General features: G+C 33.6%; 4 protein-coding genes across 4 annotated transcripts; 3 read left to right on the forward strand and 1 right to left on the reverse strand.

Annotated features, from left to right (window-relative positions):
• The first annotated feature begins 26,283 nt into the window (after nucleotides 1-26,283).
• LOC107647339 (uncharacterized) lies at nucleotides 26,284-26,835 on the forward strand. The gene is made up of 2 exons (XM_088490962.1): nucleotides 26,284-26,505; nucleotides 26,608-26,835. The coding sequence occupies exons 1-2, from the start codon at nucleotides 26,284-26,286 to the stop codon at nucleotides 26,833-26,835; spliced, it is 450 nt and encodes a 149-aa protein (XP_088347088.1).
• Nucleotides 26,836-26,894: 59 nt separating this feature from the next.
• On the forward strand, nucleotides 26,895-27,257 carry LOC148562708 (uncharacterized). Its single transcript, XM_088490963.1, has one exon. The coding sequence runs from the start codon at nucleotides 26,895-26,897 to the stop codon at nucleotides 27,255-27,257; it is 363 nt and encodes a 120-aa protein (XP_088347089.1).
• Nucleotides 27,258-46,781: 19,524 nt separating this feature from the next.
• On the reverse strand, nucleotides 46,782-48,867 carry LOC107647337 (protein VERNALIZATION 3-like). The gene is made up of 4 exons (XM_088490139.1): nucleotides 48,664-48,867; nucleotides 47,888-47,949; nucleotides 47,644-47,684; nucleotides 46,782-47,058 (listed from the first exon to the last, which is right to left on the reverse strand). The coding sequence occupies exons 1-4, from the start codon at nucleotides 48,865-48,867 to the stop codon at nucleotides 46,829-46,831; spliced, it is 537 nt and encodes a 178-aa protein (XP_088346265.1). The 3' UTR covers nucleotides 46,782-46,828.
• Nucleotides 48,868-65,246: 16,379 nt separating this feature from the next.
• Nucleotides 65,247-65,771, forward strand: LOC148562709 (uncharacterized). Its single transcript, XM_088490964.1, has one exon. It carries the CDS (start codon nucleotides 65,247-65,249, stop codon nucleotides 65,769-65,771), a length of 525 nt encoding a protein of 174 aa, XP_088347090.1.
• Nucleotides 65,772-72,089: the final 6,318 nt, after the last annotated feature.

Genomic DNA, 72,089 nt, shown 5'->3' on the forward strand with positions numbered 1-72,089 from the left:
ATTGTTATTTTATGTTTTCTTTAGGTTGATGATCATGTGAAGTCACAAAAATAACTGAAAAATAAAAAACAGAATGAAAAATAGCATCAAAAATAGCATACCCTGTAGGATGAGCTTCCTGGCGTTAAACGCCAGTAAGGATAGCAGAATGGGTGTTTAATGCTAGAAAGGGCTGTCTGGCATCTGGCTGGCATTAAACATTAGAAATGGGCATCTGGCTGGCATTTAACACCAGAAATGAGCAGCAGAGTGGCGTTTAACGCCAGAAAATGTAGTAGAGCTGGCGTTAAACACCAGAATTGGCACAGAATGGGCGTTTAAATGCCAGAATGGTGCAGGGAGTAGAATTTCTTGACACCTCAGGATCTGTGGACCCCACAGGATCCCCACCTACCCCACCTCTTCTTCTCTCCTCTTCACACCTTTCCATAACACTCTTTCCCAAATAATCTTGACCAATCCCATCAATACCTCTTTCCCAAACACCCCTCACCTATCAAATCCTACCCTCTTTCCCACAACCTTTTCACCACTCACATCCATCCATCATTAAACCCCACTTACCTCACCATTCAAATTCAAACTATTTCCCTCCGAAACCCACCCCTTTATGACCGAATACCCTCTCTCCCCTACCCTATAAATACCCCTTCTCACTACCTTCAATTTCACACAACATACACACTACTACTCCCCTTGGCCAAACCACTCACCTCCCTCCATCTCCTCCATTTCTTCTTCTTCTCCTCCCTTCTTTCTTCTTTTGCTCGAAGACGAACAAATATTTTAAGTTTGGTGTGGAAAAAGCATTGCTTTTTTTTGTTTTCCATAACCACTAATGGCACCAAAGGCCGGAGAAACCTCTAGAAAGAGGAAAGGGAAATTCTCACCAACCCCATCCAACAAGTCGGGATCTTAATGGTTCAAGAGTTCTATGCTAATGCATGGATCACTAAGAACCATGACCAAAGTGTGAACCCAAACCCAAAGAATTGGCTCACAATGGTTCGGGGGAATTACTTGGATTTTAGTCCAGAAAATGTGAGGTTAGCATTTAACTTGCCAATGATGCAAGGAGATCCTCACCCTTTCACTAGAAGGGTCAACTTTGATCAAAGGTTGAACCAAGTCCTTAGGGACTGATAAACCCATATTTTATGATGTATTTTGTGCTCAATTTAAGTAATTTATTCAATCCTTCACCCACTTATTCATGTAAATTGCATGGTTTTACTTTCCCTTCCTTATTATGTGATATATGTGAAAAACATGTTTCCTATGTTTTAAAAATATTAATTTTAATTATCCTTTATTACCATTCGATGCCGTGATTTGTATGTTAAGTATTTTCAGATCTCCTAAGGCAGGAATGGCTTAGAGGACAGAAAGGAAACATACAAAAATGGAAGGAAAGCACAAAAATGGAGTTTTGAAGAAAAGGGTAGCGACGCGAACGCATGGAAGACGCGGCCGCGTGCCTAGCGCGAAAAAGTATCGACGCGAACGCGTGACTGACGCGGACGCGTGCCTTGAGCAGAACGCAAATGATGCGTACACGTGACCGAAGCGAATGCATGACAAGGAAAACTCTCAGATGACGCGAACGCGTGACAGACGCCACGCACCAGAATCTGCAGAAAACGCCCCCAGCGATTTCTGGACCCTTTTTTGGCCCAATTCTGAATCCAGAAACACAGAATATAAGCCAGAGAATGGAGGAATCAAAAAGGAGGAGGGATCATACATTCATAATTCATAATTTTAGGATTAGATGTAGTTTTTTTAGAGAGAGAGGTTTTCTCCTCTCTCTTAGGATTTAGGATTTTAGGATTTCTATTAGTTTAGTTCATTTCATCTTCAGTCACAGGTTCAATATTCCTTTTACTTTATATTTCTCTTCTACTTTCAGATACTTTAATGCTTTTATTTGTTAATTACTTATGTTGCCAAATTGGCTTACGAACCATTCATGTTAGGATTTTCTTTATTTAATATAAACTGAGGTATTTCAGATTTATGATTCTTATTTAGCTTTTTATATTCTTGGCTTTAATTGATTAATTGGAGACTCTTGAGTTATCAAACTCATCGCGATTGATAATGGTTATTTTTACTGATTGAATTGAATTCCAATAACTCTAGTCCTTTCTTAGGAATTGGCTAGGACCTGAAGATCAAACCAATTAGTCCACTTGACTTTCCTTTGCTTTAGTAAAGGTTAACTAAGTGGGATAAAAACTCAATTCTCATCACCATCAATAAGGATAACTAGGATAGGACTTCCAAATTCTCATACCTTGCCAAGAGCTCTTTTTTATATATATAATTATTAATTTGTTTTTCTCGTCATTTAAACTACTTGTTCCTTATTTTAAAAAACCCAAAATTTTACCTTTTCCATAATTAATAATAAGTCATACTTCCCTGCAATTCCTTGAGAAGATGACCCGAGGTTTCAATACTTCGGTTATTAATTTTATTGGGTTTGCTTTAGTGACAAACAAAACTTTTGTAAGAGAGGAATTCTTGTCGGTCTAGAAGCTATACTTACAACGGGAATTTATTTGTGAAAACTCTAGATTGCGCGAGAGTTTTGTTCTTTTTTAGGGACATTTGTGTGGAAGGTGCTCAATGGAAGAGAGACTCAAAAGGCAAGCCGGTTCAACTAAGAAGGCTTGACCTCAAGCCTGTGGCTAGGGGATGGTTGGAGTTCATCCAACGCTTAATCATTCCTACTAGCAACCAGTCTGAAGTTACTGTGGACCGGGCTATCATGATCCATAGTATCATGATTGGAGAGGAAGTAGAAGTTCATGAGATTATATCCCTAGAACTCTACAAGGTGGTGGACAAGTCCTCTACTTTGGCAAGGTTAGCCTTTCCTCGTCTCATTTGTCACCTCTGCAATTCAGCTGGAATTGTCATAGAGGAAGACACCCTCATTGAAAAGGAAAACCCATCACTAAGAAAAGGATGGAGCAAATAAGAGAGCCCACTCATAGACCTCAACAAGAGCATGAGAAAATTCCTCATCATGAAATCCCTGAGATACCTCAAGGGATGCACTTTTCTCCACAAAACTATTGGGAGCAAATCAACACCTCTTTAGGAGATTTGAGTTCCAACATGGAGCAACTAAGGATGGAGCACCAAGAGAACTCCATCATCCTCCATAAAATTAGAGAGGACCAAAAGGCCATGGGAGAGGAGCAACAAAGGCAAGAAAGAGACATTGAGGAGCTCAAGCACTCCATAAGATCTTCAAGAGGAAGAACTAGCCGCCATCACTAAGGTGGACCTGTTCTTTAATTTTCTTGTTCTTTATTTTCTGTTTTTCATTCCCTATGCTTTATGTTTTATTTATGTTTGTGTCTTATTACATGATCATTAGTGTCTAAGTGTCTATGCCTTAAAGCTATGAATGTCCTGCGAATCCATCACCTTTCTTAAATAAAAAAAATGTTTTTAATTACAAAAGAACAAGAAGTGCATGGTTTCGAATTTTATCTTGAAGTTAGCTTAGTTATTTTGATGTGGTGGCAATACTTTTTGTTTTCTGAATGAATGCTTGAACAGCGCATATTTTTGATATTGTTGTTTATGAATGTTAAAATTGTTGGCTCTTGAAAGAATAATGAAAAAGGAGAAATGTTATTGATAATCTGAAAAATCATAAAATTGATTTTTGAAACAAGAAAAAGCAGTGAAAAAGAAGAAGCTTGCGAAAAAAAAAAAAGAGAAAAAGAAAAAAATGGCGGAAAAAAAAGCAAGCAGAAAAAGCCAATAGCCCTTTAAACCAAAAGGCAAGGATAAAAAGGATCCAAGACTTTGAGCATTAATGGATAGGATGGCCCAAAGGAATAAAATCCTGGCCTAAGCGGCTAAACCAAGCTGTCCCTAACCATGTGCTTGTGGTGTGAAGGTGTCAAGTGAAAAGCTTGAGACTGAGCGGTTAAAGTCGTGGTCCAAAGCAACAAGAGTGTGTTTAAGAGCTCTGGGCACCTCTAACTGGGGACTTTAGCAAAGCTGAGTCACAATCTGAAAAGGTTCACCCAGTTACGTGTCTATGGCATTTATGTATCCGGTGGTAATACTGGAAAATAAAATGCTTAGGGTCACGGCCAAGACTCATATAGCTGTATTCAAGAATCAACATACTGAAATAGGAGAATCAATAACACTAACTGAATTCTGAGTTCCTATAGATGCCAATCATTCTGAACTTCAAAGGATAAAGTAAGATGCCAAAACTGTTCAGAAGCAGCAAGCTACAAGTCCCGCTCATCTGATTGAGACTAATCTTCATTGATATTTTTGAAATTCATTGTATATTCTCTTTTTTTATCCTATTTTGTTTTTAGTTGCTTGGGAACAAGCAACAATTTAAGTTTGGTGTTGTGATGAGCGGATAATTTATACCCTTTTTGGCATTGTTTTTACATAGTTTTTAGTATATTTTAGCTACTTTTATTATATTTTTATTAGTTTTTATTCAAAAATCACATTTCTGGACTTTACTATGAGTTTGTGTATTTTTCTTGCTGAAATTGAGGGACCTGAGCAAAAATCCGATTCAGAGGCTGAAAAAGAACTGCAGATGCTGTTGGATTCTGACCTCCCTGCACTCGAAGTGAATTTTCTGGAGCTACAAAAGCCCAATTGGCGCGCTCTTAATTGCGTTGGAAAGTAGACATCCTGGGCTTTCCAGCAATATATAATAGTCCATAATTTGCCCGAGATTTGATGGCCCAAACTGGCGTTCAAATTCTGCCTAAAAATTCTGGCGTAAAACGCCCAAACTGGCACCAGAATTGGAGTTAAACGCCCAAACTGACACCAAAGTTGGCGTTTAACTCCAGGAACAGCCCAAGCACACACTAAGTGGTCCCCAGAAGTAGATTTCTGCACTATCTGCACTTAGTTACTCAATTTCTGTAAACCCTAGTTACTAGTTTAGTATAAAAACTACTTTTAGTGATTTATTTAAGAGATTTTAGAATCTATCTTTGGATCATTTTAGGTCTTTGACCATCTTTGAGACTATTGTACACATTTGGAGGCTGGCCTCACGGCCATGCCTAGACCTTTTTCACTTATGTATTTTCTACGGTGGAATTTCTACACCCCATAGATTAAGGTGTGGAACTCTGCTGTTCATGAATTAATGCAATTACTACAACTTTCTATTCAATCACACTTGATTCCATTCTAAGATACTCACACGTACTTCACTCTGGAGAATGATATGATCCGTGACACTCATCATTATTCTCAATTCTATGAACGCGTGCCTTACAACCACTTCCGTTCTATCTGAGCTCAACGTAGTCATTGGGCGACAGCTTGAGTGCGTATCTCTTGGGTATCTAATACACGGACCGAGTCCGTGAGATTAGTATCTTCGTGGTATAGGCTAGAACAATTGGCAGCATTCCTGAGATCCGGAAAGTCTAAACCTTGTCTGTGGTATTCCGAGTAGGATCTGGGAAGGGATGACTGTGATGAGCTTCAAACTTGCGAATGTTGGGCACAGTGACAGTGTGCAAAAGGACAATGGTCCTATTCCGACGTTATCGGGAACCGACAGATGATTAGCCGTGCGGTGACAGCGCGTATGGATTTGTTTTCATCCGAGAGGATCATACAGCTTGCCATGGAAGGAGGTAACGCATGGTTGGAAAAAGACAATAGAAAAGCAGAGGTTCAGAAGCAACAAAGCATCTCCAAACGCTTATCTGAAATTCTCACAAATGAATTACATAAGTAACTTTATTTTATTTTCTGTTTTATTTATATTTTAATTATCAAACCTCATAACCATTTGATTCCTCCTGACTTAGATTTACAAGGATGACCATAGCTTGCTTCAAGCCGACAATCTTCGTGAGATCGACCCTTACTCACGTAAGGAATTACTTGGACGACCCAGTGCACTTGCTGGTTAGTTGTGCGGAGTTGTGAAAAAGAGTTGAGATCACAATCGTGCGTACCAAGTTTTTGGCGTCGTTGTCAGAGATCACAATTTCGTGTACCAGTCATTGAGATTCGCGTGATTACCCATTTTGGTCCTCGAAATTTAAAATTTCCCATAATGGTCACCTAGATTTAGGTCCGGACAACAACTTAGTCCCTCAACCCTTTCTGACGATGAGTTAGCAAACAGAGTGTTGAGGTGGCAAAATCTTGCCACGCTGAACACTCCAACAATTAGGTGACATGGCAACATTTGATTTTGGACCCCATTTGGTCTCTAGAACCCTAACCCATTTCTTCTTCTTCTTCTTCGCACTGTCCTTATCCTCTCGCTTCCCCTTTTCTACTTTTTTATCTTCCACCTAACCCAATCCTTTTTGCTTGACTTCCTCTCTGCCTTTGCCTTCACTTTCACCTTCTCTGTCGCACTTCATTCCTTTTTCTAACACGATCTCTCTTTTTTAACCTCGGTCTATTGCATCCCTCATTCACCAATCACTATAGGTTCGCTGGCATCGCCGCTCCTTCACTCAACTACCTCGCTTTCTCTTTGCCTCCTAACTCGTCCTTTGCTTCTCTAACCCTCTGTAGCTCTGAGCAAGTGAATCCTCCTCACCCTCACCTCTCATCCTTGAACCTTGCTGCCTCCACTTCACCATCTCTCATCTTCTCTTAAAGTCTCAGTCAATCTACCCCTAAGCCTTCATTTCTGTCAATAATGACTTGTATTATTCCAACGATAGCAAATGGAGCAAGTAGAGTAGATTTTTTATGGCCACAAATAATAAAATAATGAATGGTTGTGGTTCTTTGGATTGCACTATAAATAATTTAAATAGAGCTTGCATAAGCTCTCATTTTCATTAACACAATAATTTGGGGGTGAGATGGTTCCTACACTGTTTAGCTTGGGGGTGATTATAGTAGCTTCAATGTGTTTTTCAATTCCTAAATTCAATCCAATTCTGTTATTTGGATGGAGAGGATGAAATAGAAACAAGAATTATATCAAAATTATTACTTTGAATAGGCTGGATTAAAAGGTTGTACATTGTAGATCAAATATATAAAATTTTATATCAATCTAAAATCATTAGACATACTCTTTTATAGATCAAAATTGATAGTAATATATAAGAGTTTCAAATATCCATGAATATGAGTTGTCAATCTTATTGATGTTCAATTTTCACAAAATTTAGTGCAAATAAATGGTATAATTTTTCTTAAAATAACACTGGTGTGATTTGATCATATATAAAGTAAATAATAAAATTGATTCTATATTATAATCACATATATGCCTTGATATTTTATGATATCTTCTTCATTTCTAATGGAGACTTTAGCATCAATATTTTGATCCTTTTTTTTGCTTTCTTTATTGTTTTAATGTGTTTATCAATGAAGGTTTAGTTAGCTTTCTTCACAAGCTAATTAAATTTATAATGTTAACATAGCTTTTTGTTAAAAGAGCAAAAATATTGACCCTTTATCATTGGAACTTCCAAAAATAATGAATATTTGCATGCTTCATCCCCCTCCCTCGTTCGGGATAGATGGTAAAACTAATTTTAAATATTTGTGTAGTTTTAGGTGATTACATTCTTACTAATATAATCTTGGTAAAATATAAGCTTCTTTTCTTGTCTTATTTTTTTTTATGCTTTTCATCATTTGTTTTATCTATCATTATCTATCAAACTAATGTTAGGAGTCATCATTTGGTGGCCTTGCACTATGATCATTCTATCTACTTTTAGAATTTTCTATTTCTAGTTCTAGTTTGTTCATATCAACTTAAGTAAATAATGTTTACAGAAATTGGGTAGACGATTGATATTTTGAAAGGGGCATTAGCAGTTGGATTTTCAGAACGATGTGAGAATAAAAAAGATTAGAAAGTTCAAGGAGGAGAGATCGTGTTAGAAAAGGAGAAAGAGCATGGAAAAGAAGGCAAAGGTGAAGAGGAAGTCAAAGAGAAAGGAATAGGTCGGGTGGAAGACAAGGTAGAAAAGGAGAAGCGAGAGGAGAAGGACGGAAAGGGAGCAGGAGGAGGAGAAAGACAAGAAAGTTAGGGTTCCAGGGACCAAATGTTGCCATGTCACATAATCGTTGGAGTGTTCAGCATAGCAAGATTTTGCCACCTCAACACTCCGTTTGCTCACTCATTGCCGAAAAGGGTCGAGGGACCAAATTGGTGCCTCGACCTAAATCTGGGAGACCATTATGAAAAATTTTAAATTTTAAGGATCAAAATGAGAATTTATTAGCTGGAGGAGTATAGGACTAGATACGCAGAGCTGGAGACACTCTACCAGTAAGAGTGGAAGGAATGGAAGTGTGCTCATTAAAGATGCTCTCATTTTTTCCGATGCCGCCACCACCATAAACCTAGTAACAAGATGACATGTCATGAAGGGTAATGATGATAGCGGGTTCATTTCGGACGATTATATGTATATACTTTATTTTTTATTGTATTTATCAATTTTAGTGACGTATTTTTTAATCTTTGTACTTGAGTTTCAAATAAAGTTGTATATTTACTATTAATTTAGTTTTCAGTAATTAATTTTTTATATTATTATTTTATTTAAAATTTTATTTAAATAATTGATATAATAGGCACTTGAAAATGTAATGAATATGTGTAATAAACTTATATAAATATATTTTTTTACTTACAATTAGACCATTAGTAGGGGTGAAAATAAGTCAAGCCAAGCTTTACCCTTAATAGAACATGTTTGTAATGTATTTACTGCTGAGCCTGACTTATAGTTTATTATAGATTTTTTTTTTAAGTAGTAAATCTAGCCTGTTATTGAACTTGGCCTAGATTGAAGCCTGATAAAAAGTCTGATATATATAATTTTTTACCAAAATAAAACATAAAAAATATTTTAAAATATTCTTTTTAAAAAAATATTTATATAAAATATACTAAACTTAATCTTTATAATAATATCTAAATATTTAAAATATTTAGTATAGAAAAAACTTATAATAAAATATAATAAATTTAATAAATTTTTTAATTATAAGAAATCATTTATATATTTATTTATATTTTAATAAGCTCAGGCTGGCTTGACAGGCCTATTAAATTATTTTGTGAGCTTGAGTCTAACATGTTAACAAAGTTAGTTGTAGAGTTTTAAATCATCTTGAACCTGAAACTATTTTATGACAGGCCAGGCCAAGCCGAATGTAAGCCAAGTTGCAGACACAGCAGGTCGTCTTACCTACTTTCACACCTAACTGTCAATACTATTAAGTTAATATTTTAATTTATTTTTATAGCACCTTAATTTATTACTACTGGACTATGAATGCTATAAATAATTTTTTAATTTTTTTTACAACACCTACGATTTATCGATGGAGAGGACATTGTTATTATTATTTTATTTTTATCGACGGCTTCCAATCGTCACAAATTATTTTCTATATTGCTTTCGTTGTGATGATGTGCAGCTCAGTGATGAGAGTAAGTGTTGAACCGGTGGGTGGTGAGCCAAGGCTTCTCACTATAGATGAGAAACTACGATGGCTTGGTGAGTGCGAGAATGCTGGGAGGAGCCACACGTCCCAAAGCTTACACGAAGCTCTGCCATTCTTGTAAGACCCAAATTTTCGAAAAATCTTATTATGAGCTAATTTCAAATTATTTATTCATTAAAGACTTTATTTTCAAAAATTATTTTATTAAAAGTAATTAAATCAAGTTTTGAATAAGTCTATGTATTTATTATTATGTGGATATAATTATGTGATTAAGTGGTTTAAAGTAAAGACTTTTCTACTTCATAATTAAAAATTTGGGTTATATTCGTGAAGGCTCAATATTAAATAAATATAGTATGAATTTAAAGGGGTACAGGTAGGTAACGCCTTGACTATTAGCACGATTATGATGTGTTAAAAGTTAGGGTGTTATATTATAGTATCAGAGTAGTTCATCTTGATTAAAGCCTTGGGAATGGACTGACTATGCTTCATTGCATACTTTGACTGTCTGTCATGTTGTAGGTCTTGTCCAGATAACAAGAATTAGAACTTTATGCACATGACTGTCTTTTGATTAACGTTGTTAGCTTACCGTTGCATAACTGATGATGTTAAGTCTGGCCAACTTAATGTTGATGGTCTATGTGTACGAAAAAGTTAACGGGTTACCATAGGTGAAATAGAAGTAATAGGTAACGTATATCGCACGATGTTAGGAGTTGATTCTCGAGGTTACTCTGTTATGTGTCTTGAAATTCTCCTAATGACTTGTGACATGTTCTTTCATGGTGTGCCTTGAAGTCCTTATTTGAGATTTTTTTTTTCTTGAAAAGTAGTTTGATTATTTTTCAACCCTACCCCTTTGTTCATATACATTCTTATTTGATCCTAACTGCATATGTCTGCTTAAATTCATTGTGGTATCGGCCTTTATCTATTTAAACTCTTCTTCTTGATTCATGTACTCTTTGATGTAATTTTGAAATTGTTTGATGCATCAAAAGGGTCTTTAAAATTTTTTAAAAAATTTCTATTTATTGGGTTGTCTTCCTTTATGAAGTTTTGTATTTCTTCGGATCAGCTGAGAACTTGTTTAATTTGTCATGCCTTGTGAATTCTGTTCGAACTCCTTGATTTAAGTTTCTTTTTTGAAATGTGAGTGGATTTTCTTTCTCGCATTTTTCAATCTTCTTGAATATCCTTAGGAGGTTTCAATTTCAAGAATACACTCGGAATTTTGGTTTTAAACCTCTTTAAAGAAGTTTTGGATTCTCTTTGAAGAAATTTCAAGTCAATCTTCTCTTGCTTGATTGTATCCATAGCCATTCTTTAAATTTCATGAAGATGTTTTGAATTTAGCATGTCCTTATTCATATAAATTTTTGAAAGCTTATGTATTTTGAGACCTTACCTTAAATTCTCTTTCTTGAAACAAAATTTGAATTTCTTCCAACCTTATTGCAATTTCACTACATACCTCTAATTGACTAAATACCTAAGTACCTTTTGAGATTCTTGAGAAATTACTTTTGGTCCTTAGCCCAATTAAATTTCATCTTTCAAACTTCACATATTCTATCTTTACCTTAGAAATAGTCTTGATGTAAAACAACTTGATTTTTCTTCCGACCCTATTACAATTTTTTGCATATCTTTGTTTGGTTATATACCTAAGTATATTCTGAGATTTTTGAAAGAAGATTTTATTTTTATTCTAAATAACCTTCATTTTACAAACCTCACGTAATTTATTTCAACCTGAATATGTTTCGAAGTAACGCAAACATCTATACTTTTGTTAATTCCTTTAAATGTTTATTTCATATCTTCTCTTTTTACAAGATAAGATGATCTCCCTCTTAAGTTTATCTATTCTTTGTGGATATTTCATTTGATTGTGTTCCTATGCATTCTCTTGAATTTTGTAAACGACATCCATGACTTTGGTCACTCTTTTTTTGTGAATCTTGTACCTTGATTCAGCTTGAATTCAATTCTAACAAATGCATAGTTTTCTTCTCATTGTCTCCATTGAAGTTCTTTAAGCTCTCAATATGTCTGCCTCTTATTTGTAAACTACTGCTTGAATCTTTAGGAATGTCTATCCTAGTCATTATACTTCCCTTCATGATTCCTGTACTCTTTGACATGACATTAAAATTGTTTTGGTACGACACCGATCTTTAAACCTTTGAAAATGTTAAGTGCTCCTTTTAATTAGGCGATATTAGCTTATTCATTCTAATCGTGCTGTGCGATTTGACACGTCGTTTATTCTTTTCCTTTTATGGAGTAAGAATGTTCTTAAGGAGTTATAAGCGAGTTAGAAAGCACCTAGTGATTGATTAGTTAAGGGAACAAGAGCGTTGGCTTGTCGACCACATTGTTTTTGGAAACACCTATCATAAAAAGTTTGTACCTTATTATGTTTCTTCAAGTTTTGTACAGTGTTGACACCATGTAACCTCTTTGTTTTGAACTTATCTTGTAACTCCTGCTTTACAACACACTTTTTCCTTATATCTAAGTTTTATGGCTTATCCGGTATTAAAACTATGTAATATCCTGTGTATTACTTTAATTTTCGAAGACAAAAATTTTTATAAGGTAGGTAGAATGTTAGACCAGAATTTTCAAAAAATCTTATTATGAACTAATTTCAATTAATTTATTCATTAAAGACTTTATTTTCAGAAATTATTTTATTAAAAGTAATTAAATCAAGTTTTGAATAAGTCTATGTATTTATTATTATGTGGATATAATTATGTGATTAAGTGGTTTAAAGTAAAGACTTTTCTATTTCATAATTAAAAATTCGGGTTATATTCGCGAAGGCTCAATATTAAATAAATATAGTATGAATTTAAAAGAGTAGAGGTAGGTAACACTTGAACTATTAGTACGATCATGAGGTATTAAAATTTAGGATGTTACATCTGCAAAAGGATTCCCGTGACTGCGCTACAGGTTCTCCATGCATGTTGGGTAAAGATGTCCCCCATCCCTGTTCGATGAAATGCCAAGCCTCAATTGACCTCGCAAAAATTTGGCTTTCTTTTCTCTCCTTAATGCTTACCTCACAGTCGAGCAATACGACGTTGCCATGGAGCTTTTTCATGAAATCAGCACCAAATATTCAATTCAACCTGATGTGATGTCGTTTAATATTTTGATTCACGCATTGTGCAAGATGGATGATTTGGATTCTGCTCTTGGGGTTCTTGATGAGATGGGTGAGCTGGGCTTGGAACCTAATTATATTTGACCAATTTTTAATACTCTGATTTTTTAAAAACGTGAATTTGATGAGGACAAGAAAATTTGGACAATGACAAAGATGAGGAATGTTAAGCCTGATGCTGTGAGTTACATGAGGATGGGTGGGATGGTTGGTGATCGCATATTAAAGAATGTTGTAGAGTTGTTTCATGTGATAAAGTTGAGTGGAGTTAACCCTTATTTTTGACTATTTTAAACTAATAGCGCAATAAAAGAGTTGAACGTGTTTACTTAAGTTATTTTTTTATTAATAATAAATGTAGGTTTATTTGTTGTAATTTTTTTAGTAGAAGTACATAAAGAGTACACAATATATAAAGTATAATAACTTAACAAATATTGTTTAAATTATTACACCTTATATACTATGTACTCCTTGTATACTCCCACTAAAAAATTACATTAAATAAATCTATATTTATTATTAATAAAAAATAATTTAATTAACAGAACGTAATAACTCAAGTTAACACAGATGATTCTGTGTTTCTTAATTATTTTTTTAGGATTCTATATTATTAGAGAATAAAAATGAAACTTATTTATTTGAGAAGATCACCCACTTTATATTTATAGTATTCAAAAGATTAATCATTAAATTTTTCAGCCTAAAACCAAAAAAAGTTAAACGTTACTCATCAAGTAGATGAGATGTGTGCAATATTAATAAATTTTAAAAGATATGAGTGTAATTTATCTTTAAATTTCTTAGTTTTGAACAAAATAAATTAGAGTGATTGATATAAATTGTATATTTATCTATCCAAAAAATTAATAAATATATATCACATGTTCCATAAATTAATAAGACCAAGTTACTTTGGAGAGGGACATATGTATTAAATTGTGTCCGTACTACGTGTATACTTCTTTTACTTTTTATTAAAACATAATTCATCTTTGAATTTAAGAAGTCATGCAAAAATGCAAGTCTCTTTCCTTCGTTAGGATATCATGTTTGTCCTCTTGTAGTTGTAACAACTTACGTCAACTATTGTGATCACCATTTCATGAAAGACCCTTATGTCCATACCCCAATCTATCTTTGGAGGAATGTGTGCTTCTAAGATCTCTTTTATATTGTGGCCAATCCTGAAGTTGATTCTATTCTCGTTTATGAAAACATGTTTTTTTTTTCTTCTTTAATACTGTACATCCTGATCCAACCTTTATTATATACCATATACATGAGAAGTTATTTTTAATGAGTATAAAATATTTTTAGATTTTTTTAAATAAATAAAATAAATATTTTATTTACCAAAATAAATAATTTGTAGTGTTTTGATTAAAATGTATCGAATTTTTTATCTCGTTTACAAATGAAATATGACCTATTTCATTTATACTATAAAAGAAGATAAGGCATAAGATGATGTGGTCCTATCACGTTTTTACACATGTTGAGTAAAATCCTTATCTCATTTACAGTGAAAGCGAGAGACGTGTAATCTTATCTCATTTACACGGTAAACGAGATAAGAGCGGAGGCCTATATATATACATTTTGTCCACGAGCTTTTTCACTTTCATTTATTGGCTTTTCTCCCACTTTTACCATTTTCTAATCATATTTCTGAATTACTTAAAAAATATGGTGCGCGCTGATAATCACGATGCAGGCATTATCAGACTAAACGCGAGTTGGCATATTGCAGGGGCAACCGACTTTGAGGTTGGTGTTGTTTTTCGTTTTATGTTTATGTTAAAACATAGATGTGTTACCATACTTAGCGTACTTTTATAGAGATAGTAAGTAGTATGCAATATATGTTAGGCGAATGAATATATGGTTAGGAATTATTTAAATGATAGGTATGATCTTAGGCATACTTTAAAATGAATTTGTTAGTTAAATGTTTGTTTAAGTTTATTTTTCTTTAATCTAAGTTTTTATTAAGCATATGTTTATTTAATTTAGTTATTAATTTTGGATTATTAACAATTTCTAATAATCTTAATTAAGTAGCAAAATATTTATGCTTTTATTTACTAAATATTTAAGTAAATGATTTTTTCTTAAATTTCTTGTTACTTAAACTAAGTTATCAAGTTAATAGCGTACTTAGTTGGTAATTCAAGTAAATATTTTCAATTAATCTAACTTAGGAAAGAAATGCAAAATGAATTTCGTTATTCACTATTTAACTAAATAATTTTATTTAAATTAAATAAAATAGACCTTTATTAGTTTAGTTATTAATTATCTTACGAAATATTTTCATTTGCATTATATTATACAAATGTTTAAATTAATTATTTTACTAAACATTTTCATTATTTGAGTAAATTTTTTTATTTAAATAAATTTATAATTTAAATGTTTGTAGTTATTTATCAAAATAGTTTATTTATAAGTCAAATTAATTCGTTACGTATACGTTTGTCGGTAGAATGTTTTATGTTGAAATTCTTATAGCTTATAGGTTTACGCATTCCTGATTCGATGTTTTTTTACTTGTTTATCAGAGGTCTCGCCTACTTCTTCTTAGGATAGTAAGTCACACACTCCTACCACCGGAGACCATTGTTCCGCACCTGAAGGAGGCTGGGTTCGGCGACGCGTTGCCACTTAGGAATTTTGTGTTCTACAACTCCCTAATCATGGCATTTGTTGAGTGCTGGCGTCCAGAGACCCACACCTTCTACCTGCCGTAGAGTGAGTGCATGATCACCCTACATGACGTCACATACCACCTCTGGCTGTGCGCTAATGGAGAGCCAGTGGGTGGTTGTTTTCGTGACTTTCATACATGGTACGGTACAACACTGATCTCACACATCGTTCCGGAACAAGAATTCTATTGGGCTTGCAGCAACCTCGGCACCTGTGGTTGACAGGTACAACAAGCATAATAATGACAATTGAGAATATAGAACATAACGAAACTTCAACTTACCGGTATCCGAGATTCTGCTGGAGAGCAATACGGAGACTCTAAGGGCAACCTGCTTCATGTTGTTGGCAACGCACATGGTACTTTAATCTATCTGACTCCACTACTCGGTATTCATCACTTCTACAGATGCTGTAATTCTTCACACCCTGTATTACTGAATCTTTGTTTTTGAATCTGTGGCTAACCCGAAACTCCACGCCACCGTTTAAGTTGTAATCGTCTTCACCCAAGTTTGAAAATGGATTCTTCTTTTGCATCGTGTCCATATCCAATGTAGTGTAGTGACTGGGTATAGATGATAAGGCCAAAATTGAGTGGTAGAAGATACCGACGTGATGCCTCAACTGGGGTCTTTGGTACAAACTCCTCCTTCTCATCGTCCTCAGAGAAACCGCTCTCATTGCTATCCGCAACATACTCCTCGTCGGAGTCCTCACTGTCAACGTCCATGTCTTCTACTAGACTAGCAATGTGCAGCGGTTTGGGTGCAAGAGGTGGGTTATCCTGGACGAAGTCTAACGAGCCAGATCCACCGCCACCGACGTCACCAACCTCTGCAGAACGCTCCATCACTTGTTCCGCCATGATTCTCCCATGGATGTCAAATATCAGGCGCGCATGCTTGTCGCCTTGGAGGCAAAACAGACGAAACTGAAAAACTCTGTTTCCCATACCTATATCCCACCCCTTCTGATCTTTTTTATCCCGATACCACCGACACTACTCAATATCAAACTCTTCAACTCGGACAAAGAATTTACTTGCCAGGTACGCAACAGAATGAAATTCTCACACTCAAATATCACCCCATTATCACTATTTCTCATACGGCAATTCAGATACACACTTACAACCAAATATCCACTACTACTAAATATTTTGGTTTATTTTCGAAAGAAATAGGTAGAGAAGAAGTAGTGAAATATTTTTGGAGAATACAAAGGGTTGCACATCTTTTTATAGCTGCTGAAAATTTGTCTTTACGTATCTCGTTTACAGTATAAACGTCATAATTATTTATGCATTCTATTTACAGTGTAAACGAGATAAAATTACACGTATCTCATTTACACTGTAAACAATATATACACTTCATTTCTATGTGATCTTATCTCGTTTACATTGTGAACGGGATAAGAAATCCGATATATTTTGGTCAAAATGCTACAAATTATTTATTTTGATAAATAAAATATTTATTTTATTTATTTAAAAAAATTTAATATTTTATATGTATATTTAATTACGTAATATTATATCAATAAAATTAATTATTTTTCACTTTAATCGTGTAAATAATCATTAAAAAATATATAATTTAATGACTATATAAAATATATTTTATATTATCAGTATCAAGATTAAATTCATACATACTTGGCATATATATACATCATTTCATGAATTATAAAAGCATATATGCCTATCTTGTATAGTTCTTTCAAAATGTGGTCCATGCCTTCTTTTTTGTTAGAATTATATTTATTTTTTGTTATCTATATCTATATGTGAATTTGGTGATTTTTTTTGTTTGAACTATGAAAAGCTTCATACAAATTTTAAAATTTTATAAGATATAGGAGGAATATGCATATATATAAAATATAAAATATATATAAAATATAAAGTATTGTTTAGATAAATCGTAATGATATTTTAATATTTTATTGATATTAAAATATAAATTAATTTTTAATTATTTTTAATATCTTATTTTAATTATATAAAATATTTAAAATATTTTTTGTTTTAATAAATAAAAATACATACTATTTCTAAATTTATTTTAAAAATACATGTTAAGAATAAAGTTGGATACATTGACACGTGATGGTATTTAGGTGTATTCAAAATTTCTTTTATTTTTTATTAAGACACGATTGCAGATGACGGACGAGTATCAATGAATGTTGTGTCCGAAATGTATCTGACATGCAGACACAATAACTTAACGAAGTGTTCGTACTTTATAGCTCAACAGATTTGTCCTGTGAAAAAAAATCATTAAAATAATAATTAAAAAATTAAAAACATCTTTTCTGTCTCCTTCACACGTGTTATGATAGTAATGTCAGGTGAATCACTTCTAACGTTGTTATCATTGATCATTTCTGATATAATCAGTTCATTTGATTTCAAACCCTAACATAATCATAATTTTTGTGTACAGTAACTATTTGGGTGACTATGTATAACTATCTTTCACATAGTTTTTGTAAAATAATTTTAAAATAGTTATTGTAAACAGTCAAATCTAATTTCTTAAGATTATACTCCTTAGATATTTTTTAATTATTTAGATGCATCATTTTTATTTTTATTATATATATATTATATTGTAAAAAATATATAAATATATGCCTATATACATAATTTTCATTATTATAATTTAATAAATTATATTAATGCCTAAAAATATTTCAAAAACTGCTCAAAAAGCAAGATAATTCGGGTGCTAGTTGTTAGATAAAATAATTATTTTTCAAAAGATAATTTATAATGTAATATTAAAATTTTTATATAAAAAAATATACGATTAAATTTTTATTGTTCTCCTTTCTCTGGAGAAAGATAAATTTTTTTAGTGCAAAGCATTTTGTGGATAAAACATTTTGATATGAAAATATTTTTAGAGATATGCTTTAAATTGGTCTCGGTGGTGTTAACACTTAACACCCGGTATGGTTTGGGTTTTTTCATAGTGTGCGAGAAGATTTAATTACATTTTTTTAAAAATTTTATGCATGAGTGACTTGCTACATTTATGAAATTTAAAACTTTACACACTTTTAATATTATCACAAACAAAATATATATAACTCTTCTCACTATATCATTCTTTAAAAAATTAGTTTTAATATAATAAATAAATAAATAAATATTTTTATATTATTATATCCAAACATAATTATTAAATTAAAAAATATTTTTATATAAATATTTAAATATAAAATTATTTTTATTTTAAATTTTTTTTTTTGAAAAAAATCCTTAAAAAAATATTTTTTTTCTATAAACTTAGCCAAGTAATTAAGCCCTAAAAATTGTAATTATCACACAATCCAGTACTTGTAATTCACTTATAAATATACATTTCAGATATATATTTTTTAATATAAATTACTTACTTAACTGAGTTTAATATCAGAGTGTCTTAGATACTCTCAAACGCCGACTCAAGAACACTTCAAGAGCTCTGGACCACCACCACCACTTCAGGTCCAATCACCCTCAACTCACATATATAAACATATAAATTTTTTTTTTTTCTGAAAATGAATATATGTTAAGAAAATATGCCCACTCATAATAGTGCGGTAGCTTTAGTTTATTATATACTTCTAAGAATATATATATCTTTCATGTCAAAGAAAGACTCGTGAATATAAAAAAGCTGAAGATTTCGACCAGGCCCCCCATTGTTGGTTTTGGGAGAAATAATGGTTCCTTGCTGCCTCGATAGAAAGCATGTCAACTCAAGCATCTCATTCAATTATTGATTGAGTCACGGTATCCAAATAGATCTTCGTATATTCCACACTTTATATTCTTTTGAAATTGAGAAATGAAGAATGATACTCTTCTGAGAAAAAAAAAAAGAGAGAGAAAATGAAAAACAAAATAGACTAAGCAGAGGAAAACTTATTTGGTTTAGGTTTGAAACCAGATTAATTTAAATCGATCATGGTTTAAATTTGACATAATGCTCATTTTAATTATTAAAATTAGTTTGATAAATTAATTTGATCTCTCACTATTTAAACCAACTAATAAGTCTCCACTTTAAAAAACGTACCACTCTGGCACTTAGTATTTTTGAAGGCTTTTGTTTTGAATAAATAGATAAAAATACATATAAAAAATTGAGATAGATAAAAACAATATCAAAATTTATAAATGTTAAATTATATTTAAAAAATTAAATTTAACAGATAAAAATATACTCTAAATCTTATAAATTTACGAATGGTATGACCATTTTATATTTTGAAAATAGTTTTTGATATTTATGATTTTTTATGTATAATTTCATTCACTCTATATTTTTTTATGTGTATTTTTATTCATTTATTTCTTTTGTTTCACATTAATTAGACTTAGTTTGGTAAAATTTTTACTTTTTAAAAATTGTAGTATTTATATTTAGTAAATTAAATTAAAAATAACTTTTAATAAGCACAAACAACAAATAAATGTGTTTGGTGAAATAGTTTTTAAAATTTAAAAATGTTATAATAGATATTAATATAAGAATTAAATTTGAATATTAATTAATTTACGAAGTTATATTAGACTTTTTAATTTTGATAAGTACAAAGTAATTTTAAAAAGCTTTCTTTTAAGTGTTTTTAAAAGCATAAATACATAATTTTTTTAATTTATCAAATATAAAATGAGGTGCTTATATTTTTAAAAAATATATATAAATTTTTTTTAAAAAAATTTTACTAAACCAAACCTTAATGCAATGTTGGTATGAACGGTCAAATTCAATTTTGGTATTATAACGACTACAATAATAAATATTAAATGGAAGATAAGACTTTTATATTTAATAAATTATTTTAAAAAATTAACTCATTCGTATAAATTTAGTGATAAAAATATATATTATTTCATTTAAATTTTGATTGGAATATATGTATGGGGCTCAAATTAGGTGAAATCTACAAGTTTTTAACTATTGCAGCTAATTTATCCCAAGAAAACATTAGTTGCACACAATTAATGAGTTAAAAGATTTTGTAATTAATAAATTAAACCAAAACATTATTTACAGGATCGCATTTAAAACTTTTTTTTTTTTGGGTGACTAGATCTCATTTAAAACATAGTATTACCATGGGGAAAACGAGAAAATTTTTGTTGTTTAATTTATGGTTATTTTACTATGCAATAATTATGCTTGAAAGGTGGCTATAATTTAATTTGCTATATCATTAAAATCTACACCATGAAAGGAAATAAATATGCTACCATTTATTGTTAGGGTTTATATAAGTTATATGAATCTTAGAGCATTTTTAAGGGCTGTTTCCATTCAATTTTTTCTGATATTTTAGGGAATCTATCGTTGAAGTATATTATTATTGAGTCTCGACACATTGTTCAAGAATAAAGAATCCCTATTCAGAGGGACTCATTGTAACCAATAATAACTTATCACTTGACAAGTTATTATTAAAAATAAATAATTATATAAAATTTAAAATAATTAAATAATTATATTAAATAATTATATCTCTATTTAATTAATAATTTATATTAATTATTTAAATAATAATTAATTAAACTCCGCCTATATTATATTTGCGGTACATAGCTAGTCTCAAGTCCGGATAAAGGAGGAGGGTTGTGTTAGGTTTTCGACAACCAACATAAAAATATAGTCGAATCCCATGACATGAATCAAAGACATTATTGCGTTAAAGCTAGGTCGTTGCCTGGAAGCAACGCGCTGTATGGCTTGAGTACGGTGTCAAATGAGCAAGAGCCATTGCATCGGTGCCCGGATGTAGTGTTAAATGAGCAAGGGTTCTTGCGTTTTCGTGAACGGACGAGGGTAAATAAGCTAGTTCACAAAGTAAAAGGTAAAGGTCGGAGCGACAGAAGGTTGAGATTTGGGACATGGAACATAAGCACTCTAACAGGAAAGTCCATGGAGGTGGTGGACACCATGACAAGGAGGAAGATTAACATTATGTGCCTACAAGAAACAAAGTGGGTTGGTGCGAAGGCTAGGGAGTTGGATACTTCTGGTTTCAAACTTTGGTATACAGGAAAGGTGAAGAATAGGAATGGGGTTAGAATAATTGTGGATAAGCAGTGGAAGAAGGACGTAGTGGATGTCAAGAGGGTGGGAGATCGGATCATCTCTATCAAACTTGTGGTGGAGGGAGGTGCTTTCCATGTGATTAGCGCCTATGCACTGCAAGTGGGTTCGGACGAACAACACAAGATAAGGTTTTGGGAGGATCTAGAGAGTTTGGTTCAAGACATACCTTTGGGAGATAAGATTTTCTTAGGAGGAGATTTAAATTGCCATGTTGGGAGAGAAGTGACTGGATATGGGAGTATTCACAGAGGCCATGGTTTCGGGGTGATCAATGCCGAGGGTAAAATTATTTTGGACTTTTCCTCAACCTTTGATCTTCTCATTGAAAATACATGTTTTAAAAAGAGAGACGAACATTTTATAACCTATAAGAGTGGCATGACAAGCTCTCAAATCGACTTCTTCTTGTTGAGGAGAGTCGATTGGAAATTTTGTATTAATTGTAAAATTATCCCGCGAGAGAGTTTGACAACACAACATAGGGTGCTCGTCATGGATTTTCGCATTGAGTAAAAGTTGAAAAAAAACATCATACGAAGAGCCCAAGGACGAGGTGGTGGCGGATGAAAGGTGAGGAACAAAGAAGCTTCCTAAGACGGGTGGGAGAAGAGGCAAAGTGGGATGGGAATGGAAGCGCAGAAGAGATGTAGAGGGAGATGGCAGAAGTTATTAGAAGCAAAACAAAAGAAAGCTTTGGTGAATCTAAAAGAATAGGGCCAAGAGACAAGGAGTCCTAGTGGTGGAATGCGAGTGTACAAAAAAAGAAAAAGATAAAAAGGGAGTGCTTTAAAGAGTGGTCTTTATGCCGCAACGCAGATAACTGGGAAAAATATAAGGCGGCTAAGAAAGAGACAAAAGTGGCTGTAAGCGAAGCAAGAACAAGAGCATATGAGGGTCTCTACCAGTCTTTGGGCACGAAAGAAGGAGAAAAAGGTATATATAGAATCGGAAAGAGCCGTGAAAGAAGAACGAGAGATTTGGATCAGGTTAAGTGCATATAGGATAAGGATGGAAAGGTGTTGGCTCAAGAGGAGAAAATTAATGAAAGGTGGAAGAGCTACTTCTACGAGTTATTCAATGAGGGACAGAAAACTCTTCCGAGCCTTGATCGGTTATGCACAAGGGAAGAAGATCAAAACTTTGACTACTATCGAAGGATTTGAGACTTCGAAGTGAAAGAGGCTCTAAAGCAGATGAAAAATGGCAGGGCAGTAGGACATGATAATATCCCGATTGAGGTTTGGAAGGGTCTTGGAGAAAAAGGCATCAACTGGTTAACCAAGCTTTTTAATGAGATTTTAAGGTTAAAGAAGATGCCTAATGAGTGGAGAAAGAGCACCTTGGTACCTATCTACAAGAATAAGGGGGATATACAAAGTTGCAAAAACTATAGAGGGATCAAGCTTATGAGTCATACCATGAAGTTATGGGAAAGGATGATAGAATGGAGGTTGAGAAAAGAGACACAAGTAATAGAGAACCAATTTGGATTTATACCAGGCAGGTCTACCACTGAAGTGATATACCTATTAAGAAGGATGATGGAGAGGTATCGTAGTAATAAAAGGGATCTACATATGGTGTTTATTGATTTGGAAAAAGTATATGATAGAGTACCAAGGGAGGTCTTATGGAAGGTTTTAGAAAAGAGGAGAGTAAGGATCGCATATATTCGTGCAATTAAAGACATGTATGATGGGGCCACAACTAGTGTGAAGACTCAAGGTGGTGTGACAGAGGAATTTTCTATTGGTATAGGATTACACTGGGGATCATCCTTAAGTCCATACCTTTTCACATTAGTCTTAGAAGTACTTATAGAGCACATCCAAGAGCCTGTGCCATGGTGCATGATTTTTGTCGATGATATCGTCCTTATGGGAGAGTCAAGGGAAGACTTAAATAAGAAGTTGGAGTTATAGAAAGAAGCTCTAGAAGTGCATGGTTTGCGCATAAGCCGTAGCAAGACGAAATATATGGAATGTAAGTTCAGTTTGAGAAGGGAAAACCCTAATATAGAGGTGAAGATTGGAGAAAATATCCTACAAAAAGTTAAAAGTTTTAAGTATCTTGGGTGCATCATACAGGATAATGGAGAGATTGAAAAAGATGTAAACCACAGGATCCAAGCAGGTTGGTCAAAATGGCAGAGTGCATCTGGTTTTATATGCGACAAAAAAGTGCCTTTAAAACTTAAAGCTAAATTCTATCGCACCGCTATAAGACCGGCCATGCTTTATGGTACGGAGTGTTGGGCGGCTAAAGGAGAGCACGAACATAAGCTGAGTGTGACAGAGATGAAGATGTTGAGATGGATGAGTGGTCATAGGCGATTGGATAAAATAAGGAACAAAGATATAAGGGAGAGAGTTGGAGTAGCACCCATTGTGGAAAAGCTGGTTGAATCGCGTCTCAAGTGGTTTGGACATGTGAGAAGAAGACCGATAGAACATTCAGTCAGGAGGGTGGATGAGATGGAAGATGGACAAGGGGTGAAAGGCAGAGGAAGACCTAAGAAGACCATCCATGAGGTGGTCAAACGAGATCTACATGTAAACGGTCTCTCTGTAGACATGATACATGACAGAGCACAATGGCGTCGTTTGATTCATGTAGCCGACCCCACTTAGTGGGACAAGGCTTTGTTGTTGTTGTTGTTGTTGTTGTTGTTGTATAATTAATTAGATTAAATAATTAAAATGCTAACACTTACATAATCAAATAATTAAATCATAGTTAGTTTATTAAATAATTTTTATTTTTAAAATTTAAAATGCTAACCACATTATTAAAATTAGCCGTTGCAAAACTAGCCGTTGCAAAATTAGCCGTTGGAAACTAACCGTTACTATGTTACTGTTATTATTAATAAATTAATAACTTATTACCCTATATATACCACTTACATATACTTCTATTCTCACACTTTCTTCTACTCTTCTTCATCTTCTTCCAAGTTTACGAAATCAAAGTTCTGCTGATATTATTTTGTGTTCGAAAAAATGGATCTAAACCAACTCAACTCTTTTTTCAATTATTTACAAAATTTTTCTCAAACTCCAAATACCCAACAATCTCAAACCTCAAACTCTCAAGTTCCAAATCAAAACTTCACACTACCAAATATGTTTCAAAATCCAAATCCACAAAATCTTCTTAATTTCAATTTTCAAGCTCCTTACAATAATCAATTTCCTATATTCCAACCACAAAATCGAAATTCACAAACACCACATTTTTCATTTTCATCCATATTTAACCCCTCTATCGAAAATGTTACTCCAACATCTCTGTCGTTTCCAACTCAATTCAGTGCATCAAGACATAACTCATCTGGTGTTGGTGGCTATTCTAACCTATCCTCTCAGACTTCGATACAATCTAGTCCAAATTCGCAATATTCAGATTTTGCAAACCCTCGTGGATTAGATGCTATCGACCTCAATGATGATGATATTGAAGATCGGAGGCAAGATAGTATTCAGCACTGCATTGGAAAGAGGATGAGATGCTTATCAGTGCATGGTTAAATATTTTAACTGACTCTATAGTTGGTACCGATCAAAAGGGGAAACATTTTGGAGTCGAATTCACAGCTATTGTGTAGAATTTTGCTCCGATATGACAAGGGGGTAGTTGCATGTAAGAAACGATGGTATAAGATCAACAAGGTTGTTGCACAATTTGCTGGTTGCTACGATCAAGCTAGTCGAAACATAAGGAGTGGTTCAAATATTGATGCCATAAAGGAGTTAGCCTATAAACTTTATTCCACAAATTATGGTAAAAAATTCACGTTTGAGCGGCATTGGAACATACTTCGTTTGGAGCAAAAATGGAGAAGCCAACTACCTACACAGAGTGGAGGCTCAAAGAGAACCAAGGTTAGTGCAACTGGAGTATACTCATCCTCATTAAATCCAAATACACCGTTGGCAGATGAACCCGGTGTGGACTCTTTCGTTCGTCCACAAGGATCAAAGAAGAGCAAGCAAAAAGGTAAGGAAAAAGCACAAATGTCTGAAGATCTTAACGAAAAGAAATCATCGGTTGTTAAAAAACTATCTCTCATGGTAGATATTAAAAATGTTAGAGAAAGGGAACTAATGGACAGGGAAAAAGAAAGAGAAGAGGAGAGGGCACATAGAGCAAAAGTTATGGCAATGAAGGAGAATGAGTTACAAATTCAAGCGGCAATGAAAGAATAAGAATTACAAACTCAAGCGGCAATGAAAGAACAAGAATTACAAACTCAGAGGTATATTAAAGAAATGGAAATAAATGCAAAAGAAAGGGAAGTGGAAAGGATGGCTAAGGAAAGGGAAAGGGAAATGGATATGCAAATACTTAACGCTGACACGTCTACAATGAGTGAAAAACGATGAGCTCTTCATGAGATTGCATACGAGAAAATAATCGCGAAGTGGTTTACTTAATAGTTCCTTGTATTCGTAGAGTTACGTAGTTTGTTCTTATTTTTATTGCGTATTACTGGTATGTGATGTAGTCTGTTTTATTCATTTCTGATGTAACTTTTTAAATTAGTCAATATTATTGTGCCGTTATTGTTCATGAAAGTGACCGTTAAGTAGCTGTTGCAAAACTAGCCGTTAAGTAGCCATTGCAAAACTATCCGTTAAGTAGCCATTATAAAACTAGCCATTGAGAAGTAGGTACTTGTTGCAGACATACTTATAAATATCAACTATCAATGACTCTGCAACTCCATTTCAACTCTTGTTTCTCACCTCGAAAGAGTACTAAAAATTACATTTCAATATGGGTAGAAATTTTGATGATATGTTTAATGAGGCTTTCTATAGCAAAAGAAGACGACAAGATAACACACTCATAGATAATTGGATCGATGAGTGTTTATTCGAAGATTCAGAAGAAGAAGATATCGATAGAAACTCTATCCCAACTACTCATAGATGGATCAACAGAGATCGAGAAGCAGGACATGATCGCCTTTTCCAAGATTACTTTGCAGATGAACCAGTGTATAATGCTGACATTTTTCGACAGAGATTTCGAATGAGAAGACATGTGTTCCTTCGGATAGTAGACGCTCTCTCAAACGTCTATTCGTATTTCTAACAGAGGGTTAATGCAACTGGAAGAAGAGGCTTGTCACCACTCCAAAAATGTACCGCTACGATACGGATGTTAGCATATGGTGTAGCAGCTGATGCTGTTGATGATTATGTGTGCATAGGCGAGAGCACTACAATTGAATGCTTGGAAAAATTTATTGAAGGTGTCATTTCGGTGTTCGAGGATGAATATTTGCGAAAACCAAATCCAAATGATGTACGACACCTGCTATAAATGGCGGAGGGTCGTGGCTTTCCTGGCATGTTGGGTAGCATTGACTGCATGCATTGGCAATGGAAAAATTGTCCAAAGGCGTGGAAAGGTACATGAGTGGTTATCGTGGGGTTGTAACCATAGTACTTGAGGTTGTAGCATCTTCAGACCTTTGGATATGGCATGCGTTCTTTGGAGTTTCTAGTTCAAATAACGATATCAATGTGTTAGATCGTTCACCAGTGTTCGATGATATTCTAAATGACCGTGCTCCGGAGGTAAATTATACTATTAATGGTAATAATTATACTATGAGATACTATTTAGCAGATGGTATTTATCCTAAATGGACCACATTTGTCAAATCAATCTCAAAGTCACAAGTGGAGAAACGCAAGTTATTTACACAATACCAAGAAGGGCAAAGAAAAGATGTGGAGTGAGCATTCGGAGTGTTGCAAGCACGCTTTGCAATTACACGTGGTCCAGCTCGCTTTTGGGAAAAGAAGAAGTTTGCCAACATAATGAGAGCTTGTATTATATTGCATAATATAATTGTTGAGGATGAAAGAGACACTTATACAGAAAATTTTGCTCAAGGCTTAGAGTATGATGATGTCGAAAATGACTTATCACAACCTTAATTGGGAGAGGAAGATTTTGTACCATACCATCAATTTCTCCAAAGAAATGCCTAACTTCGAAATAGGCAGCAGCATAGACAACTGAAAGAGGACTTGATTGAACACATATGGCAATTTCACAATGCTTTTCGTCAACTATAGAACTTAATTATATATTTCTTTAATTTATATTAAGTAATTTTACAAATTAGTGTAATCTCGAATTATATATTGTGTATTATTGTTATGTATGAATTTATTTAATATTAATATCTTTTAATAGTGAATTATTTTTAAATTTATAAATTTAAAATATTATTGAAAAAATTAATTACATTAATTTTAAGTATTTTAATTAATTAATTAATTAAGTAGGACCACAATGGGGACTAAAGTTAATTCCTTCTAATGAAGAAGAGAGAGATGCTTTGAGTTTCTATTTATTGTTTATAATGCAAAAATTAATGTGGAGTTATTTTTTATAACAGATGAATCATAAATAGGAATTGTGATGAGTTCCTGCTAGAGATAGTCTTAACAATAAGGTAGAATATGCATGCATTGAAATAGGTTTTAACTACAGGAAATGTTAACAATTTGTCGATGAAATCATGTGGTAACAAAATTGATTCATTTTCTTTTGATTTTTTTTTTCTTTTTAGGGTATTGATTATTTAGTTTCTTTTTGGGTCAAAATAAATAATAGGGTAAAACACACAATTAAACCAAACTCAACTCAATATTACACAATTCACCCAAATGAAAAAATGTTACATAAATCTCTACTTCTCTATATAAATCGAATGAGCTAGCCTAGATTTAGCTTTCTATGTAAATTTAATAAGTCTGTTTCGATTTATGCCCTGTCCTAGTAAATCTAAACAGGGTGATTAGATTTACTAGGACAGCATGCATGCATGCATAAATCAAAACAGGCTGATTAGATTTATAATATGTAATTTGAAAAAAATAATTAAAATACTATATCGACAAAATTAGGCTATTTTTTTATATATCTCATCTATATTTTAAATCTTAAATTAATAACTTTTTCATGTTTATTTCTACTGAACTTTTTAAAATAGATGGTTTCAAATAACAATAGAGATAGACGGTTAATTTTAAATTACTAGCGTACACATAAAAAATCATTAATTTTTAGAAAAACAGATAAATTTACGTAAAAATAATAATTTAAAGCTGTCCATTTAAAACCAGCAAATTATATTTCTAGAAATCAACACATTTAAATTTTTAATTATATATGTTCATCAAATAAAATTTATCAAAATTTTTAATTTTTTTATAATTTTTTATTCTCTTGGAATGCTAAACTTTTTTTTTTGAATACTAATTTAAATGTGTTTGTTTTTATAAAAATAATGTGTTAGTTTCAAATGAACAATTTTAAGTCACATCAATTTTTTTAAAAATTAGTAATTTTTTGTTCGTATACGCTACTAATCTAAAATAATGTTTAAAAATTTAAATTTAACTAAAATTTTACTAAAATTTAACTAAAACGAAAAAAAATTGAATACGAGAACAAAAATTTAAAATTTTAGTTAAGTTTAAAATTTTAAACATTATTTTAGATTAGTAGCGTACACAAACAAAAAATTACTAATTTCTAAAAAAAATTGATGTGATTTAAAATTGTTCATTTGAAACTAACACATTATTTTTATAAAAACAAACACATTTAAATTATATTAAAAAAATAGTATTCCAAGAGAATAAAAAATTATAAAAAAATTAAAAATTTTGATAAATTTTATATGAACATATATAATTAAAAATTTAAATGTGTTCATTTATAGAAATATAATGAGCTGGTTTTAAATGGATAGTTTTAAATCATTACTTTTACGTAAATTCATCTGTTTTTTTAAAAAACTAGTGATTTTTTACGTGTACACTAGTAATTTAAAATTAATTGTCTATCTCTATTGTTATTTGAAACCATCTATTTTAAAAAGTTTAGTAGAAATAAATATAAAAAAGTTATTAATTTAAAATTTAAAATATAGATGAGATATATAAAAAAATAGCCTAATTTTATTGATATAATATTTTAATTATTTTTTTCAAATTACATATTGTAATCTAATCAGCCTATTTTGATTTATGCATGCATGCATACTGTCCTAGTAAATCTAATCACCCTATTTAGATTTACTAGGATAGGGCATAAATCGAAATAGGATGATTAGATTTACTAGGACAACATGCATGCATGCATAAATCAAAACAGACTAATTAGATTTACATAGAAAGTTAAATCTAGACTAATTTATTTGTTTTACATAGAGAAGTGAATGAAAATATCTATGTAACGTTTTTTTTTTATTTGGGTGAATCGTGTAATATTGAATTAGGTTTGGTTTAATTGTGTGTTTTACCCTAAATAATAGATGACGATTGACGAAGATTGGGATGTGTAGAATATTTGATGGGCTTGGTCCTAGTGTTTCACTCTTATCCTAGGAATTGGACCACATGAATCTACTTCCGTTTATTATCTTTTTAAATTTGAAATAAGATCCAAAAAAAAAAGAAACACGAGAATCTTGTGACTTGTCGAATTACAGTTTGCAAAGAAGAACCCTTCCCTTCCCTGTTCTCTCTTTCGCCATGTATGAGTATTTGTTGAGGTCATTAAGTTGGTAAAAAAAAAAATTTAATAGAAAAGATTTTTTTTTTAGTTTTTAATTTGTTTGATAAATTTTTAATAATAAAAATAAAAATATTAAAAAAATAAAAAATATTTTTTTAAGAAACTAAAATTTATATTTTTTTTAAAAAATTTTTATAAAAATATTTTTTATATAATAAATAAATAAAAATTATTTTTATATTATTCTACCCAAACATAATTGATAAAAAACTTTTTTAAAAAGATAATTCAAAAAAAAATATTTTGTTTTTAAAATTTACGCAAACAAATCCTGAGTTTGACAAAAAAAAAAAAAAACTAAAGATTTAAAAATGGTTGTTTGGTTGGGACATCTATATACGTGAAAATCCTATTGGGGTGGGCCTAGAAAATCCTAACAATGGCGGATTCATAAATCTGCTAGAGAATGTGGTGGGAAGGGGGAGGGGGGATTGAAAAATTATATAGTCAATAATTCCAAACAAAAAAACAATTATATAGTAAAAAATTAGTGATAACGAGTAATCGTGATTAGTGTTTCCTTTTATCTAAAAGAACAGTTAATATATAAGTGTTTTGTCAAAATAGATATTTCTACAAAAAATTAGTTTTATAGGAGTAAAAATTAAGCAAAAAAAAGGAAAAAAGATAAAAAAAGAGAAGGAACAAATTAAAAAAAAAAACAAAAGAAATAACATTGAATACTATATGATCTTTTTTTTTGGTAGAAATACTATATGATCTTTAAACATACCTTTATAATCTTCAAACCCTTGTTGAACTTGGGGCTTGTTAGTGCCCAAAAGCTAAGCTACCACTATGCTAGTAGAATAATCTTTGAATTATTGTGCATTATGATATTATAATAGATCAAATATATTTTGGAAAATCCATCTGAGGTCCAATGAACACTGGGTCTGTCATACCTATTTCTATTGGGCTTTCGACTTATTATAAAGCTCCTTTGCTAACTTTTGAGACATTTTATTAACACGTTAAACGCACTTCAAGACTTATTTAGCGGCATCTATACATAATTTGCTAGAAAGTGGCTACATATAACTCATGGGAAGAAAAAAAAGATGTATATATTAGGGTATAAGACAAGAAAAACACGTTAATCGTTTTCTAAAAAAACTAATAATTTGTACATTCGTAAAATAAGTTTTTTTCCCTACTTAAATATGAATTATATTTTATATTTAAGTAGAAGAAAATGCTTATTTTTGCTCCAATAGTTATCATAGCCCTCCCTTTGTTGGAATTGTTGGAACCTAATCTTATCATGTAATAAGCTTTATATGCGATGGCAATAATTATGCACTTGAAGATTTATTTGTATGTAGGCCACCAAAAGGACAAGAATATTCTTCATCCTAGTTGTTATGTTAGTAATAAGACAATCAAATGTAGAGGATTAAATTGCACTACATAGTTGTCCGACTCTAGATGAATTTAGCGGAACATGAGTTGAGTTTGATCAATAAAAAGAAGAATGATGTTAGGTATATAAGTCTTTTTGTAACTAAATTTAATTAAGTTAGTGCAAAGTTTAGCAAAAAAAAATGCTGCATATATTTTTTTTTTCATTTTTTGCAACATATAAATTTTTGTTAGAGAGCACAAAAATTTATTTATATAACACATAAATTTTTGAAATATAACACAAAATTTTGCACATAATATAAATTTATCGATACAGCACATAAATTTTATGCATAGCATCTATATTTTTGCACATAGTACATAAATCTTGCACATAGTACAAATTTTGCTGCAAATGTATTTTGTTAATTGGATGAGTCAATATTCTGGGTATGTAGTCCTCCAAAAATTTCTGTGCTAAACATAAAAAATTCTATGCTATATAACAAAATTTGTGTTGTACACCAAAATTTATGTGTTGTGCATATTTTATTGGGCGTAAATATTTTGGGCATGTGGTTCTTAAAAAAGTTTTGTCGCTGTATACTAAAATTTGTGTGCTGTGCACCAAATTTTATATGTTGTGCATCAAAATTTATGTACTCTAATTTTCTGAACATTTATAAGAGAAGAAGAAGATGAAGACGATGAGGACGATGATAATGATAATAAAAGAAGATAACGAATATTGTAACGCCCTTATTATCAGAATGTCACGCTTCTAGCTACGCCACTCTGATAGCGAGAAGTATTACGACGAATTCATATACTTAATAATAAAATAGGAGCCTTTGACCTGTCTTACCGTATCGCTGTTTTCTTTAAAAAAAAAAAACGAAAATACTTTTTCTTGAAAACAAACAAGCATATACATACATACAAAACTTCTTACTCAAGCAACTTATAAATATTATATACTTACATGTCATTACAGTCACGACTCTTATCCCTCTTACAAGAATATAATAATAAAGGCGAGAAAAATCTATAATATATGTATATAAACAGAAATAGCATATCTAAGAACTGAACAAAAATTCCACAAGCTTCCTTATCCATCTTGAAAAGAGAAGTCTGTAGGGGTCAGAACATCTCCCTCGCTGGTTTTCAGTTGAGAATTTTTAAGAATTGTGATAAGAAGATATTTTAAATAAAACTGTTTTCAATCGCAATAATCATCAGTTCATTATCCAAATCTAAAACTCATATTTTTCTTATAAAAATTTCACGCAAAATAACATTCCATAGATTTTACCGCTTATTAAGGAACAATTTCAACCAAAACTTGCCACTGATCTAACCAATCACGGTCTCCGGTCCAAACACAATCAATTTACGGCCTCCGGCCTAAACATATAAATAATTCTCGGTTCGATCTCAAAACAGAATCAATCACAAGCACAAACAATACAAGGCAAAACAATCAGAGAACAGTTACAGCAAGTACCATGGTGCGGATTTAGAATATCCACAACTGAACCGGCAAGTGCACTGGATTGTCCAAGTAATACCTCAGGTGAGTGAGGGTCGATCCCACGAGGACTGAGGAACTGAGCAATAATGCTTAACTGATTGGCTTAGTCAGGCGAACAGAAAAGTTGGTTTTGTGGGTTTCAAAAGTATTAAACAATAAATCAAGAATAAAAGAAGTAAATAATGCGTTTGGTGTAGAAATCAATGAGAGAAATAGTTAAGGTATCAGAGATGTTTACCTTTTCTGGATTAAATTTTCTTACCAACTATTTTAATCATGCAAGATTCATTTCATGGCAAACTGTAATTGACTAAACCCTAATCTCTTAGTGATTTAGTCTCCTCTAACCTTTATCAATCGCCAATCACTTGGTCACTTGATTCCAATTAGAGAGTTAAGCTCAAATCTATTTTATGGCCACAAAAACCCTAATTACCCAAGGCTAAACGGATTATATGTCACGTATCTAGATTAGTTCAAGTAATTAGCGATTTAGGAGGAATTTACTTTCAAGCTGTGTTCAGGTGAGGGACCTCTCCCAAAGGTCACAAGAAAGCATCGAGAATAAGCTCGTTCCACCCAAATTCATAATATTAAGAATGGAAGCAATCATTGAAACTGAATCAGTACATTAATTAAAATAGAAAAATAATAATCTTAATCCATAGAAATAAACAGAGCTCCTAATCTTAACCAAAGAAGTTTAGTGGCTTATGACTTACAGAGAAAATAAGAGTTCTGAAAAGTAAAACATGCGGAAGAGAGCATATCCCCCTGAAAGGTGAATCTTTTCCCTTTTATATCTAACCTAATTTGATTTGAAACTAAAATAAGATATTAAATTCTAAATCTAAAAGATTTTGTTTGTAAATAAAAATAAGAAAAATAAAAGATAAGATAACAATTAAAAGTTAAATCCCACGAAAGACGCTCTCTTGGGTGAGGTTGACCCGTACTGCTGGCGTTTAGCGCCAGAATTGGCGTTTAGCGCCAGAATTGACAGTGAGTTGGACGCTGGTTCTGTCTTCTTGGGCGCTAAATGCCTAGCTTGGCATTTAGTACCCTTCATGGTAGTGATTTCTGAAGAAAAGTGTAAGCTATTATATATCGTTGGAAAGCTCTAAAAGTTGGATTTCCAACGCCATTAGAACTGCATCAATTGGACCTTTTTAGCGCAAGTTATGCTCGTTGGAATGCATAGAGGTCAGGGTTGACAGCATCCACTTTCTTCCTTGTTTTTGCACAAAACTCTGCCAAATTTGCTCGAATTTCACCTGAAATAATTAAAATACCAAAACAACTCAAAGTAGTATCCAAAGAGGATTTTAACACTAAAATATAATTAAACTTACTAAATTCTAACTAAATTTAACTAGAAAATAAGCAGAAAATGGGTATAAGATGCTCACACATTACAACACCAAACTTGAACTATTGCTTGTTCTCAAGCAACTAAAAACAATATAGGATTGAGAAGAGAAACCGCCTAAGACTTGAATGTTCATTGAAGCTCATATCCAATCATTGAGTGGGGCTAATGACACTATAATTTTGAATAGGTTTGGCATCTCACTTTCCTTTGAAGCTCAGAAATGTTCATATCCTTCAGAGCTAGGACTCGGATGATATTATTGATTCTCTTTCTCTTGAAGCTTTGATTGATTCTTGAACACAGTTTTTTCTTTTCTTTTATTTTTTGGTACTTTACATCTTGAGCCTAGTCGTGACTCTTAGTGTTTTGTCCTCAAGCTTAACTTAGCACACAAACACCACAAGCACTTAACTGAGGAACTCTTTGAGTTATGGTTTTTCTTTTTATTTCTCCCAGACAGTGGTGCTCAGAGCCTTTGGCATACTCTGTAATTGCACTTGGTCTCGACTCTTAGTGCTCTGTCTCAAGGATTACTTGACACATTCACACCACAAGCATATAGTTAGGAGAACAACTCTTTGAGATTTTAATCATTTTTTGACCTTCCTAACCATTGATGCTCAGAGCCTTGGACCTTATTTTTTATTTTTTTTTCTGTTTATTTTTCTAAGTTTATGTCCCTCAAGAATCAACATTCTCAACTCCAATTTCAAATATGCACTGTTCAGTTGATACATTCAGAATCATAAATAATACTACCACATTAAAGTAACCAAAAACTCATACTATATAACTCAAGTCTCATGTATTTTACTACTTTTCTTTTTTTTTCAACCTCAGTGAGCAATGCATGAGACCTCTTTTCAATGCTTGTTTTGAACTAAGTTTGTTTATGTGTCGTTATCATTAAGTAATTTCAGTAGATTCTGGATTTAAATAAGGTGCACTTGGTCTGTACTTGTTTTGAACTGAGTTTGCTTGTGTGTCATTATCATTAAGTAACTTTGGTGCATTCTGAATTTAAATATGGTACACTTGGTTTTGTACTTGTTTTGAACTGAGTTTGTTTATGTGTCATCATCATTAAGTAATTTCCAATGTTCTGAAAACCGGTTCGAACCGGCCGGCCGAACCGATCGAACCGGGAACCGTTAACAAATACGGTTCGGACAGAAGGCAAAACCGCTAAATTTAAAAACCGAAGTTGAACCGTCGAACCGGCCGGGAACCGGTCGGTCGAACCGAACCGTGACCCGGCCGGTTTTTTAAATTTTGTCAAAAACGATGCGTTTTGATCCAGAAACCAACCCTAGCCTTCAGTCTTCGGTCTCCTCACTCTTCAGTTCACTCCCCTACAGCCCTCCACTCTCGAGCCTCCACCCTGCAGCCCTCCACTCTCGCCTCTCGCACTCAGTGGCCACGTATGCAGTCTCTACCTCGAGCCACCGCCGCCGTCGCAACACCTCCATCGAAGTCACTCAACGTCGCAAGTCCGTGGAGCCAGCTTGGAGATTCGCGCAGCCCTTTCCGTCGAAGTCAGCCGTGGAAATCGCAGCCACCGCCACCACTCCTTGCCGTCGCGCAGTGTCATCCTGAGTGACCTGAAGCCCTTGCCCCTGTCTCGAGCCCCATTCCTGATTCCTCAGTCTCATACATACTCTCATTATTTCTCCCCAAAACACAACCCTAGCCTCCATCGCGCCCCCGTTGGTCGCACTGTCGCGGCCTGGTTTGTCGTGATCGTTCTTCAATCCTCCTATTTCGTGGTGTTCGAAGGCCCTTCCATTCCCCCAACGCCAATCCTCCTACTGATTAATGATAAATTGATACTGGTTTGTATATGCTTTTATTTTTTTCTGCTGTTAAATTTTGTTAAAGTTTCTTGATTGTACTCATTGCCTAAAGGAATACTTGTATCACATAGCTCACTACTAGTGCCTGCTGTTCGTGTTTATTTTTTAGTTCATAAATTATCAAATTATATTGATTATTGAATGGCTTTGTTCACTACTGCTATGCTGTGTTGTACCCTGGTTTGTGTCTTCTTCGCTGCTGCTGTGCTATGCTTTTTTGGCTCTCTGTTGTTCATTGCTGACTGCTGAGCATTTTTGTGTTTAATTAAGTCAATTAAAACTATGCTTTGGGCTTTATTGTACTTAGATTGTTAAGTTAGTTAATTCAGCATATGTTCTGCTCTGCTGATGTTGTGTTTTGTGATTTCTTTGCATAGTGATGTGCTGCTGGAAACTGAAGTTGCTGCTGTTTTGTGTGTGTTTATGTTTGTTTTACTGTTTTGCGATTTAATTATGCTTAAATGGTGACTGTCTTCATGATTTTTTATTTTAGTTATGTAGGATTTTGTGATTTCTTTGCCTAGTGATGTGCTGCTGGAGATTGAATTGCTGCTGTTAAATTTTTGAAACTTGACAAGTTTAAGGTCTTTGTGGATTCACTGGATTGTAATTTCCCTTTTGTGGATGATAAATTACAAAACTGATGAACAGATATATATTATGGAATCAATAAGCAAACTGAAAGCCGGATGATATATATTATTCCATTCCTTAATTTATGACTCTATCCAGAATTAATGGCATGCAGCATTAGTATCAATAACATTGTGATTTATAGTGAATTTTCATGATTGATGATAAGTTTGGATGTTGGAATTTTATGTTTGGTTGTCTTATTTTGTTATTTGACTTTTGAGTTTGTACTTGAATAAGATCATAACATTCTCGTTTATGTAGTACTTTAATTTGGATAATATTTTAAGATTTATATTAGACTATAATTATGTTTTAATGTGTTTATTTATATTTTATTTATTATTTTATTATAAAACGGTTTTTTCGGTTCAACCACGGTTGAATCGGTTGAACCTATGAATCAGTAAACCAGTAACTAAAGCGGTTCGATGACCGGTTCGGTTTTCAGAACCTTGGTAATTTCGGTGCATTTTGAATTTAAATAAGGTGCAATTGGTCTCTTGGTTTGAACTGAGTTTGCTTGTGTGTCATCATTATGAAGTAATTTCGGTGCATTATGGATTCAAATAAGTTACACTTGGTCTGTGCTTGTTTTGAATTGAGTTTATTTGTATGTCATCGTCATTAAGTAATTTTGGTACATTAAGTAAAGATTAAATAATAAGTCATTTATGATTTATTATATTTATTCAAAATAAATTTTTAGAGATTTATATATTAAACAGAGTATTTTCTTATTTATAATTTAAAATTTTAGTAATAAAAAAAATATAAATATTTTATATAATTTAATTTAAATATTTGAGATTTTTTAATTTAATACTTTAAATTTTATAAATAAAAAAAATTAACTTAATTATCTCTAATTTTATCTTAATTAGTATTTATATAAAAATAATTATAAAATAATAATAAAATAGTATTTCAAGAATAATTAATTTAACTACTCTAATTTTTAAAATTAATATATTTATTTAAAAATAATTTAAAATTTATAGTTAAATAATATCTTTATAAAATTATTATTAAATTAAAATTAATTTTCAGTTATTATACTATCCTTATTTTTATTGAAAATACTTAAATTACCCCATCCCTAATCCTAATACAACTCACACACCCCACCCTTAAACCTAGTAGCCGCCAGCCTTCCCCTTCGCAAAACTCTTACCAAGTGGGAAAAAAAAGAAAGAAAGTAAGAGAAAGGAAAAATAGAAACAGGGAAAAGAGGAAGAAGAGAAGGAGACGGGGAAGGAGGGGAGGACGGCGCCGGCGGGTATCACTGCCACCGCATCATCGTATTACACCCAGAGGAGAGAGGGCGCCGTTGAGCAAGGGCCAAGGAGAGAGAGCGCGTCTAGCCACGAGCCCGCTGTCGGAGGAGCTGTCGTCGCGCCCAGCCACCACCGTCGCTGTTCAAGCCGCCGAACTGCCGCATGCAAGGAGCTTCTCGTTTCGCCGCCGTCGTGCCGTGCCAGGGGAGAGAGCGCCGTTAAAAGAGGAGACACCGTGACAGAGAAACCGCGCCGCGGAGGATGAGACCGTTGTCGACGAGGCTCCGCCACTGCCTAGCCGCCGTCGCCGAAGCCGTGACGCTGTCTCTGATAGCTCCTTGGCGTCGTAGCCGCTTCTCCTCGTCTTCCTGTTCTCTGCGTCAGCAAGGGAAAGTAGCCTTTGAGTGTGTAAACCCTGATAATTCTTTCTTTCCCATTTTGATATCAAGTTTCTCATTGTTTTTAATTTTTGGGGACAAAATTTCTTTTGTGATTCAAAGGCCTAACTTTTATTTCTACTGAACTTTTTTGTTGCAAACTCTAATTCATGCCATTTTGAAGAATGAGTTTATTACTGATGATGAGTAGTGAACATTATTGAAGATTATTGAACTGTTATTGTTATGAGTAATGATTTTCGTAGGTTTCTCTATTTTGAGTAATTTAGATTATTTTGTTGTATAGTAATTATGGAACTGTTCTTGTTTTTTAGATGTTGTATTTTTTTTATTTAATTATGGAACTGTTCTTATTGTGTTTATTCAGTGTTGTGTTTAAAAGCTAACTTGTAATGTTATTTACTAGTGTAATGTACTATGAATAACCTTCACAATTATAATTATTGTAGTTAATTTTCATAGAAAATGATCTTGCCCTCAGCTTGAAGACATGAACTGGAGCCCATAAAGTTCTGCTATGTTGTACTGTTGTATGTATATTTTTTCACGTAGTATGTATATAGGTGGAGAATTCTTTTATGATGTAATTTTTTTTTCTCATGTTTCTTTCTTTATTCTTGCTCGTAGGCTCAAATGCTAGATTTAAGTGGCTTTGTTGAGACGAGACATCAACTTTTGACTCTGAAACCAAATCATCGCATGAACTGGATTGGTTTTTCCGTTGCCCATCATTTGAACTCTAAGTAAGATTTGGATTTATATCGAGTTAAATGCTTTTTCAATTGATGTTCTCTGACCTGCCTATGTAAAGTACTAGTAGCATGTTGATCTTAGAGCATATGCTTTAGTTCATTAATGTCTCTTCTTTATTATTGTTGGTTTTGACTTCATATGTGTAAGTATAACTGGCAGTTCTCCTAATTGTATTTTCTTCTATGCTTGTTGGAATACTTTACTAGAGATTCCTTGTTTTAGCTTATATAAAACTACAAGGACCTAAGCTTGATCTGATATGGCCTAGTGCATCTGTGCGCATAGGAAGTGAGTTATTATCTTGTTGTCAGAGTTTCTCTTTTGGTTCAAAGAAAGTAATTTAAATTTGGTTTCTTTTGGTTGTTCTGCATGTTCTTGTTCTTGTGTTTTGACATGAATCTCACTTTTCTTGTATGAAACTTTGTGAGTGTAAAAGCATGAAAAACAGGTCAAGTATATTTGTGATTAAACGATTATTAATTAGCCCGTTTTATGTATTCAATTGTCAATTCTTGATCATTTGTATCCTTGATTAGTTGGTTTTAAATTTTGAGAATAGATTCTCAAAGAATTAATTAATTTTAATTTCTATCTTAATTTTCACTTGGACGAAGATAGTGTTATGTGTTATTTCTAATGTTGATTTTCGTTGTTTATGTTTGCAGGGGTACAAAATTGATGGCAACATGCTAGACTTTATATTGACTGAAACATGCTAGAAGAGTCAAGGATTATAAATTCTACATGATACAAATTTTATGTTAGGAAAAATTTGTATTTAGTTGAATTTATAGAACTTATTTTATTGTAAAAGAATCTTAATTATATGTAAGATATTTTAATTATCTATATGAATATATATTATATAAATGTTGAGTTAGCACATTTAAAAAATTAATTGATATATCAATTATTTAAATAAATATTACAAAATGAATCTATTTTTGTAACTAAGAATAAAAAATGTTATAAAAGTAAGTAGTATTTTGTAACAAAATATTATAACACAAATCTAAATTGTTACAAAAAAGAGTTTATTTGTTAAATTTGTTATCACTTTTGTGACAAATTTCAGTTTTTGTATCAAAAAAATTTGTTACAAAATATTTCTGTAAAGTCCCACATCGATTGGGGAGGGAAACGAAGCATGCCTTATAAGGGTGTGGATACCTCTCCCTAGCATGACGCGTTTTGACGAGTGAGTATGGGGGGCTTCGGCTAGCATCCCTATCGTCAAAGGCAAAACCGTGAGGCCTTGTGTGCCAAAGCGGACAATATTGTGCTAGCGGGTGGTCTGGGCTGTTACAATTTCTTTGTATTGTAACAGTTTCATTTTTTGTTACAAAAACTTTTTGTAACGGGACATACTGCAATGGGCTTTTTTTGTTACAAATTCCTTTTGTTTCAAAATTTTGGATTTTTTGTAACAAATTTTTGTTACAAATATTATTTTTTCTTGTAGTGTATTAATAGGTTTTGTGATTGGAATATCAAGATCTTGAAGAATATAACTCAGCCATTGAGCTTCTTAGGTGGCCAGAGCTAAAGCTCTATACTCTGCTTCTGAAGAGGAGGCTGCAACTGTTAGTTGTTTCTTACTCTTCCAAGTAACCAATGATGGTCCTAAATAAAAACAATATGCCGAGATGGATTTGCGAGAGTCAACGCAACCAGCCCAATCAAAGTCAGAGAAACCGGTAAGTTGTAAATCAAAATCTGCAGAAAAGAAGAGGCCTGCAGCAGGAGAACCCTTTATATAACGCAACACTCTATGTGCTGCCTTCAAATGCTCAGTAGTAGCGCAATCCAAAAATTGGCTTGGCTTCCCAATGGCATAGCTTATATCAGGTCTAGTATTTGATAGATATAAAAGCTTGCCCACAATTCGTCTATACTGACCAGAATCAGCGAGCAATTTCCTAGTAGTTTTACTTAGTTTTGCTCCATAATCAATAGGAGTGGTGGCAGGTTTGCACCTTTCAAATCCTGTTTTCTTGAGTAAATCAAGGACATATTTCCTCTGGTACAAAGTAATTTCCGTCTTGGATCTTGCCACTTCTAGACCAAGGAAGTACTTCAAATCTCCCATGTCTTCGATCCAAAATCTCTCATGAAGAATATCTTTAATTGAGTTAATTTTATTTAGGTCATCACCTACCAATACTAAGTCATCTGCATACACTAGAATTGCTATGAATCTAAGTGATGTACTCTTGGTGAAGAGGCTGTAATCCGATTTGCATTGAGTGAATTTTAGCTCATGTAGAACCGATTTGAGCTTGTAATTCCATTGTCTATTAGCTTGTTTTAATCCATACAAGGACTTTTCAAGCTTGCGAACTTGACTTGGTAAGGCTTCTAAACCTAGAGGCACCTTCATATAGACCTTCTCATTGAGTTCACCATGCAAAAATGCCGTGTTGACATTAATTTATTTAAGGTGCCACCCTTTTACTGTTGCAACAGCCAGCACCACTCTCAAAGTCCCTAGGTTTACTACAGGACTGAAGGTATCTCAATAGTTAACACCAGCCACTTGTGTGAATCCCTTAGCAACGAGTCTTGCCTTGTGCCTCTCCACTGTGCCATCCGGGTGGTATTTGGTACGAAATACCCATTTACAGCCAATCACTCTCTTTCCAATTGGTGAAGAAGTTAGCTTCCGTGTCTTATTTTCTTCCAAGGCAGTTAGTTCAGCTCTTATTGCCTCTTGCCAATAAGTTTGAATGATTGCATCCTCATAGGTTTTAGGCTCTAAATTCGGAATAACAATAGAAAATGCAAGATGCATGGGAAAAAGCTTAGTATAAGACAAGACATTGGAGAGAGGATACCTTTGAGCAGTGAGCTACGATGAGGGTGAAATAGTGTTGATAGTTTGGCACTCGTAGTCCTACAAGTATGCAGGTGGTTTAGTTTGCCTAGTCGATCTCCTTACATAATCATTTTCAGGCAAAATGGAGGATTTAGGCAGAGCAGCAGAATTATGAGTTGAAAACTCTTCATGTGATGCATAATTAGGATAGGAAAGAATTTCTTCAGTTTCATTTAAGTCAGATAAAGCATTATCATGTTGATGGCTGAGATTTGGGTGATGCAAGCTTGTTAAGGGGCTGCATCATTAGTGTTTAAAACCTGAATCTGAGTCCCTTTCAAAAATTCATAATTAAAAGGATGAGATTCAACATGAGATGAATTAGAAGAATTTAAAAAATTGTTATCGTTGGAATTATTAGAGTGACAGTAAGGAAAACAATTCTCATGAAATTGGACATTCCGAGATAAGAAAATCTCTCGAGTTTGCAAATCAAAGAGCAGGTATCCCTTTGTTCCCTCCCTAAATCCAAGATGCAAACACTTTCTTGCTCTTGGATCCAGTTTGCCTCGTTGTCTTGCAAGGCTGCTAGCATATACCAAACAACCAAAAACTCTAAGAAGGGACAGATTTGGCAGAGTCTTATAAAGAACTTGATATGGAGACTTATCTTGCAAAAAAGGTGTTGGCAATTGATTAATTAAATAAACCACATGTCCAACACCGTAATTCCAAAATGATTTTGGCAAGTGTGCATGAAACAAGAGAGTTCTAGCCACAGCAAGGATGTGTTGATGCTTACGCTCAACAATGCCATTCTGCTATGGAGTTTCCACACAAGTTCTTTGATGAGATATGACATTAGAGCTGTAAAAAGTAGGCATTAAAAACTCAGGTCCATTATCTGCGCGAATTGTTTTAACCACTATATTAAATTGGATTTTAGCAAAAATGACAAAATCTTTAACCAATGAAGAAGCCTCGGCTTTAGTTTCCATGAATAAAGTCCAAGTGAATTGAGAACAATCATCCATTATAGTAAGAAAATAACGTTTTCCGATAAAGGAGGGAATAGAAACGGGTCCCCAAATATCAACATAAATTAGATCAAGTACGTTGGCTGCAGTACTAGAACTAACAGAAAAGGGTAATCACTTTTGTTTGCCAAGATGGCAAGAATGACATAGTTTCGTATATTTTGTACAGTCAATAAACTCAAAATTCTTTTGTAATACAACAAGCTTATCATGAGATGGATGTCTTAATCAACATGCCACAAAGATTGTGAAAAATGGTTGTAGGAAGTTGCTGTGATGTGAGGGAGAGCTTTAATTTCTTTGTGCAGAATGTACAAACCATCAACATTGCTAGCTGCACCAATTATCTTAAAAGTGTGCAGATCCTGTATCTCACAAGCCTTGTCAGTGAAACTCATTTTGCAATGTAAAGATGCAATAAGTTTTGAAACTGATATGAGTTTAAAGTTAAAAGTAGGAATAAACAACGCATTAGTGAGAAAAAGATTGTCAGAAAACATAATGGTACCCATGACGCAGCTAGTTGTGAGTGAGAGATTAGGTAATTTGACAATGATTGGATCAACTTTGAAATAATTTTGGAAATCAGCCAGGGTATATGATACATAGTCAGTGGCTCCAGTGTCAAGTACCCATGGCTTGTGTTTATTAGTTGAAATAGTTAGAGCTCTAACATGAGAATCAAATTGTAAAGTATTTACCATTCTACCTGTATAGGGAGAGTGATTGGCTTTGGCTGAAATTTGATTGACACTATGAGAATGAGGTATATCTTGTTTGCTAAGCAAGGCCAAAAGAGCTTCTCGTTGCTTTGGAGTGAATTCATTAATGGTTGGTTCACTTCTAACTAATTGTGGAACATTGAGACCATCATTTTCATCTTCAGGAGTGTTTGTAGCAGTCATACAATTTAGGACAAGAGACTTTTTTCTCAAATCTAGGTTTGAAGTTGGGTGGATAGCCATGCTTCTTATAGCAATTATCCACAATGTGTCCTGATTTTTCACAATGAGTATATTGCAATTTGATGCGATTTTGCCCCTTTTTAGATTGACCTCTACCTCTGCTGTCAGGTTGAGAAAAGGCTGCCAAAATCTTAGTGTCTAAGGTATTATCAAAGCTGAAGAGCTACCTTTCTTGCTGAGTGATCATTGAGAGGATTTTGTTCACACTAGGCAAATCATCCATCAGCATGACCTGTGACTTAACAGTGGAATATTGCTCTCCATGACCACGCAAAAACTTGATGACTCTGTCCTCCTCCCTGTGTTGCCTAACAATGCCTAAGCCACATTCACATTTAACACAATCACAACCAGGGATAGTTCTAAAATCATCAATCTCTTCCTAAAGATTTCTCAATTTGGCAAAATAAGCAGTAACAGACAAGTCCCCTTGTTTTAGTGCATAGACTTCCTCATTCAATTTAGCTACTCAAAACCTATCACCCTGATAATAACGATGCTTAAGATCATTCCACAATTCATAGCCTATATTGTTCCATAGAACACTCTGATTGATTTCTGGACTAAGGGAAAGGTTAATCCAAGCAACTACATAGGTGTTGCATCGTTGCCATGCCTTGAAATCAGGATTAGTTTTCTTAGGTTTTAAGATGGTGCCATCAACAAATTCAATTTTATTTTTGGATGTAAGAGAATTGATCATAGCTTTGCTCCATGCACTGTAATTTGAACCAATAAAAATCACGTTGGTAATAGGTATACTTGGATTTTCAGAAGGAAGTATGTAATAAGGGCATGAAAGATCTTGATTTGGATTTGTCTTGTTGATATGGCTCTAGATCTACGCCACCTGACTGAAGAACGTCGCGAATTGTTGCATGTCCATCGTAGGACCACCTTCTGTGGATCCAAAACTTGGATATGATTTTCTTTCCATCACTGTGAAGATGACAGAAGTGTTCATAACCTTTCTCTCTTGATCTCGTGGATCGGAAACTCATTATCTCTTCTTAACAGAAAGACAGTGAGATAACAGAACTGTCATCAAACTTTATAGTATGAGTTCAAGAGAGAAGAAGAAAAGAAATAGATGAAGAAGAGGAGCTGAGATTTTAGAGAGGTGTGAAAGAGAAGGAGAAGAAATTGCGAGAAAGAGGGCGTTCAAATCAAATGAAGAAAAAAAAGGGAAAAATAGATTCACGGAGCAAAAACCGCGAAAAGCACTTCAACTGTAAAGCTTGACTCATCATCCTTCTCTAATCACCTTAACGAATTGTGAATCAGAGAGAAAATTTCTCATCCTTCAATCGGGATCTCCATGTTCCTCCATCCACGCTCACCGCACCATATAAAAATTGCATATGAACATGGAGAAGAGCAATAACAGAGAAACCAAGAAAGAATTGAGAATTGAACTTGAATAATGATCAAACTCAAAGAATACAATCACTTCTTCTATCAGAATTATCTTGCTATTCTAACAAACTATACAGCCCAACATACCAACAAAACCCACTACTAACAACTTTCTATACAAGAAAAATAACAACCTGTGTTAACAAATTCTAATTAAAAGAATAAATATCAAGTAACAGAGATAGTATACAAATCAAGCAAGAATATATATATATATATATATATATATATATATATATATATATATATATATATATATATATATATATAATGCTCAAATGTTTAAATGTAGAAAATTAATATTCTTGTTTATTATAAAAGGTAATGTGATGGAACCAACCTTCTTCAGTTAATATTAATTATATATTTTTTAAATTATTTTACTAAGGGCAGTTACAAGGACTTTGTACTCTACTTCTGATAAAGAATGAGCTATATCCATTTTCTTCCTTTTTTTTTTTTCTAGCCAATTAACGAGAAACTAAATTAGAAACAATAGTCATTCATTAGTCTTTCAACATTAGCATATGTTGTCCAATTTGCATTATAAAGTTAAAGTGAGGTTAAAGTTTAACTTTGTGGAGAACGATAAACTATTTGTGGGACCATCTTTCAAATATTTCAGCATTCTATGAGAGTACTCCGAAATGGTTGGTGGTGGAACAATCCACAAATTGATTGAGTCTTCTTATTGAATAGACATGCTAGGCTTGGTGTTTGTTAGATAGAAGAGTTTTTATTCTAATGGTCTATACAAAGTGAAATTGTCAAAAGTGTTCCATCTTCGTTAAATATCTTAAAAGAGTGTGGATCAAGTAATAATTTATTAATTATTGCATATCATTTTGTTTTAGTATTAATAGCTCTATTATAATATATTTAATTTAATTGCTCATATAATATATATATATAATATTAATTATTGCATATCATTTTGTTTTAGTATTAATAGCTCTATTATAATATATTTAATTTAATTGCTCATATAATATATATATAAAAAAATTTTATATAACATAAAATTAATCATTAATGATAGATAAACAAAGGTTATATTTTATTGAAATAGTACATGCATGGTAAAAGTGATTACCATATATATAATATGTTTGAATACACCAGAGAAGTACATAATTCATTGTATTTTTTCTTAAGCAAAACAATAAAAATTATGTTGTGAACTGATTTTATATAATGTGTATATGTATAACACTATCATTGATACTGTATTATCTTTTTATTTTTGCTTTAAAAGTACACTGTTGCTCTCTATATCAATGGAGAAATTAAGTATACCACATGCACAAAAGTATACTGTTAATTCATCATTGTTCTTCCACCAGATCCAGACTCCCTTTGACAGTTAAAGAAGAGAGCAGCAACAGGTGAACTAAGATTATAAAGCTCAGCAAACTCTCTTGTGTTGAAGTTTTGTCTCCATCCAGGAGCATATACTGTTTGTCTTCCCGGTTGTCGAAACAACACAAACACAAAACGATGAATCCCCATGGTTGGTAGTGGCTTTTCGTAGTTCACTATCACATTACCTACAAACATACAGAGAAGGAGTTCAAAATAAAATAACGATATCTTTTTTTAATTTTTATATGCAAACTCAGAATGTTAATTATGTAAACATTTGTTTTACAATTGACTTTTATTACTTGATTTGAGAATCATGGACTATAATAGGTCTCTGTCTAGAATTTAAATTTTTAAAAGAGATAAGATAACTCATGATATGATATTAAAGATTCTTATTAATATATGTTATTCTTTTGTATAAAAATAAAATACTGAGTATATATAAAAGATAAGCCTATATATAATCTAAATTTCAAGTATAAAGTAAAATGGTAACAAAACATGTTTAAACATATGAGCATTTTATATCCATTGAAGATGGAATGGTTGAAAGTTGGAATCTGATACTCTAAAAAATCATTTTTAGTTCTTCCCGCACTATAGATATGCATTTAAGATAAATCATATGAATATATCTTTCAGTTCTTAAGAAAAAATGGACGGTATGTAAAAGATTCAAATCATATATCAAATAATGTTATATATGTGTCAAAAAATAATACGATAGATTCATGAAAAAACAAATTAAATTTATATAAACTACTAACCAAAATTAGCTCCTGTTGTTGCTGGAATATCAGTCACCAACCTAAAATAATGTAAAATTATTTAATATTTTAGTTTATATAATAAGTAGAAAGTATTAATGAAAAATAGAAAACAAGTATAGTATTATATATTTTAATATAATTTTTTAATAAAAATACTTTTATATGTGTATTTCTCAACCTATACATTTTCAATCCATATCATTTTCCTTGAATCTTAGATTCAAATGTTTTCTGTACTCACCAATGGAGGTACTCTCTGCAATTAGGATTACTTGGACTAGGTGCATCTGGATCAACCATAACCTATATATATGATCAAAGAAAATAAAAGAAATAATAACCATTAGACATATATATATATATATATATATATAAAAGATCATATAATAAGGTTTAATTTGAATTTACATAGTAATAAGGTCTTTTACTTACTATATCACTCTAAACAATTTCTAGGTATCTTTTGGCGGAATTACACCAAATTTTTTTTATTATTAAAAAATATAAATATTTTTTTTAAAAGTAATTATATATTTAAATATAAAATATGTTTTACACAAGTTGTAGTTGTATATTTTCTTTATTTGTGTATGTTCTCAAGTCTCTTTAATGTTTTTAGATGAGAGCCAAAGTAATTCTACACTATTCAAGATTAGCCGCCTTTAATTCAACTGTGAATATTGTTGTTTAAAATATAAAAATTATTAAAAATTATTTTTAAAAGTTATTATCATATGGTGGTCATCCTTTTAGATAATGTACAATTTTAATTAATATTATATATAAAATTTATAATTTATAATTGAAGAGATATACATATATAATATCAAAATACCCATCAAAACTTAACGAGATAAGATCAACTTTATTAAAATTGTCGTATAAAAAATCTTTGCTAATTAGTAAAAAAAAAAATTACAGATGACTAATAGTATTTTAGTCAATGTATAGCCCATTGCAACATGTAATCACATAACTAAATTTGTTACAAAATATTGTTATGACCATTGTTCTTACCAGGGTGTAGAAATTCCTGAGGTCATCTCCACCAATAGTAACTCTAGGCTGGTTGACTACATGAGAAGGCTTAAGCTCACAGCCATTGGTTACATCTCTATTACCGTATGATATTCTCATAGGCATTGTGCTTTGAAAAGGGTCCAACACATCCCCAATCACTCTTCCAACAACAAGAGAGTTCCTGCTACCACCACTAGGCATGGCATATAGTATAGTATATGTATGTTCTTTACTTATTAGTTAACAAGATCTCTGGGGCAACTACTATTTATACCCAGCTGGAAGGAATTAAGGTAAGGGATATGAGATATTAGTATTATTATTATTCTTGAGCCGTATGTGTCTGCCTGGTGCAGATTACATATCTTGATATTATTGCTTTTCGTGTGAAAACTGGAGGAAATGGAGGATTTTATTCCAAAAGAAGGAAAGGGCTGCCATGCCAAAATAGGAGTTAGTTAGTTAGTTGGTGCAACTGTATGTCAAGTGAATCAAGGTGACTCAACGCTGCATGCTTGTCATGATCATGACTCTAATATGGTTGTGTAAAGAAGAAGATGCATGGTACATATCAAATAAAATAATGGATACTTCTTCAGGATTGTAAAATTATTCTTGCGTCAGATTAGGGAAAAAATAAAAAGATAAAGAGGTTAAAATTTTTAGTTATTTCATTAAATCCGCAGCATGTATGTGCACCCAATTATCTTTTGGAGGATGCTCTTGTAAAGACGCTCAGAATATTTTTTTTGTAAAAACACTTATATGTTGCATTATTATTAGACATATTAATAGATTGGTTATTTTTTAATTTCTTCACAAATTAGAATAAAATTGATTTTTTTTATAACAATAACAATAAACTCAATTGTTATTAGATCTGGTCGAACCGACTAATTTACATAACTACTGGATCATTTTTTTTGTTTTTTTTAAAAACAAAAATCAGAGATATATTTGTCCTTTTATAAAAAAATTTAAATATGATTCAGTTTAGATTGTGTAAATCGATCAGATCAAATCGGATCTAATAATTATAATGTGGATAATTGAATTTATTATTGTTGTTATAATAAATTGATTTTGTTCTAATATATTAAAAAATAAATTATTAATCAGTTTAATAAAGATATCCAATAATATCATGATATACGTAAACGTCTTTAAAAAAAAAATTTAGTATCTTTATCAAAGTGATGTCCTTATCTTTTATATTAATTATAACGTAAATAACAATTCATTTTGCAAACCCACCGAACAAGACCAATATTAAAGCGTCTCAATAAAGACAATGGCACAAACATGTTATAACATTTAAACTAAATATATTTAATGGTAAAATATATTTTCGGCTCATCCTTAATAAAAAAAGTGCTACATTAATTAAATAAAAAAAAATTTTTAGGGCGAATAATTTTTAGTATTTTTTGCTATCATTTTATCAGTATAAACACTAAATTATCTTTAACAAATAAATTTTACTAATTTATTGTGCAATTTTTGAAAATATATGTACAAATTATATTAATTCATATGTGTAAAATTTTAATAAATATAGATATAAATTATATGCTTGTATATAAAATGTCTATAAATATGAATATAAATTATTACAAAAAATAATATTTTTTAATCATGTAGCATTGTTTATAAATAAATTTTAACTATCTATTTATTATATTTTATATTAATAATTTAAAGTTAAATTTAAGATTTATGATATAGAATTTAGAGTTTTAGATTTAATATTTATGATTTGTAGTATTTTTATTTTTTTGTTTCCTTTTTTTAATCTTTAATAGCAAATTAATTTTCAGAAAACAACAAGTTTCTTACTTTTTTATCAGTATGCATTAGCATTTAATTATTTCTTGTTTATGAAATTTTCAAAAAATTTAAAAATATTTTTAATATTTAATTTGCTTCAATTTCGTTTCTAATGTTTTAAATATGTTTTATAGGAGTGCACATAAGTCGAGTGAAATCGGGTTTGTCTTTACCCAAACCCGATCCTAATAATGATAGAGTCTATTTTTGAGATATTTACTTGGTCCTAGAGCCAGTAAAATTACACTACTTTCAAGCTACACCGAAACTGGATTTAGACCGGATAAAGTCCGAGTTTTGATAAATTTTATGTCAAAAAATTATAATACACTTATTTATAAAGAATAAAAAAATATTTGTTATCGAAAAGTTGATATTTTCACTTGAATTTAAATTTGTCCATAAATTATAATTTTATACTTCTTTGATCTATTTCCTAATTCAACAAATGTAATTAAAAACAAAATAATAAACTTATAATTGATATAACATAATATTGGAATTAATTTAAAACATATATGTCTTTTTTAGTCTTTTTTTTTTTTTTTTGGATCAGAGGTACCTCAATAGATTACACACTCCTCACACTTTTATCACATTTTTTCTTCAATTGTAATCTCTAGGGTTTGAGTCCTAAACCTTTGAAGTAGAGAAGAGAAGATATGCCATGTGAACTAAGACTCATTGACTTTTTTAGCCTCTTTAAGATGCACATGGGTCGAATAAAACTAAATTTATTTTAATTTAGACCCAATTCTAATTTAAGACTCTTACCAAATTTTAAACCCAATAAAATCATACCAAATTAATCTTAAAGTATTTGGCAGACCAGGCCTTCGGACCAATCCAGATCATGTGCATCTATAATGCTGTATACTTTTCAAGGTTAACACCGTTAGCAGAAATACTATAATGTAATAATCATACGCTAACGTATCAAAGACTCATGACAATCCTACTAATATGTCAGTCTAGCATATATTAAAAATATTTTTAAAGGTAGCCGATTTATTTTTATATAATAAAAGTGATACATTTAAAAAAAATTATATAATTTACTAACAAAAACATGTGATACTTTTCATAATTATTTTTATGTATTTAATAAAAACTGTTATCATATTAAAGTAAATTTTGAATAAAACTGATATATTTTAAAAGTACTATTAATATGATATTTATTTATAAATGAATTTACTAAACAATAAATATATATTATTTTTCTTCTCAATATTTACATTTCATTCAAGTTTATCCTTCAATTTTAGCCCTAATGTACCATCAACGAGCCTAATGGCAAAGGAATCAAGTAGAAAAACGGCCCAAGATAAAAATAGAATCAATATTAATTATGGGTCATGTCACTCGTGTATATGCTGAATAATTGATCGAATATGACCTTGGATATATAGTTGGATATATATGTATGTTGTACATTGTATATTTGTATGTGAGGTTTTAGACATTGATCGAACAAGGCCAATCAGATTTGGATATCTAGCAACGCTGTATGACTTAAAAGTAACAAAGACATGAACATAACCAACCATTTTCTTCAAGCTTTATTGGACAAATATCCGCCTTGCATTCTTAAACTCTTGACATTGACAAAAGAGGGACCAATCAGGGTTGGATACCCAAGTTGCACGTAAAAAATTAACTACATGTGATACCCAAGTTGCATTCTTAAAAGTGAATGTGATAGATTTGTTTCGAATAAAAAAGTAACTACATTCTGTTTTCAATAGCAAATTAATTATTTGAGATTATGTTACCGAAGCTTCGATTATTGTACAGATATAAATTAAAATATATAGGAATATGATGATCGAATTGTATAAATATAAGAAAAACATAAAGAAAACTTAACTAATTTAAGAATTAATATATAATACGTACATAGTAAATATATATTCTAACCAAAAACGAAAGTTAAATTGTAGTTCATTTAGTTGTTAGTTATTTTAATATAAAATTAAAATTTAACAGACAATTGTTTTTAAATTAATTATAAAATAGAAATAATAATTAAATTAGTCTTCTATTTTTATTTAATGATCAATAATAGAGTTTGTGGCCCAAATTCATAAAGCCAGGTCCAATAAGGATACAAGGCCCAATCCAAAGAGGAGGCCACTACACATACCCGACCTCTTTAAAGAGGTCGGTCATCGTTAAGGAGCTCAGCTCTATTTGCCCAAGCAAGTAACTGTATTCACGAATCTCTCCCACTATCTCTATCTTCCTTAAAAAGATGAACTCCAACAAACTCCCAAGATAAATGAAATAGTTATTCATCAATAAAGATGGAACTACTTCAGCAAAGGTGGTTCACAAACTCGACTATAAGACCATCTCCAGTAGGGAACTCATCCCAATTCCTGTTTATGGCCCACCTGTCATAAAAAGTAACTCCACATCAGCTTTTGCGTCATAAACAGTAAGTAGGAACTCAAAGCATCTCTCTCTTCTCCATTAGGAGGAACTAATTTTAGTCCCTGTTGTGGTCCCACTTAATTAATTAATTAATATAAATTATTAATTAAATAAAATTATTAATATTTAATTTAATTAGTCATTATAATTATTATTAAATTAATTATTATTTAATTATATAATATAATTATTTAATTAATTAATATAATTATTTAATTAATTAATATTTTATATAATTATTTATTTTTTATTATACTTGCCACTTGGCAAACATACATTGGTTAATGGGAGTCCCCATTCAGAGGGACTCCCTCTTCTCTCTCTCTTCTTGAAAAACGTGAAGGAACTCACGTTAATTCTATCCAATGGTCCAGTTCCTTTTTTTTCTGACCGAATAGTAGCTGGGCTTCTCCATTGGAGATGCTCTAAGTACACTGACAATCCTCAAGTATATTCAAGTTCTAATCTTTTAAAAACATGCCTAAAATCCTTGCTAACTTAAACATCGAAGTCTCTTGTAGGTACCACCCCCACCTTTTCACGAAGAACTCGGACGGCGGCACTTCGGCATAAGAACAAGTCAGACGTTATTTCAGAAGGAGTCTAGACCTCACGTTCAGACCTAAAATCAACGTTTCAGGTAATCCTCGAAACATTGGCGCCATTGCCGGAGACTTGGAGCTCGACCCTTGACAATGGTAGATAATCTGTATGAAGACAGCCATACGGCGTTTGAATCAGAACCCGAACCTCAACGGACGACCTCACACTTTCAATACTTCCACCACGCGAGAGGACGTATATTCCTCATGGAGTTCACTCAGAGGTACATCCACCTGAAGAGGAAGAACCACCAAATCCCACTGAAATACTAGGTTTGGTCCACGGCCATGATGGACGACTAGAGTAGCTTGAACAAGAAGCTGAACGACAACGGGAAGTAGAGCGAGAACTAAGGAAGGAGGTACGACGATGAAGGGAGCTGCAGGAAAAGCCCTTAAGATTGGAAGCCGGCCTCCGAAAATGTAGAAACCAAGCAGATCGAAAAGAAAGCCCCTTAGGGGGAGAAGATCCGTTCGTAGAAGAAATCATGCGGGCCAAAGTTCCAAGAAATTTTAAAACCTCCGACATGGATCTCTACGATGGAACAACTGACCCGAGACACTATCTCAGCAACTTCAAGAGTCGGATGTACCTAGCTGACGCCTCAGATTCCACTCATTGAAAAGCAATCCCGACGACTTTGACAAAATCCACGATGAAGTGGTTCGACAACTTACCACCCAAATCTGTAACTAGTTTTGACGATTTGGCGAGAAATTTTCTTACTCGATTATCAATACAGAAGGATAAAACAACGCATGCCCCGAGATTGTTGGGAGTTAAGAAAGAGGTTGGGGAGACATTTCGAGATTACATGAAAAGATTCAACAAAGCATGCTTGTAGATTCAAAACCTACCCACTGAAGCAGTAATAATGGGATTAGTTAACGGCCTTAAAGAAGGGCTGCTTTCTCAATCCACATCCAAATGACACTCGGCCTCCTTGTATGAATTACAAGAACAGACGGACAAGTATATCAACATGGAGGAGAACTCACAACTAAGGGAGCCACTTCCAAGACCCAGCCTGCCTTATCCATCTTGGGAGAAAGATAAAGAAGCTAATAAGAAGGAAGAGTACAACCCAAAGAAATCTCGATGATATCATAACTATACCCCCTCTGGGTCTCTCTTGTGGATGTTTATAGAGAAATATGTCACACCGAGAAGCTTCCACCTCCTTGTCCATTTAAACACAAAAAGGCAGGAAGCTGGATAGAATATTGTGAGTACCACAAATTCTATGAGCATTCTACCAATGACTGTTATGATTTAAAGAATGTCATAGAGAAGTTGGCCAGAGAAGGCCGACTAGATAGGTACTTGGTGGGTAGATTGGACGACCCAAGGAAGAGGAAAAGAGATGAAGAAGGGGGACGACCAGAACATCCACCTCAAACCCCCGGGAGTGCCACTTACACATGATTAATGGGAGATTTTCTGGAGGAGGAATATCTAAATCATCACGGAAAAGGCATTTTAAAGAAGTGTACTAAGTCGGGGAAGATAGCAGATCTCCCGACTTGCCAACAATCTCGTTCATTAGTGAAGATGCTCAAGGGATAACTCCTGGCCATGATGACCCCGTGGTGATAACTATGATTCTCTCCAATGCAAATTTTCATAGAACACTAATATATCAAGGCAGCTCGGCCAATATACCATTTAAACCCATTTTTTACAAGTTTGGACTAGAAGAAAAGGATCTAAAAGCATACTCTGATAGCCTCTTCGGGCTAGGGGACACGTCGATCCAACCTCTCAGGTACATTTTTCTATAAAATTTTGGAAAGGGTCCAAAGTCAAAGACATTGAGCATCGACTACATTGTGGTTGACGTCACCTCGGCATACAACGTCTTAATAAGACGGACAACCTTGAATCGACTTGCAGCTGTTGTCTCTACACCCCATCTATACATGAAGTTTTCCACAGCAAAAGGGATTCCCACTATAAAGGGGATCAAAAACTAGCACTCATGTGCTACAATCAAAGCCTTAATTTAAAAGGTAGTCCTGGAGGGAAAGAAGTCAACACCATCGAGCTTGGAGGTGTCCAAACCCAGGAGGAACTGCGCCCCCAACTCGGAGAAAAAGTAGAAGAAGTGCAAATTGAAAATCACCCTGAAAAAACAACGAGTATAGGGGCTAACTTGGAAGAAGGGCTCAAAAAGTAGCTCATTCACCTTCTAAGAAGAAGCTCCAACCTCTTCGCTTGGAAAGCCTCCGACATGCCTGGCATAGATCCCGACCTGATGTCCCACAAACTAGCCGTCTACCCGGGTTCCAGGCCCATCCAACAAAAGCACCGAAAGCACAGGCCCGAAAGAACACAGGTCGTGAAAGAACAAGTTCAAGTCTTATTAGAAGCAAGATTCATATGAGAGGTAAAGTATCTATTGTGGTTGGCCAACGTAGTTTTGGTAAAGAAACAAATTGTAAAATAGAGGATGTGTGTCGATTAGACCAACTTTAATAAAGCTTGTCCCAGGGATCCATACCCTCTTCCCAGCATTGATGCCCTAGTCGACTCTGCCTCTGGCTATCGATACCTATCCTTTATGGACGCTTACTCGGGATACAACCAAATCCCGATGTATAAGCCAGACCAACAGAAGACCTCGTTCATAACTCCAAAAACTAACAACTGCTACGTGGTAATGCCTTATGGGTTAAAGAATGCTGGAGCCATCTACTAGAGATTGATGAACAAGGCGTTTTTCTCCCACTTAGGAAAGACTTATGGAAGTATATGTGGACGACATGCTTGTTAAAATCAGGGATGACTCGGCGCTTTTGTCTGATCTCTCTGAGATATTTTCTACAATAAGAAAGCTTGAGATGAGGTTAAATCCCTCAAAATGCATCTTCGCAGTAGAAGCGGAAAAATTCTTGGGCTTCATGCTAACTCAGAGAGACATAAAAGCTAACCCGGACAAATGTAGGGCTATAGTTGACATGAAAAGCTCGACCTATCTTAAAGAAGTTCAACAACTAAATGGAAGGTTGGCGGCTCTATCCAGATTCCTAGCAGGGTCAGCACTGAAATCACTACCCTGTACTCAAGTCTCGGAAAGGGAAAGTAATTTAAGTGGACTCTAGAATGTGAGCAAACTTTTCAAGAATTCAAAGTCTTTCTGGGACAATCCCCCATACTTACTCGACCTATAGCAGGAGAAGACCTCATTTTTTACCTGGCAATGGCAAGCCGGACCGTAGCTTCAGCCTTGATCCGAGAAGATGAAAAGGGGAAGCAACCTATCTACTTTGTCAGCAAAGCTTTACAAGGAGCATAACTGAACTATCAAAAAATAGAAAAGTTTGCATATTCCCTTATACTTGCCTCTCGAAGGCTCTAACCTTATTTCCAGGCTCACACCATAAAGGTCTGCACTAATCAACCAATGAAACACATTCTACAAAAGATGGACCTAGCTGGACAGATGTTGCAATGGGCTATGGAGCTGTCAGAGTTTGACCTAAATTACGAAGCCCGAACAGTAATCAAATTTCAATATCTCACCGACTTCATTGTTGAATACGGAAAGTCAAGGAAGCCCAACAACATGGAAACTATATGTAGATGAGTCATCTAATAAAGCCGGCAGTAGGTCCAGAGTTTTCCTGGAAAGCGAACAAGGAATTCGGATAGAACTCTCGTTAAGGTTCGACTTTTCCATTTCTAATAACCAATCAGGAGGTTCTAACTGGAATCCTCTGCCTTCAACCATGGCAGCCTGCTCTAGTTCGAGGCCTGTTGGTGCCTCTTCATCTCTACCCATGATTGAGCTTGAGGCAATTTTGGTGGCCTCCCAGTCTTTTGCTGCTGATCTAAACCTCACTTGTGACAGAGAAAGGGTTGACATTGGGCCCGAAGTTGATATTGCGATTGCGATGGCCGGTATTGATGATGTGTTACCAGAATCTCGACAGGGTAGAACACCGGATAGTGTGAAAGATGTATTTCAGAATGAGGATGATGATGATGTAGAGTCCGTTACGATTGCCGATGATAGCGACGATGAGGATGCCAGGACTACTCCAGCTGGGGGTGGTAAAGCAGCTAGTTCAGGAACTCTGCAATACTCCCTGCACTTTTCAGCTTTAGACTTAAATGTCATGAGACAGCAAGGGGAATCTGCCGTGCCTGTTAGATTTGAGACCAGAGACACACAGGATATAGGAGGACTAGCCGAGTTCTAAGTTGGTCAGCAGTTTCAGGATAAAGAGTAGGTCGTGTTAAGCATGAAGACTTACAGCATCCGACGTGGGGTTGAGCATAAAGTGTTGGAGTCCAATTACCGCAAGTACCATGGCAAGTGTAAGTATTTCGGCAACGGGTGTACATGGTTGATTCGACGAGCTGTACGGCATCCAAACGAACTAAAAAGGAAATTCGGTCCAACATAACGCTTAATCCGGTAACCTCACAAAATAAGTCAAGAATAAAACACTAAACTGTTTAGTACTCACATCGCGAGGTCCCTTCTCATTCGATGTCAGCTGATAACTTGACCACCTTCCACCCAATAAACGTTATTAACAACTGACAAAAATATAAATGTAAAATGTCAACACAGAAAGTAACTACTAGTCAATTGCGTACCTCGAGGCCAATGGCCACTGAAAGGCATCAAACCCATCGGGTCTAAACCCCGGAAATCTCCAGAAGATCCATGACTGGAGGAGCTGTAGAGGACCTGCCAACTTAACCACGTTCTTGTTGGCTACATGGCATAGGCACCTGTATAACCACGACAGAGTGGCAGATCCCCAACTATAACTGCCCATGTCCTCTAACCTCGCCACATAGGGCAGCCACTTGATATGCATACGAGTACCGGACTTATCGCCAAAGAGCTGCGTCGATAGTAGCATCATAATGTACGCTCTTGCGTACCTCTGGACTGTCTCCTCGTTTGCCCCCTCGGGAAGGTCACTGAACATCTGCTGCATCCAAGTACACTTCATAGTGAACTTGTCGATGCAGTCTGGTGGCGGCATCACTCCCAACAACTTCTCAAACCATGCCCACGCCGTAGGCCTCCTTCGATGTACCACTCAAAGTCTGTCAAACATCCACTGACGTACTGACCGTCAAACATGCACTCACCGAACGGCAGATGAAAGATATGAGTCTGCCGACGCCATATCTCCACAAATGCACTTACTAATGGCTTATCCAACTTAAACCAATGGTCATTAAGTCTCACGAGATGGGACAGGCCAGCCATCTGGACGTACGACATGATCCTATCATCTAACGGCATACCATGCTGCCTCCTCATGCTCGAGATGTAGCGGTGGGGCTGCATGACATTGAAAAAATACTCTTACAATCATAAAACTTTACAAAAAATATATTATCTAAAATGAATAATTTTTATTGTAGATTTACTTTCACCAGATATCTATTAAAATCTCTGAATCCCTTATCCAATATGCATTTTTTATTTGTATACTCTAACACACTACCATCCTTGTATCAATACTCTAACCCCTGCTCGAGATTTACAGATTCTATCAATTATAATATTCAAGTTCTAAACAGTTTAATATCAGTAAGTAGCTTCTAACACATTGCTACCATAAATCAAATATCTAACTATTACCTGAAGTTTACACATTCTAATCATATTAATAAATAAGATCTAACCGATTTAAACAAAACTAACACATAACTTATTTCTTACAAAAAATAAAATGAAATTTAAATTTTATTTCACTAACCTCGTCATGCACGCTACCAGTGATATGTGTGACTCCATCCAAACGGTAGATTTGATATGGGTCGTCTTCCATTTTGATAGGCTGCGTCGTTTTTTCTAGATTTGGTGGGGTATGGGTGGTGAAATGTAATTCGAATGAAGTGAATTCAAATTATATATATAGCCACCGTGCATGTAAATCGAATTAGGGAGTAGATTTACTGTTGGGTAAATCGAAACCACCGAATTCGAATTACTATGGTCACAAAATCATGGGGTAATTCGAACTACTCTCATTCGAATTACTATGAATAGGTGAAATCGGCTGCGTTGCTTACTAAATCTATGGAATCTGTATCGATTTACTTAAAGCATGCTTAAATCAAGATGATGTAATTCGATTTATGTGTATCCCAACATTTTCTAATAAATCTATGTAGCCTGATTCGATTTACATAGTGACACTCTTTAAGAGATTCACATACCATTATTTAATTTAGGTGATATATGTAATTTTTTCATGCATTTGATTTATCTGAGTTATTTGCCCCAGGATTTATTTAAATATAAAATAAGAGTTAATAGAAAAAAAAATCAACTAAAAATTTATAATATCATATAAGTATAATTTAAGAGTTAATAGAAAAGAAAATAGTGTTCAAATCTCAAGATTTATATATGTATAATATTCATAATTATTATATATTTTATGTTATACATAATAAAAAATACTCAAACAAAAAAATTATTAATTTAGTTATATCTATATCTTAATACATAATTTTTTTATTTGAAAAATAAGTATTTTTCATATCTTTTATCATATATATTTAACTTAAATTAAATATATTATATTTTGGTATTATTAAATATATTATGTTCCAATATTAAAATAAAAATAAAAATAATTTATTATATATAAAAATATTTTTTTGTCATGAACTTAAATAGCCTATTAAAAATATCCACACAAAAGTAAAAAGAGAGGCATTCACACAAAAATCAATCGGTTTTTAGTTCGGTGTGACTAACCAATTTTTAATCGGTTTAGTCGATTTTTAATTAAAAGACAATTTTAATTTATCAACCGAATTACATAGTCAAATGCTTTTTGGTTCGATTAGTATGATGGGTTAATTTGGTCCGATTTTTAAAATATTATTTAAAATTTATAAAATAACTGATTTGATTATTGCATAAAATTAGAGATTGCCAATTTGACTATTATCTCCCATCTGAATCAAAATTGTTATAACAAATTTATCCATTCTCTATAAAGCAGGGCATATATTTGATAAGTTAATTACTAGAGTCACTTGTGTTATACTTAGATATAAAGTGTTAATTAGAATTATATTCATGTAAATAAATTGGTCAAGATCGAAAATATATCGATCACTTCTATATGAAAATGACGTTCGAATCTTTCAATTGGTTTTTACATCTCATGCGAACCGAACCAGTTTATTGGCTAGAAACTCATCTTTAATTTGCATAGTGAATCTAACGATGACCTCATCATAGGGGTTCCTCCAATAGCAATGTAGAGTGATTAGGAATCTCACATTATATGGTGAAATAATGTTTCGACAGTAACTTGCGTGATACTAATCGTCTTATGTTATGTTATGATCATGAGTTCCCTTTTGTTTGTTTTTTTTTTTTAGCCCCTTTTTTTCCTGGTAGACCGAAAGGGAATTCTCCTCCTAATCTTGTTCGAATATTAGAATTTAAAAAAGTCGATAAACTTTTGCTATCTTATTAGAACCTTGTATTTCCTCCATTGTATTGACATTTGTCGAATGAGAGAGAGAGATGATCATCTAGAATTCCTAACAAATTAAAAAGGATGAATAAAATTCAGTTCTATATATCTAGAAGAGTTACCGTAAAGGAAAAAAAAAACACACGTTGACATATTTGTATATAAATATATAATTTAATTTATTTTTAATATATATTTTATATTTTAAGGTATATTTTATATTAGTAATTAATTTTAAAAATTTATTTTAATATACATCTAGCCTAATTAAAAAATATAATACGTTTAGTTGTAATTCACAATAACTTTCAGTAAATAATATATAAAGAAAAATCTTAAATGGTCCTGACAATTATCTTAAAAGATAACGGATTTTCAATTAAAAAAAATTCTTTTCAGTCTTTGATCTTTATTTTTGTCAAACTGGTTAGTCCATCTGTTAATATTTTCTCTCTATATTAATGGAATTAACCTACATGATATGTTAAACTGTTGATTTATCCGTTAAGAGCCAATTAGAATTGACAAATTCCTTTTTATAGGGAGTCTCGTTGTCTTTTAGGGATAATTATCAATGTTTAGTTATATTTTATTTTTTTGGTTACTATTTTTAAATATATTTACTAAATTTACTGTGTCAAATTAAAAAATATTAGTGATTTTTAAATTATTTTTATTTATAAAAATTAAATAGAGAATACATTAAGGATTAACGTGTTACATAAGCATATTTTGGAGAGAGAATTGATAAAGAGGCTAACAAGTCTCACGAAATTAAATATCAAAAGGACCGAAATGAATATTATTTTATTGGACACCTCGTAGTTCTTTGAAAGAATTATTAAGGGTTGGGATAGGTATTGTTCATACCCTCCCCCAAAAACATAAAACCAGACCCAAAAAGAATAAAAGATCACCTAAAAAAAGTAGCCTCTTCTACTCCTACGAAGTCGGGCACAACAACGGTAGCTCAGCCCTAATTATCTGAATAATTAACTAACCCCTAAGATATCGTCCACTTTTCTAGAAGGGAGATATCATCAACTTCCCTACAAAAAGGGAATAGTTATCCACCAACAAAGGTGGAACTACTCTAAAAAATTGTTCAATATTCTACTATAAATATACTGACACCCTCAGGTATATTCAGACCCAATCTACTAAAAACCTGCTTAAACCCTTAGAAACTTAGGCATGGGGTCCCTTGTAGGTACCACCCCCACCTCCTTACGAGAAATTCGGACGGTGACATCTCAGCATTAAAGCAAAGGGAACCTGGACCTCACGTCTCGGTCCAGTAGCAACCCGTTTCACGTAACCCATGAAACATTGGCGTTGTTGTCGGGGACCTGGAAGTCTACACTTACATATAGTTGATAATTAGTTCGAGGACGGTTATACGGCACCAGAGCCGCACAACGACAACTGAGCTTGTATTACCTCCACCATGGGAAAGAACAGGTGCCCCCCACGAGGAAGGGATGTCACGAAACCCCCCATCCAGGACGAATTCACTTAGAAGTCCATTCACCTGAAGAAGAACCTCCTCATCCAATAGAGATATTAGGACTGGTACATGGACATCGTGGCCGATTGGAATAGCTCGGCAGGAGGCTGAACGACAATAAGAAGCAGAAAAAGAATTACAAAAAGAAGTGCGACGACAGAAAGAGCTGGAGGAAAGCTTTTGAAGTTGGAGGCCGACCTTCGAAGTCATAGCAATCGGCCATATCGGGAGGAAAGTCCACTCGGAGAGGAGGATCCGTTTATTGAAGAAATCATGTGAGCCAGAGTACCAAGGAACTTTAAAATCGACATTGATTTTTATAACGGTATGACCGACCTGAGAGATCACCTTAGCAATTTCAAAAGTCGGATGTACTTAGTTGATATGTCTGATGCGACTCGTTGCAAGGCCTTCCCGACAACGCTGAACAAAGCAGTGACTTGCTTTGATGACCTGACAACAAAGTTCCTTATCCAATTTTTAATTTAGAAAGATAAAGGAAAACATGCTCCAAGCCTCCTCGGGGTTGAACAAGAAGTCAAAGAAACACTCTGAGATTATATGGAAAGATTCAACAAAGTTTGTTTAGAAATATAAAACTTACCTCCTGAAGCAGTGATAATGGAGTTGGTTAACGGCCTTAGAGAAGGGCCGTTTTTCCAATCTATATCTAAGCGACACCCGACTTTCTTGTACAAAGTACAAGAGTGGACAAAGAAATATATCAACATAGAAAAGAACTTCCAACTTAGAGATCCAGCCCCAAGTCCAAACCTGTCCTACCAAGCTCGGGATAAGGAAAAGGAGACAAAGAAAAAAGAGGAGTATAGCTCAGAGAAGCCTCGAAGGTATCACAACTACACCCGACTCCGAGTTTCTCTTGTTGATATATATAGAGAGATTTATCACACCAAAAAAATTCTGTCTCCTTGTCCCATTAAGCACAAAAAGGCTGAAAGTCAGACAGAATAACTAATGACTGTTATGACTTAAAGAATGTCATAGAAAAGCTGGCCAGGGAGGTCGGCTGGAAAAGTACCTAGCTGAGAGGTCGGACAACCAAAGGAAAAGGAAAAGAGATGACGATGACAGAGGGCGGCAAGATCGATCCCCCAAACTCCTGAGAGACACATACACATGCTAAATAGAGGATTTGTAGGAGGGAAAATCACTAAATTCTCGCGTAAAAGGCATCTCAAAGAAGTGTATCAATTGGGGGAAGATAACAGAGTTTTCGACTTACCAATATTCTCATTCATTAAAGAGAATGCAGAAGGGGTAACACCTGGCCACAATAACCCTGTAGTAATTACCATGATCCTTGCTAATGCAAACCTGCATAGAACTTTGGTGAACCAAGGGAGTTCGGCCGATATACTATTTAAACCCGCTTTTGACAAACTCAGGTTAGAAGAAAAGGACTTGAAGGCATACCCAGACAATCTGAAGGAGGAACTATGCCCCCAACCTGAAGGAAAGATTGAAAAGGTGCAAATTGGAGATCAAACAGAAAAGACAATGAGTATAGGGGCCAACTTGGAGAAAGGTCTAAAGGCACAACTTGTTAATCTCTTATAAAGGAATTCCGACCTTTTCATCTGGAAAGCCTCCGACATGCCTGGTATAGACCCCGACCTCATGTCTCACAAGCTTGTTGTTTATCCAGGTCTCCGACTTGTTCAACAAAGCCTTATTAGAAGCTGGGTTTATAAGGGAGGTAAAGTATTCCTTGTGGTTGGCTAATATGGTCCTTGTTAAAAAGCAGAACGGAAAATAAAGGATGTGTATTGATTACACCAACCTCAACAAAATTTGTCCCAAGGATCCATACTATCTCCGCAGTATTGACGACCTGGTTGACTCAGCCTCAGGGTATAGGTATTTGTCCTTTATGGACACATATTTAGGATACAATCAAATTTTGATGCATAAATTGGACCAGGAAAAGACTTCTTTTGTTACTCCAAAAGCTAACTATTGTTATGTAGTAATTCCTTTTGGACTGACAAATGCTAGAGCCACATACCAACTACTAATGATTAAGATGTTTTCATCTCACTTTGAAAAACTAATGGAAGAATATGTAGACGACATACTCGTTAAGACCAGAGACGACCTTGCCTTTTTGACCAACTTATCTGAGGTGTTTTCCATAATAAGGAAGCATGGGATGAGATTGAATCCCTCAAAATACACCTTTGTAGTGGAGGCCAAGAAGTTCTTAGGCTTCATGCTCACTCAAAGAGGCATTGAGACCAACCCGGACAAGTGCACAATAATATCAGAGATGAAAATCCCGACTTTTCTCAAGGAAGTCCAACAATTAAATGGGAAGTTGGCTGCGTTGTCTAGGTTCTTAGTAGGATTAGCCGTGAAGTCCCTACCCTTGTTCTCAATTCTCATAAAAAGGGAACCAATTTGAATGGACTCAAGAATGTAAGCAAGCTTTCCAAAATATTAAAACATTCCTATGCCAACCCCCAATCCTTACCCAACCTGTCCCAGGTGAGAAGCTCGTTCTCTATATAGTAGTATCAAGTCGGGCTATAGCCTCATCCTTGGTCCAAGAAGATGAGAACGGACAACAACCCATCTACTTTGTGAGCAAAGTCCTACAAGGGGTAGAACTAAACTATCAAAAGATAGAAAAGTTCGCATATGCCCTTATCATCACCTCCAGAAGGCTCTGACCTTATTTTCAAGCTCATACTATAAAGGTCTGAACTAATCAACCCATGAAGCACATTCTACAGAAGACGTACATTGCGGGAAGGATGCTACAATGGGTTGTGAAACTGTCCAAATTTAACGTAACAAATGAAACTAGGACAAAAATCAAATTTCAATATCTGGCCGACTTTGTGGCCGAATACACCGAAGGCCAGGAAAATCCGTCAACTTGGACTCTATATGTAGATAGATCGTCCAATAAATTCAGAAGTGGAGCAGGAGTTATCTTGGAAAATGAAGAAGGAACTCAGATTGAACTATCACTAAAGTTCGAGTTTTCTGCTTTTAACAATCAAGCAGAATATGAAGCCTTACTTGCTGGCTTGATGCTGTCTAAAGAAGTAGGGACAGAAAGATTGATAGTGTTTAGTAATTCTCAAATGATAACTTCCCAAGTTAATGACATTTATGAAGATAAAGATCCTAACATGAAGAAGTACCTAGAAGAAGCACGAGAACAATTAGCACAGTTCTCGAAAAAAAAAAGTTTGGCATATATCTTAGGAATCCAATGCAGATGCCCTCTTTAAATTAGCCAGTACTAACTCAGGGGCAACAACAGAAACCTGATCCAAGAAACTCTCCATGCATCATCAATATTGAAGGAAGAAGACAAGTTGGACACAATGACTATATCCAACCAAAGTCTAGGATGGATGACTCCCATAGTCGAACAAGGAGGCTTATAAGGGAAGCACAAGACTATACATTGGTCTATAATATTCTCTATAAAAGAGAAGTATCCATACCTCTATTAAAGTGTGTCTCGATCTCCAAGACTAAAGAAGTTTTAGAAGAAGTCCATAATGACATATATGAAAATCGCCTAGGAGCACAATCACTATCTAAGAACGTGATCCGAGTCCGCTTTTTTTGGCCGACCTTGCAAAAGGAGGCGATCGACTTCATCAAAAAGTGTCCACCTTGTCAAAAGTATGCCAACTTCCATGTAGCACCTTCGGAGGAACTTATCAGTGTCACCTCACCTTGGCCATTCTCAAAATGGGGCCTTGACCTTCTCGGTTCGTTTCCACAAGCTCCCAGACAAGTAAAGTACCTCATAGTGGGTATTAATTATTTTACTAATTGGATTGAGGCAGAATCTTTGGTAACCATCACAGCTCAAAGAAATAAAAAATTTCTCTATAAAAACATTGTCACCCGATTTGGAGTTTCACACTCTATCACCACGGACAATGGAACTCAGTTTACCTACTCAACTTTTAGGAATTTGGTGGTCAGCCTCAAGATTAAGCACCAATTCACATCGGTAGAACACTCTCAGGCTAATGGATAGGCTGAAGTTTCAACTAAAGTTGTATTGGCCGGCTTGAAACACCGACTACAAGAGACAGAGGGAGCATGGGCAGAAGAGCTTCCTCAAGTCTTGTGGACATATCGGACAACTCCCCACTCAACAACTAGGGAGTCACCTTTTCGACTTGCTTATGGTATAGAGGCCATGATTTATGTAGAAATCGCTGAAGAATCTTCAAGAGTTAGATTTTATGATGAAGTGATCAATGTTCAAGCACAAAAGGAAGAGCTTGACCTCCTCCTAGAAGTCCAAGAACAAGCTCGTATAAAAGAGGAAGCATTGAAACAAAGGAGACCATAAGGTACAACTAGAAAGTCATCAGGAGGAGCTTCACCACAAGTGACCTCATACAGATCTGGAATGACATCGGAGTTCATAGTTTGAGCAAAGAAAAGATGACTGCAAACTGGAAGGGACCTTAAAAGGTTGTCAAAGTCTTAGGAAAATATTACTATAAGGTGTCCGACCTAAAAGGAAACGAGCTCCCAAGGTCGTGGCACACATGTAACTTAAAGAGGTACTACAGTTAGAGTACTACAGTTAGAAGAGCATACCTTGTTTCCTGGTGTACTCTTTTTTTTGACTTCATAGTTTTTTCTAAAAAGAATTTTCCTGAGGGGGGATTTAATGAGGCATCATAGATAGGGCTAGGGATTACAAGAAAAATCCTTAGTAGCAAACAAATTTATGTAGATCCTTTTTATTAATAATAAGGTATTTTTCTACCAGTTTTCCATTTTAAACGCATTAATTTAAACTCAAAATACCGTGAAAATTATTGCCCGACCTACTTGGTCGGCAAGGTGAAGCGACGAGGTACAAATTAGTGTAAGAAGTTATATAAGCAATTCGTGGTCCGACCTTAAAACAAGTCAAACATAAAACAAAATGTAAGAGTAACTTGATAACGCCCGACTACGTAAAGTCGGAGTTCAAATAAACTAATGGAAGATAATACTAATATATGAAAGGTTCAAAAGGGACCGATCTATTTCGCCGATGTCTTTTCCAACTTAGCAAAAACAGCAATGAAAGTTGTCAAAATAAAAAAGTTCGTATTCAACTAATAGTTGTGCCAACTAAACTATTCAAAGTTGTTTAACCATTCATGCAACAACCACTACCCGAGTAGTGGGAAAACGTTCTTAAAAGAGCAAAGTAGAAGTTGTTCAAACTACAACTATTACAAAAATAGAATTGTTCATGAAGACCCATAAATCGGGACAATTAAAAGCAAAGAATTACAAAGGGTGGAGCTGTTCGCCAGTGACAGCATCTTTAGGTTGAGCAGAAGAAGTCAGAGCATATTCAAAAATCGGCATCACAGGAATCGGGAGAGTTGTAAAAGGAAGGGGCTTGCCACCTGATTGAGGATCAAAAACTTGAGAAGCCTGTCCGAAATACGCCCTGAGGTCTTTGGATCAGGGATAGAAGTATCTTCCTCATCATCTGGAGCAGGAACAACCTTCCCATCCACGACAATATTGTCTGGACTAATGAGGGAGAGGTCCGCCTCGGGAGCAACAATTCGGAACTGAGCCTTCAGATTTGCAATCATCTCGTCTATACCTTCAGCTATGGTTTCCTCAAGTTTTGCATATTTGTCTCGGAATTTAGTGACCTCGTCCACCAAATCGAGCTTCTCCCCGAAGACCTTGATGTTACTCTCCTCAGTCTTCTTCTTTAACCCCTCCGACATGACTAAAGCGGCCTCCGCCTGATTTACTTTGGCCCGAACTTTGCCAAGAGCAGAGACTCTCTCTCTTCCTCCCACTCCTTCTTAGACTCCCTTAAAGATTCCACTTCAGCCTGCAAGATAGTCAATGCGCTTTTGGTAGCACCAAGGGGAGTCTTCTCCAATTCTCTAGTCAAGATTGCGTATATACCGGTTGTCCGGACTCCACCTCGGGCAAGAAGTTGAAGGTGGCTCTTTATGCCAACATCATCCATGCTGATAAAGCTATAGGAGAGGATGTTCTTTTCACTCCAAGAAAGGGCATTAAAGTCCTACTCATATATAGTCCCCAAATCTAAAGACTTGCATTTCTTAGGGTTCGGTTCTGTAATAAAAGGAGGAGGATAGGTTGTTGATTTGACCGAGCTAGAAGGAGGAGGGGTTGGCTAAGGAGCTGGATCGAGAGTAATATTTAAAGAGGTTGAGGCACCCGAGCCCAACTTAGAGGGTGAGAAAAACTCGACAGTTTCACCAGTTCCTTTTTGTTGTATGCTTCGGACAACAACATTCTTCTTTGCAGTCCGAAGTGTTTTTATAGAAGCCAACTTGGGAGCCATCTTTTCTGCAAAATACAAAATCAAGTTACTTTAGTCACTGAAATTATTTTGATAAAATGACTATAAATTGGCAAAGAAGACTACCTAACTCGAACTAAAGCTGGCTCGGATTTCCTAAATATCTTTTAATATCCAAATAAGGAGCTCAGCCCTAAAACTCTTGGAACAACCCGACTAAACTCTCCTCAATCTCGTCTAAATCATCTAGGTTGTACCTAATTATTACATGTTTTTTCTCCCAATATAAAGGGAAAATAGGTTCATCCCCCTCACTGAGAAAGAAAGGTCAAACACCCTCCACAGCACGAATCTTAAAAAAGTAATTCTTGAAATCATGAAATGACTCATCAAAAATGGCAAAAATTTTTCTACCCTGAATAGCTCGAAAAAAAAATCCAACCTTGTTTTTTAGAGCTAAAGGGTTTGGTGAGGACAAAAAGATAAAAGAAGACCTTAAGAGAAGGTCGGACATCAAGTTTCCGACAAAGAAGTTGGTATATTTTCAAGAAACTTCAAGAATTGGGATGCAATTAGGTAAGAGAAACAATGCAGAATTTAAGGACATCGAACTCAAAATTAGAGAAAACAAACCCTCTCCTCAAGACTAGCCACTAAGATCTCATACCTATGCCCATTCTCTCAATTCTCACACAACCTATAATGCCTACGAAAGGTCTTGACATACTCTCTATCAATAACAGGGATAGGAGTAAGAAGAGATATATCTACCCAGGTCAGATTGGATAGAATTTTAGACGACAAATTGTGAATAATTGACCGAGACATACAAGCTATACCTATAATACAACAAACAAACAAAAAAATCGTCAAAATAAGAAGTCGGATCGTCGTCAACAACACCAACAAAAGATTACATTTCCTACATTTTTTTATACGCACAAACTATCATCACATTGTCAAAAATAGAAATGGTACCATCTTCAAACATATAAAGTGACACCATTTAGGAACAACACAGTAGAGAAACCACATTAAGATTCACAGTGGTAATAAAGTTTAAGACCAAGAAAAAAGTACAATTTAAAAAACTACAGCAACATTTTAAAACCACCATCCATTTGAAACAAACACATAATTATTGATAAAAAAGAATACTACCAAAAATGCTGAAATGAAGCAACAAAATTCAAACACAATAAAAAAAAGGGAAAGAAAGAACCAACCATGAAGGAGTGCAAAACGGAATTAAAAGCAATTCAAACTGCAAAACATGAACGATCCTCTCTAAAAGTGTGAACAAAGTTCTCTAAGTCTCAAGATGAAAGAAACCTTGAACACGGGAGCAAGTAAACGAAGGAAAGTTGAAGGGATTGAAGAAAAAGAAAAGGGTGCAAACATTTCAGATAAAAAAAGCGAAAAAAGGAAGAAAGAAGAAAAATAAAGTATTTATAAGACACTATGGGAAAAAATGTCACTTCGCACCCCTAACTAATGGTGTGCATGGTTACTAAGGTAACCGAAAAAAGAACGTGCGTGACATTACGAAAAGATGTGACGTTTCAAAAACACGTCCATTGCTCAACTTATTCCAAAAAGGTGATTTATCCAATGTGAAAGGGCAAATCCACTGATATTTGAGCCCGACCTCATAAAAGTTTGGATTCAACTAGGAGCACTGTTCATATCCTTACCCAAAAATATAAAGCTAGACTCAAATGGTGGCCTCTTTTACTCCTATCTGACCTCATAAAGGTCGAGCACAACAATGGTAGCTAATCATTTGAATAATTAACTAACTCTTAAGATATCTCCCACTTTGCTAAAAGAGAGATATCATAAACTTCCTTAGAAATAGGAAATAGTTATCCACCCAATAAAGGTAAAACTACTCTAAAAGATGATTCAACATTCTACTATAAATACACTGACACGCTCAGGTATATTCAGATATAATCTACTAAAAACTTGCTTAAATCTTTGCTAACTTAGGTATTAGAGTCCCCTGCAAGTACCATCTCCCACCTCCTTACGAGAAACTCGAACGGCGACATCTCGGCATTATTGAAGGAAGTCGGAAGCTAAAAATATTTTATATTAAAATTTCACAAATTTTATGTTGTTTTATCAAAGAATAATTTATGAAAATAGTTTTAACCTATCAAATGATATAAATGGCTCATATCATACATATATATCCGATTGTTTTTCTCACTGAAAGAATGAATAAATATCTCAATAATTAGCCCTATATACTTTACATTGTAGTGGTTTCTTGTGGCTCATATAATATGTATGTAATGAACCATTTGCAAACAGAAAATAACGTTTTTTCTTTCTTATCTTCATTCCCATCTGCACACTACTTGCTTATATTCACAAATTAAAACAGAAAAGACATTTGCTATACTTCTTTCTTCTTTTTATTTTGTCACTTATGTATTATCTTATGCATGTGCTAGGAACCTAATTCAACCCCACAATAAATAAAAGAGAATTCTTTTAATTTGAGCCATGTTTTATTCTCTACCACCCTTAGTTTTTTCTATATGTGAATATATATTTTATTCCTGACAAGATTTCATGAAATTTATGTTACTAATTAATTTTAGACAAAAAATGTAATAATACAACTTTTTTTTTCTGTTGTACATATTCTTAATACACATCTCTTTATACAAGAGCTTTTTTTAAATTTGTATGAATTTTTTGTATAAATTTTTTCCTCTTCTTTTTTGTTTTTGCTTTAAGCTGAAATTCATTTTCTTAAAATTTAATAAAGATTGAACTCTAAATCTATTAATCATAAAAGTTTTGAGACTATACATAAAATGATTGGGTTAAGGGTTAAATTAGTCCCTGAAAGATAAAGTATTATTCAAATTCGTCCCTGAAATTTTTTTTTAATCAAATTGGTCTTTCAAAGATTAGAAATTAATCATATCTATCCTTCAGTTACTCCACTCACAATTTTCATTAACGATTGATAATGTGAAATGTGAAATGTTATCTGATAGCTTACATAACACATAACATGTTTAATTGGACATTGACTAAATATGCTTACGAAAATCTATTAATTTAGTTACTAGATGATATTGGGAATAGGATTTTTATAATTGAAAAAAATGACTAAATTAATAAATTTTTTATAAATATATTTGGTGAATATCCAATTAGACATATCAAGTATTATATATGTTATCAATTAATGTTTTATAACATCAATCTTTGAAAAAAATTGTTAATGGAGTGACTGGAGGACAAATATAATTAATTT

This window comes from Arachis ipaensis, chromosome B6 (assembly GCF_059453495.1).
Source record: "Arachis ipaensis isolate K30076 ecotype BB chromosome B6, ASM5945349v1, whole genome shotgun sequence".
Taxonomy (NCBI): domain Eukaryota; kingdom Viridiplantae; phylum Streptophyta; class Magnoliopsida; order Fabales; family Fabaceae; genus Arachis; species Arachis ipaensis.

Bases quoted from the DNA above. Each gene is read 5' to 3' on its own strand.
- LOC107647339 (XM_088490962.1), top strand. From the start codon at position 26,284: ATGGGTAGAAATTTTGATGATATGTTTAATGAGGCTTTCTATAGCAAA. The intron at 26,506-26,607 runs GTGTATAATGCT...TATTTCTAACAG, and splicing joins ATTACTTTGCAGATGAACCA to AGGGTTAATGCAACTGGAAG.
- LOC148562708 (XM_088490963.1), top strand. From the start codon at position 26,895: ATGGAAAAATTGTCCAAAGGCGTGGAAAGGTACATGAGTGGTTATCGT.
- LOC107647337 (XM_088490139.1), bottom strand. From the start codon at position 48,867: ATGCCTAGTGGTGGTAGCAGGAACTCTCTTGTTGTTGGAAGAGTGATT. The intron at 47,950-48,663 runs GTAAGAACAATG...TCATATATATAG, and splicing joins TCAGGAATTTCTACACCCTG to GTTATGGTTGATCCAGATGC. The intron at 47,685-47,887 runs GTGAGTACAGAA...ACATTATTTTAG, and splicing joins TGCAGAGAGTACCTCCATTG to GTTGGTGACTGATATTCCAG.
- LOC148562709 (XM_088490964.1), top strand. From the start codon at position 65,247: ATGAAGCACATTCTACAGAAGACGTACATTGCGGGAAGGATGCTACAA.